The sequence below is a fragment of the Anolis carolinensis genome, chromosome 3 (genome assembly GCF_035594765.1).
Source record: "Anolis carolinensis isolate JA03-04 chromosome 3, rAnoCar3.1.pri, whole genome shotgun sequence".
Classification (NCBI taxonomy): Eukaryota; Metazoa; Chordata; class Lepidosauria; order Squamata; family Dactyloidae; genus Anolis; species Anolis carolinensis.
In genome coordinates, this window is record NC_085843.1 from 132449569 (window position 1) to 132521657 (window position 72089).

Sequence of the window (72089 nt, forward strand, 5' to 3'; positions counted from 1 at the left end):
GTATTTCAAATAAGTTTTACAATTTTGGTTGTTTACAGGATAAATAATGGGACCACCGTGATTTTTTTAAAAAAGTATTCTGCTTCTAAAATGATAGTATAATCATCAGTCTATGTTTCTTCTTGAAATAAAGTTGCTAATTCTTTGCTTATGTCTGTATTTAACCCTGTGGAACAGATGTTTCATTAACTTTTTATGAGTTGAGTCTCAGTGTTTATTTTAACTATTTGAATGCTGGCTTTTTTTTTTATTCAGCCAATAGCTTATGTGCCTGCTGACTGAAAAATAACCCATTCAAAAAACCACTGACCTTTTCAAATGTAAGCTTGGCCTCCCAACATAAGCAAAAAAGATGTTTCCAGGACAGAATAGGAATAATCCTTTTCATGAACTCATATTGGTGGTGAGCCCTTGTTGGAACAAAAGACAAAGTGCTGGTGTCAATGTTCATAAAGTTGCGCATAAGCAGATATCAGTCAGGTCCAATGCAAAGACACACAAACAAGAGGAAAAGGAACAAAAAATCTTTACTCTTGTCATCAGAGATACAAAATCAAATAGCTCAAAAAACTTACACAGTCCTTGTAAGTAGCACAGAGTAAGTTTTCTTCATCCAAAAGAGTAGAACATAAAACAAATAGCTATTCCATCATAGCAAGGAGCACTGCTGTTAAGTCATTGATAATTCAGCATCTCAAACTGTATTCTAACATCCATACAGTTATACCTCACCGGGTGTGGTCCAAACTTGCTTGCTGACCTACATCAGCAGCTGCTCATAATAATTAATTCCATAAGGTTTTCTTTAACACACACACATATACTTGATCCTGTTACTATTTACTGTAACACATAATCGGTGTGTTAAAATATCTAGAGATGGACAGAGAATTAGCTTCTCCCTGCATTCAATGGCACAATCATCTATTTGGGAGGGAGGTGGGTATGCTTATATAAAGTGCCTTGAGTTTCCTATCACACACTGAAGAAAAAGGTGAACAAATGAACCTTTTGTATGCTTTATTCATTGATTTTAACAGAAAACCGTAATTCTGAATCTAGCATTCAAATACACTATTGAAGCAGTGAAGTAGGAGAGCTTCAAATACTATTTGTCAACATGCATGCTAATGCTAATATTTCCTTCCTGGATGGATTGTGTGTGTTTGTGGTATAGACGAAGAATGAAGAAGTGGTGAGGAATCATAGAAAGTTTACAAATAGAAAATATTCTGTCTGAATATGTTAGAGAATTCTATGGACCAAATCTAATTCTCAGTCCAACACACAATAGATCCAACGACAGGTTAAGCCAACACTTACGGAATTTTCATTCATTTTGTTATTGAATAGGGGACCCCGGATTGGGCCCAGATAAATTGCCCCATAAGGTCCCTTCTGCCACCTTTTCAAAATTCAAAAAAAGATGATGCTTTCTATCCAAGGTCCTCCTATCCAAGTTGCACACGCAACACATTTCCTCTTACTTGCATCATCACAATATGCAGGGATTGGCCCCCACTGTTTTGCCCTACCTCACAAAAGACACCAAAACCTCACCAATGTATCCTTTTTGCCAATTGTCACCTCCGTGAAACCCATCAGAGCACCCAACCACTTGTTTTCACTGATCACTGGACCCATCAAGGAATCTGGGAATCCAATCATTCCAAACTGGGATCTGTGTTTCCAGGGATAATCCTGCCAAGCACCCATTATCTCCCAAACTTAGACTCATTCCATTCCCAGACCCTCCCAAAGAGGCTGACACACCAGACAACAGACAATTTCAAATTCAACCAATGACAGTTTATTGAATTCTCAGCAGCTGAGAATTCAACGTGTAAACTTTCAGCACATTAGTGGCCAGGGATAGACAAGCCTCCTCGTCCAATGAAGCTGTAGATCCTGAAACTGTACCAATCTCAATTTTTCATGTTACCAAATGTATAATAATAAAAATAACTTTATTTTTGTGCACACCTCCATCTCCCCAAAGGGACTCAGGGCAGCTTACATATGGCACAAGGTGCCTAAAAAACGCATAAAATAAACACACAATACACTACAAAATAAACTCACTAGTATATAAAACAACAATTTGAACTCAGACATATAGTGTCATCTGTCATAAAAACATGGCAACTGTAAACAAGAAAGAAAAGGGATAGTGCATGTTGTAGTTAAGGGACAAGGGAATGGGATAAAAGTGCTGTGCTGTATCATAACTGCAGATCATTGGACTAGACATTCTCAAAGGCTTGTCTAAACATCCAAGTCTTCAATTCCCTCCAGAAGGAGGACATGGTGGGGGCCTGCCTAATCTCCCTGGTGAGGGTGTTCCAAAGCTGGGGGGGGGGGGGGCACCACCGAAAAGGCTCTCTGCCTCATCCCCACCAACCATGCTTGTGACTGTGGCAGAACCATGAGTAGAGCTTCCCCGGCAGATGTTAATGCTTGTGCAGGTACATAGGAGGGGATGCGGTTGCGAAGATAGGCAGGGCCTGAGCCGTTTATATAGATTCTCTATATAAAACCTATGCTTGTATTGGAAAATACACTGGATTTTGAAATTGCTACTCCCCATTGTCCACTCTTGGCAATTGCTGAATAAATTGATTTCTGTTCCTGTCTTCAAATGCCATGTGTTTCATTGGACCAATTGGGAGCAATGATACAATAGGAGAACCTGAAATTTGACAACAATTTAATAGATCTACTCTAGTTGGTACTGATGGTTACATTGAGATTCATGCTTGCAAACAAGCCTAGCCTCATCTACAAATCCTTCTTTTGGGATGGATGGATGGATGGATTATATGCTGTAAAATGAATGTAGTTTGGCACCACTTTAACTGCCATGACTCAATATTATGAGACCACGGGAATTCTAGTTTACAAAGTCTTTAGCCTTCTCTGCTAAAGAGAAGGCTCAGGCATCTACAAATACCATGATTCTGTAGCATTGAACCGTGAGAGTTATAATGGCATCAAACTGCATTAATTCTATAGTGTAGATGCACCCCTTGTTGCCTGGGCCCCCTAATTCATGGTCACTGGTCAAAACAGGCAGATTTAGAATAAACTCTCTTGTTAAGGATCCTTAAAACTTGGGATTTTATCATTTTAATATGGAAGAATGAACAAGCATTTAATAATCCTTTGATGGTTTATTAAAATGGACAATAGTAAATATTTGCATATTCACATTCTCATGAGGGAAGAATATAGAATTTGCAGGGTTTAAACATAGCTTGTGCTTGCTATTACATATAAAATAGTATAGCATCATCATCCAATTCTTATTTATCCTAGCAAACATTACTAAAAGGCATTACATGTTTGTAGGGAATTGACACTTTATATCATTTGCTTTCTTTCTAGCAGGCATCTCTATACATAATTCATAGAAAAATCTACATTTCTGTGGATAAAACATGCAGACATTGCTATAGTTAGCAACATCTGTTTTATATTTCAGGTTTTATCTGCTCAGATAAGGAACATCAGTCAGAATTCTGCATCAACTACTTAGATAAGTATACTTGTATTTAGTTAAGATTATGAATGAGTAAATTCAGTTAATTGTCCTATATTCACAAACACTAATTAGCCATTACTGTAACCCCCTCTATTCTCGTACTTTTCTGGGTGCCATATGCACAGGGGAAACTTGGAGTATGGGTGAAAGATATTTCCATCAAATTTGGCCAGGATATGACCAAAAAAGAGTTTACTTAGTCAAGTAAACTGGTATAGAATAGGGCTTCTTAAAATTAAAATCCCTTTTGGCCCAAGAAATCTTTATGCAACTCTGGTATATAGGTATATAAAATAGATATAAAAATCAAACATTTACTGAAAATAAATCTATATTTCAAAGGCTTGCTAAACAGGCTGATTTTTCTTGTGGAGTATAGCTGATTTATTTCCTGCAGAATCCACTGTAAATATTGCACATTGTTGCTAACACGTTCATGTAAATGTCTAAGCAGTATTCAGGATCCTTTTACTATTGTCACATTTTAACAGTCCCAACAATGAGCTAAGGGAACTCCATCCGGAAACAGTGGTGTAGAATACTAGTCATACTGGTCATATGAGATATGAGGTTCTCCTGGTCTACTTAACAGCATCATTTGGGTATTTTCCAGCCAGAAAGAACATAGGAGCTGCCAGAGACATCAAGAACTTTTTTCTTTGAGATAGATTTTTGACAGCCTGTCTCTCATCTCTCAGGCTTTAGCTATTATATAATTTTCAGTCTCTATCTGCCCAATCAGAGATAAATTTCAACTATCCATAGATAAAAACTTGACTCTGCTGCTGCTGCTTTTCCACAAGAGACCTGAAACATTTCTATCCAGCTGTGCTGTTTTTTGGACTACTTGTGAGTAGACGGAAGTCCCAGGCCCATTCCAGCAGGGTGTGGCTCAGACAGCAACCTCCAAAAAGGGAGCGACTGTAGAAGTGAGTTCACAAAGAGTTAGATAATTTCTTCTATTTTAATGTGTAATATGTTGTATTTATAGGAAATCAGCTCATTGGGTAGAAAATAGTCACTCTGAGACTGTTACACAAGCTGGTGGTGAGAGAATTAGCTGAAAGATTGTGTAGCAGTGAGAGGGCTACCCAGAACCATCTAGTTGGCTACAAGGTAGTCTCCTGGTGGGAGTAGGGTGCTGCTGGACTAGCCAGCTAATTGGCCTGATTGACTGGGAATATAAGTACCGTTTGACTATGTGTTAAGTGTTGTTGTTTCAATGTCATATAATTTGTCTTTTTTGTTTCTTTTCCTTTTTTCTTTTTCTTCTTCTTTTGGTTGTTTGTTGCAGTATTGCTGCCAGCCTAGGGAACTTAAAGAGTGAGTCAGAAAACCCACCAAACCTCACCTTGCTCTTAAATAATGTCAGGTCAGCCAAGAATAAGACATATCATGTATGATCTTTTCAGGGATGAAGGGGCTGTTCTGACATGCTTCACTGAAACATATCTGGGAGATGATAGTGCTCCAACCTGGGTTCAGACCCTCCCAGCCAGGTACTGCGTCCGTGAGCAGGTGAGGAAAAGTGGGCGGGGGGCGAGGAGGGTAGCTGTGGTCTATGAAGACCATCCTAACCTGACCAGACTACCTACTAGGAAGCTCAATCACATTGAGTGTGTGTACTTGAGTTTGAAAACCAGGGGTGGACTAGGGATTCTGTTAGTGTAACATCCACCTCACTGCCTAACAGACTCCCTTGCTGAGTTCACAGTCTCGGTCTTGGAGATGATATTGGAACTACCCCGACTTTTGTTTCTCAACATACCACTGAAGGCCAGATTGTCAGATGCAGCTCGGGAGTTCATGGTATCTATAACAAACATGGGGTATCCCAATTGGTTTCTAGGCAGACGCATTTGGCAGGTCATACCATTGATGCAATGTTTTAGTTCAGAACATACAGATCTGTGGGTGGAGGTGATCTTTACCTCTGAGTTGTCATGGACAGATCATTTCCTAGTTAGGGCTAGTACCACAGCCACAACCTGCCCTTGCAGGAGTGGAAGACCTATTAAAATGATCTGCCCTTGAAGGCTAATAGATCCTTTGAGATTCCAGAAGGCCTCAGAGGGTTCCATGACTGGCATCACCGATGATCCTGTTGAATCCCTGCTCAATAAATGGAATCAAAATCTAGCCAGGGCTACTGACATGATCACTCCCAACGTCCTCTTTGACTCATTACAAATCAGGTTTCCTGTTATACAGAAACCCTCAGGAAAATGAAAAGGAAAGGACAATAACTAGAGAACAAATAGCAAAAAACCCTACTTTTATGCGACAAGACATGGTATAGAGGGCACCGTTGCTCCTATAAGGTGGCAATATGTGCAGTGAAGAAAATCTTCTTTGCACTCATTATGTTTGCAGATTCACATCAAGCTGAGCTGTTCAGAGTGGTGAGAGGCTTAACTGAGATACCCTCCCCTCCGAACCAATTGCTAGAATGTTCAGTAGCTCACTGTGATGCGTTTAACAACCATTTTGCAGATAAAATCTCTCACATAAGACTTAGATGATATCATTGGAGCAGAGGCCAACAATGAGGTGTCCAGCAACTCTGTGAATGTGATTACATTGCATCAGTTTCAATTGGTGAGTACTGTTGATGTGGGCGAGTTGCTGGGGCTAGTATGGAAGACAACCTGCTTTCTTGATCCCTGTCCTTCTTGGTTGGTTGTTCAGGGAGGAGATGCAATTTGATCTTGAAGCAAACAAATTATGGATGTGTCTCTCAGGTAGGAGAACTTTCCAACCTGTTTAAAAGAAGCAGTAGTTGGACTGCTGCTGAAAAGGCCCTCCCTGAATCCCCTGGACTTTTTAAATTACAGACAAGTGTCTAACCTTCCTTTCTGGGGCAAGGTAATTAAGAAGGCAATTGTCCTCCAACTCCCCACAGTCTTGAATGACACATACTCCCTTGACCCATTTCAAACCGGCTTCAGAACAGAATACAGAGTTGAAACTGCTATGGTCACCTTCATGGATGATCTCTGTCTTAACATTGACAAGGGGTGTTTTTCTCTGTTGGTGTTTCTAGACTTCTCAGCAGCTTGTGATACCATCAACCATGATATCCTTCTGGAATGCCTGGAGGGGCTGGGAATCGGAGGCACTGCATTACAGTGTTTCTAGTCATACCTCTCAACCAAGTTCCAGAGGGTGGTGCTTGGGAATAGCTGCTCCTCAAAAACGAGCTATTATATGGCATCCCATAAGATGCCATTTTATCTGCAATGTTTAAAAATATTTTCATGAAAACACTGGGAGGGATCATCTGGAGGCATGAGGTGGGGTGTTATCAGTATGCGGATGATACCAAAATATATTTCTCCATGCCTTCAAAAACTGCTTCAGCTAAGGATAGCATGTCTCATCTGAGTGAATGCCTGGAGGAGGTAATTGACTGGATGAGGAAAAAAATTGAATCTGAATCCAGACAAAATAAAGATGCTTGCTATCAAAGGTCCTAATTTGGGGGTGGAAGTGTGTAAAGCAGTGGGGTTACACTCCCCCTAAAAGACTGTGTTCACAGCTTGGAAGAGCTTCTTGATCCATCTCTCCAAATGTCAGTCCAGGTAGATGCAACAGTCTGGGGTGCTTACTGCCAGCTTCAGCTAATACACCAGCTGCATCCTTTCTTATATTTGGAAGACTTAAAGATGGTAGTTCATTCTCTGACAACCTTAAGGTTGGACTTCTTCAATATGCTTTAAATTGGGCTTTCTTTGTACCAAGTTCAGAAACTCCAGCTGGCTCAAAATATGGAAGCCAGATTGGTTACAGAATAAGTGAGCATTTTACACCTATCCTAAATTCACTCCACTGGCTGCCATTTGTTTCCAGTCAAGATACAAAGTGTTGGGCAAGGGGCAGGGAGGGTAGCTGTGGTCTATGACCTTTAAAGCTCTACACAGTTTAAGTCCAGAATACCTAAAGGATCACCTACTCCTGTACAATCCGCTATACACATGTAGGTCCTATGGAGGGGGGGGGAGTATCTACTCCTGCCTGCCAGAACTCGACTGGCAATGATCATCCAGACAACCTTTTCATTGGCCACCCCAAGACTGTGGAATAACCTGCCAGAAGAACTACTACAACTAAATGAGCTGTCGGAATTTATGAAATATGATTATTTTAATAAACCAATATAATAAATAATACTGTGTATCCCATCTGACCGACTGTTGGATCTTCTAGCTTTGGCTACTCATCTCTATATCCCCTCAGCTTCAACTCCTTGCTTTGTGAATTCATGCCATTTCCAAAGAATATCTGCTCTTTTTGGACTTTCTTTGCTTTGAAAACCTTAGCTCTCAATTTCCTCAATATGTTTCAGACAGACCAAAGAGATGGAAAAGTCTGCAATCAAACATCTCAGGAGAACATTAAGCTCCTTTTCTGGTTCCAAGTATTTCATTTTTCTCTTTTGGATTTGGGCACATAAAACCAAGGGAACAAGGTTAGAAAGTAAAGTCTAGAGAAGCATAAATGGCAATATTGTTTGTTATTAAGGACACAGAAATCTATTATCATCTTGTTTAGGTTTCCCTGGGTGGAGCTTGAAAGTTGCTTTCTTTATCTAGAGATGAAAAAGAGGTGAAATTTGAGAAGTTCATGTCCAATTGTTGCATGCTCTCTGCTGTAATCATCATTCGGTATGATTTGCTGGGATGTAACTCATTCCCTGAAAGCATAAATACATTTTGTCTGTCATATCATATATATATACAAATACATAATTTATATATAAAAACAACAAACTGTGTATGTGATTGGATATATGCAACTTCTCTTTTGTCAGAACTAGGAAGACATTGATGTAATGTGATTAGAGCCAGACATTACAAACTTTTTTCCTGTTTACAAATGTCTAACACAATATTCTTCCTTTTCTACATTATCACCAACATGTAAGCTTTTTTTCTACTTCTGCCTTAACCCTGTCAAACAGACATCATGTCTTGAAAAGTAATCTTTTTTATTTTAAGGAAATAACACTGAATTCAAGATTCACTGGCTGAGAATCCATAGTATAATTCCATTATGTTGACAGAACATAAGAGATGTTCTTAGCATGGCAAATACACTTGCAAAACCTCCATTTGATACAACTGATCTGCTGGTGGAACAGTTATATGGTGTCATTGTGGGTTAGACATCTCTGATTTCCTTAATTTTTTGCCAGATGTGGAAATATTGAAGTGATACATTTTCCCCATTTCCCCCTATAGGGCACAAATACCAATCTGCTAATTCTAAATGCTTTGATATAAGTAGTAAGCCAATGGAAGATTTCCCTCATTGCTTTCCTCTAGGCAGGCAATCTTTGTTCCAGGGAGTTGTCTGGGTGTGGTGTTGTATTTGCTTCATTTTTTCATTATGAGTATTTAATAACTTATTTACTCACATGCATAGTAGTTCTGTTAAACAGAAACAACTGAAAATGTACCTGTACTCACTGGCTTACGAGGAGGAGGAATAGATGGTACCTGTGCTCACTGGCTTAGGAGGAGGAGGAGGAGGAGGAGGAGGAGGAGGAGGAGGAGGAGGAGGAGGAGAAAGAATAGATGGTAATACTACCATTATATCTCAGATTAATAGCTACCATCCGTATCCGTGCCCCATACACCACACCATCTCAATAGACATCTTGAGCCATGATCAGTCTATTTGCCCCCAAGGATCTGGGGAGGCTTCTGTTCGATGTTTGATGTTTTGTTTTATGTCTGATATAACAGGTTGCATTTTTAATTTAAGTTGTTAAGTCATAGTTTGTTTTTATATGTTGGGTTGTTAATTTTCATTATAATGGTTGTATTGTTGTTGTGTTTGGGCATTGAATGTTTGCCTTTTGTGTTTGGAATCCACCCTAAGGACCTCCTGGGAGATACGGCGGAATATAAATAAAGTTTTATTATTATATCATTAAATCACAGATGCAGGAATAATGTAAAAATGACTTTTTATCCATATAAAACATAGGACATCATCACACCAGGGGCAGAGGGAAGTGGGAGGTAGAGTCCTCTTCCCATCACATTTAATGGCTTTCAGTCTGGAAATTAAATGTAGAATTTACTGATCACATCACACAGGATGTGCATCTGCCCATTTCTAGTTAAACCATGGGCTTCATTCCTCATCATGCAGACAGCTGTTTTCTTCTCCACATAGTGCTCACATCACCAGTATTTTAAAAGGCTTTTTAAAGTGTAATTGTAGAATTAAATGTTCATAGCTGCACAAGTAGAGCAACCTTTTTTTAAAAAGAAGCTAAAGCAATGGTGGCAGAAAGAGCATCAAAGGGCATGAAAAGACCACTCACATGCACATCCACACTGAATGAGAAAACAGACTAAAAATGGGCAAATGCATCATTTCTCATCCCATGGAAAAATACATGTTTCTGAGTGTTTTTGAGCCATGAAAATGAGTGGAGTCAATTCCAGCCCATCATTAAAATCAACCCATTTCTACATGCTGTGGAGATGGGGTCGCATGGGCAACCCACAAAATGGGTTGTGCATCATTTGATTAAATCCATGGAATTTTATCTTTGAAGCATGTAGAAACAGAGACCACACTGCATCAGATGAGATCAAGGACTCTTTCACACCACACTTTCCCAAAATGGTGGCTCACTTTGAGTAAGAACAAAATACAAGGGACAAAATGATAGAAGGCAGCAGGAGCAAGAAAATCATGGCACCCTACAATTTAGAATTGGAATAGAAATACAGAGTGTGTGTTAAAGAAAGAGAAAGGAAAGAAATAAAGGGCAGAAATAAAATGAGAATAATGAATACTGATATTGAAAGAAAAAGACATAGGGAAGGACCTGAGGATACATTCAGAGTGAGAAATGTGCAGAAAGTGTGGAAAAGAGGCTGAACAATACATGGAGTAAATGTTGTCATCATCACACACTGAGCTAGATTGGAGGTGGAACAGAGTATGAGGAAGAGAACAGGAAGAATAGATGTATGTAACAAGTAGGATACAACAAATAGGTATTGCCAGTGCTCAAAAGAGGAGAGCACATAAATTAAAAGGAAAAGAAGTGAGGATCAGAAGAGAGCAGTTGGAAATGCAGGATTCTGGAAAGAAACTGAGCAAAAAATAGTTTTTTTTTTTGGGTAGAATTACGGAATACTTGGTTTTATTGAATCAACAGCAGAGCGCCAAAACAGCATATGTGTGATACGTGAATTTACAGTGGCAAGGTTATGTTACTAGTTCTGTAACTGGGGCCAAAGTGTCAGCATAACTGTTATATCCTCTTGCATATGGTGTATGTTGTGATACAGTTCTCCTGGAGATAAATCCAACTCTATCAATTTACTCTCCATTTGTGGCAAGCATATGAGGATTGTACTACCACAACTTCTAATGGGTAGGGGTGTGAATGATATCGTTTTGGTGTTCTGGATTTGGGGGATTCGGCTGCTGAATCCCCAGAAACAAGGCTGGCGAGGGACAACCAAAGCATTAATGTTATGGTAAAAACTTTAAAATTTCCCAAAGATCTGTGGAATGTTGAAACATTCTGAAACTTGGTAGACATGGAGTCATAATCATGACCTACAAGTGAGGAGAGTTTCATGCTTATAGGCCTAAAAATGACAGAGAAATTGGCCTCTAAATTTTCCCCATTGGCACCAATGGACCAAAACTTACCAGAACAAAAACAGAACCCCCTTCCAATTTCAGGAACTTCCCAGTAAATAATATGGGTGTGGGGGTGGGGTTAGCTGAAAATGGGACCAAAATGGCATTGGTTTTGCCTAATCGCATACCCTGATTTTTTAGAAATTGGTCCACTCATACCTTTACTCTCTCTTCAAATGTGTTTTGTTCCATAATTATTAATATTTTTATTTTTATTATGTGGTTGCTTTACCACCTCTGAGGGCTGCCAAATATAATTGACTTTCATTCATAGATTTTGGATCCATGAACTCCACTATCCAGGGCTTGATATAAAAACAACAACAACAACAACAACTACTACTACTACTACATCCAAACAACAAATCTTGATTTTGCCATTTTATATAAGGGACACAATTTTGCTATGCCATTGTATCTAATGAGACATGAGCATCTATATATTTTTATATTCATGAGGTGGGGTGGGTGGAGTCCTGGAATCAAACTCCAACAGGCCCACTGTGCAGATTATTTTTTTTTGGTAAAATACATGATAAATACTTTTAAAATCAGATCTAAAAATCAGTTTTGAAAATCAAAGAGTGTATAAAACAGCATAACCTAGGCTGCATGTTGTCATGTCAAGAGATTCCCCAATATAAGTCCAAGAGAATGCTCTTTCTGGTAAACTCAGCAACCTAATCTGTCACTGTGATATATCTCAGTGCTGCTCAAAGTAATGGACTATATTGTATTTTGATCGTCTCTGCTAAAGAATGCTGGTGCCTCAGTGAACTACAAACCCCATGATCCCATAGCATTGAGCAGTGGCAGTTAAAGTGATGTCAAACTGCATTAATTCTACATTGTAGATGCAACCAAGGTTCTCTTAGGGCCTCATCACATGAAGGTCATTGATGCAGGGGACTGTGGGGAGATCCCAAGGGCAGTAGGGGATCCATAGGGCAGAGTGGCAAATCCTTCACCTAGCTGTTCTAACAGTTCAGTAATAGCATGTTTGCACTTGAATTCTACTACTGTACTGTAACTGGGTAGAATTCCTCAGTCCACATATAAGCATTATGTTGAGAATGTTAATGAAAGCCTACTGGAAATGACACAAAATTGTCTCATGGAGGCAAATTTCAATTTGAGTGAATTTACAATCATTCTGAGTTCACACAGTTTATTTATATGGTTTAGACTCACCAGTAGCCCCCGGAAGCAAATTTGGTCAAAGAAACTTAAATATACATATGCCACGTATCTCAAAAAAACCTGTCCTTATATCTTTCATTAAGAGCTGGATAAAAAAGGATCAGAGTTAAGTTAACACTCTTTCTGCGATCCTTTCCCTTTGGTCTGTAGAGGAGACCTGGGAATTCTATCCAGTTACAGTACAGCAGTGGGGTTCAAATGGAAAAATACGACCACTGAACTGTTGGAACAGCTAAAATATCATTCTAAGGACCTCATAACATTTAGAAAATTCCCCATTTTAGAACATTTTGCTGATACAACCAGCATGGAGCCCACTGTATCTCATCACATGATGCAGATTTTGCCAACCTAGCAGCTCAAAAAGCATGCAACGGGAGTAGATCAATAGGTACTGCCTTGGCGGGAAGGTAAAAGGGCACCCTGTGCAGACATGCCAGCAAAAAGATTGGAGACGTTTACGACAGCAGGCTCCTTGGCATGGAAAATGGAAAAAAAAAACACTTCCCCATGGCCGGAGTTGTGCACTGCCTCCAGACGCCAAAGATGGAAAAGGATGAAAACCTTTATCTTATCTGTGTATTGTATGCCATTGTTCGTTATGGAAAAGGCATTGTCTATATGTGTACTGTAATTGCTCTGAGTCCCTCCAGAGAGATAAAAAAGAATATAAATAAAGTGTATTAATAATAATAATAATAATAATAATAATAATAATAATAATAATAATAATAATTGTTATTAATGCTTCCTTAAAGCTGTTTCTATTTTCTACTCTAGAGGAGAGGGAACCAGGACACAACTGTGAGGTCAAATAGGGGAGGACCAGCTGCCACGTGGTCCCATTACAGATGTGAAAAATGTGATGGCTGGGCCCTTGCTATTACTGCCACCCAGTTGAACTGAAGAAGCTAGTTTGGTTGAAATAAAACTGCTAAAACGGTTCTATGCACAAGTCTATAGGAATAGAGGGAAATATAAAATGATTCGTCATTGATCCCACTGTTTTTGGCACTTTTCATCTTTCTGCCAACCCATCTTATACAGGGAGAAAAGAGTATGAAAATTAAATACCATCAAAGCACTCCTAATCTGTCTGGAGTGCTTTGTGTTTTCCTGAGTGGCAGGAGGTTGGGCTGGATAGCCTTCGTGGTTTCTTTCAGCTCTATGATTCAGATAGTAAACTTATTTAACCTTATTCAATAAAATGCAATTTATTGATTGATTAGTGAGATGGTTTATCTTGAGTGGAATTTTGGGGTTAAGAAGAACCTAGGTGTATCGTAATTCAGGAAATCATTGTAATTCTGGGGAATTACAGCAGCCATGATCTCCCAGACTAGATCTTGGAAATATAATCAAAAAGGGTGATGGAGACATATGACATTCCATTCAATGTTGTCATGCTAGTTTTTTGAATGACAACTCTCATCACCCTTAGACAGTTTTGTGTTGGCTCTGTTGGTTGAGGATACTAATGGTAGTGTGCTAATGCATTAGATCACTGCAGTATGTGAGGGTGGTGTAAGGTGATCAATACAACTCCTTTTCTTGTCACCTCTGCTTTCTTCATTCATGTTCCTGCTAAATGGATGTTCCCTGGCTTAATTTCACAGCAGCATTTCATTTTTGTGTGCCAGTACAAACTGATAACACAGCTTTCATCTCCTCTCTCATGCCCCCCTCCCCACTAAATTAAGCCCTCAAGTGGCTTGCAAACCTGGAATAATAATTGATGTCTGTAAATTTATTTAAAATTTCTTTCAGTCAAATAACTTGTGCTACACTTGTTACATTTTTGTAACCAGATGTGGCAATATGACATGTATGTCCATTATTCATGACAAGTACAGAAAAAGAGAGGGGGTAGAGGCAACGGAGGGCTTCCAATCCTTCAGAACCGATATAGTTTCAAATGTGATGTGATTAGTATTGACTGAGAAACTGGTTTGGAAGTGGCCATCAGGTAACAGAAAAAGATGTGTGTATTAAGAATGAGAAAAAGTGGCCAAAGCAATGAAAATATACTGCCAATGAAAGTTTTTAGGTGAATAAAAAGTGTTCAGAGCATAATGCAGTCTTAAAATTTCATAAAATTATACATACACACACTGCATGGCAAGTTGTTTTGGCTTCATGGAGAATATTTTCACTGTTCTAATGGTGGCATATTTCTCCTTACACTCCATAACTGTGCTCATAGTGGATAATAGTGGAACATTATATTGAGACTATTACTGCAGATCCGCAAATGAAGTTGCAATAAAATGGACAAAATAGGGAGTATATGCACATGAATCCAATAAAAGGATATCTCTGTAGCACAATACTAGAAGAATATTATCTTATATACCGTATATACTAGAGTATAAGCCAATCCGAATATAAACCGAGGCACCTAATTTTACCACAAAAAACCAGGAAAACTAATTGACTTGGCATAATATGAGGGTGAGAAATGCAACAACTACTGGTAAATTTCCAAAATAAAAATATAAATAGATAAAATAAAATTACATTAATTAATCAGTAGGTTAAAATGTTTTTGAATATTTGAATAAAATGTAATTTAAGATAAGACTGTCCAACTCTGATTACCGTATATACTCAATTATAAGCTGGCCTGAATATGAGCCAGACAGGACCCTCACTTGACTATAAGCCAAGGGAGTCTTTTTCAGCCCTACAAAGTTTATACTTTGTTTATATATGGTACAGTAGAGTCTCGCTTATCCAACGTAAACAGGCTGGCAGAATGTTGGATAAGCGAATATGTTGGATAATAAGGAGAGATTAAGGAAAAGCCTATTAAACATCAAATTAGGTTATGATTTTACAAATTAAGCACCAAAACATCATGTTATACAACAAATTTGACAGAAAAAGTAGTTCAATACACAGTAATGCTATGTAGTAATTACTGTATTTATGAATTTAGCACCAAAATATCACGATGTATTGAAAACATTGACTACAAAAATGTGTTGGATAATCCAGAACATTGGATAAGTGAGTGTTGCATAAGTGAAACTCTACTGTACTTTCAATCAGCGTAAAGGCTTGCCAGCACGCAATGCTATAGAAATAATTCTTCCTGAATTGCTCAGTTATACAGTCAGTTGTGGCAGGACACAGAGCCCCAGTGAAAGTGAAAAAAAACATGATTTTTTTGAAATGAAAAAGATATTTTGTTCTTCCTATTTTATTAAATTACCACCTGCTATAAAGAATCATCACAAGATCTCCCTATAGAAAGTTTTGCAATCACCTGCTAATACATATAAAATTAGGTATCCCACTCCGTAGACTGGCTTTTATTATCCTAGTAGTGCGAATCGGTTCTGATGTCAATGCTCCATGGCCTGAGATGTATAAAAAAGCCTCTGTATTTAAGTTGCACAATTATGAAACATATACCATGTGTTTTAAGCTGTAAAATATATATTGAATAATCATGAATGTGATTACAATTTAAAACTATTATCATGTCATCATGTTCTCTTTTGGAAGTCTGTGTTTTTGGCTTTCTTAATGAAAGTTTTAAAACAGTCATTCAGATAAGCAGTAGCTTAGCTATAAGGACAGATTCCTGAGTTTGTGGACAGCATTATAGTATTGTCCCAGCTGACATATATAGAGTATCTGATGTAAGTATTTCCTCTTCTTGGCTCCTAAACAAGCTCTTCCTTTAAAAATTCAGGACGTAAGAAAATCTAAGCCAGTTGCTGTGTAGAGCTTACATTGTGGGCAAACCTGTAGAAGTTTCATTAAAATGTTTTATGACTTGATAATGAAAGAATTGGGTCAGTATTTTGTAGGTTTAATGCTTATATCTCACATGAATTGTTAAATCAGTTGAGCCTTAAATAGCTGCAGCCATTTAAGCACAGAAGTACATCTATCATGTCTTGCCGTTTAACAAAAGGTTGGCTCAAATAGGAGGGGAAATGCAGGTCAGAGCAACAATTTAGCACTGTGTAAGTCATGCATGGGCATTAAACTGCCTACTTGCACCCAGAACAAGATGCTTCTGTATGCATGACACTTGACAAAAGCCTCCCATTTGATTCCTGAACAGATCTGAACTTGTGTGTTCAGGTCTTGCCAACGGCTTTTAAAATTTAAAATGGGCACTTTTCAGAAAGCAAGCCATTAAAAAAAGCAAACCTTTATTGTCATTTTAAAATTTATAGTGCGAATTTCTTTGATTGGTTTAAAAAGGCACCCAAGAATAATAGCAGTATTTGTGAATTAGAAAAGATGCAGACTGTGCATAAATAACTGAGATTAATTTAACTAGCATTTGTAGGAAAATTAAGCTTTGTACCACCTTGTTCCTCAATCACTTCCTTAGCAGAATGTCTTGTTGATTTTTACAGAACATTTATTGAGCTGTGCTTTTTTCTTTCTTTTGTTTCTTTTGCATGCTTAAAATGAACACTTTTGCCATTGTTTTTAAATAGGCTGCTAAAATGTACATTTTAGGTGGAAATAAATGTGTGTCTGAAATAATAATGGATAAAGTTCTCAGTTTTGCCTTATCCATGTTCCTTTTTTAAACAGATCTCTATTATTTTTTTCTATCTAGTTTATGTAGAAATCTATGATTAGCTAGTAATTAAAAAAAGAAACCAAATGAAATTCTTAACTGTTCATTTTGGGCAAATTCAGTGGATACTGTTATTGCTGATATGGAAAGAGGTATGCAGTGCCTGCCTATTCTCTATTAAAGGTCACAAAGCCTATCAGAAAAAGAAGTTCACAACCAAGTTCATCACCTGATAGATACCTGAATACACAGGTGTGCAAAGTCAAACGATTAAGAACTGAACAATCAAAGTCCTCTGGTTGGTTGAATCAATCTGTCTTTTGCTTTCTTCCATATTTGATTTTAAAACCATTGAATTTATGAAAAATAATGGGAGCTTTGTAAAATTCTTATCAAAAAACTAACCAATACAATTTTCTCCATTAAATTCTCAAAACAGACATGTATTCAACAAAAACTGAGAATATACAGGCTATTGAACTGTAAACCTAGGTCTCATGTAATCCAATGTTTGCAACAATTCCATAGAAACTATAATAAATATTTTGGACAGGATAATCTCTACAGCCCAGTTTAAAGTTGACATTGTACATGAAGAAAACAAGGACAACCTAGAATTTTATGTCTACAGTGCAACCCAAACTCCAAGAGCAACTCATCTGCTGGTGGAAATGCCCTTCTAGAGGATCATAAAGAATGATTGATAGAGAATCTACCAGCACATATCTACTTCCAGGAGAGTTAGAAGGGTCAGAGAAGATATGCTTCAAGGGAACAGCCTACTTACACCAGGTCCAAATTACTTTCAGTGTAAGGACAAGGCTCCAATTGCTATTAGAGCCTTGTCCTTGTTAGGGCTACTGTCATCCTGGACAACACAACTTTTGGCCAGGATGAGGGTAGGCCTAACAAGAACAATGTGCTATTCTAAATAATTTATAATGAGAGGGCACAAGTAATACCTATGTTTTTGGTCGATAGGGGACATTCAAAATTGTCCAATTATTCCCTAGGAGTTACAAGCACAGCCTTAGAATGTTAACATCCCATGGTACCCTGATCATTGATTTTAGGATACATGCATAGATTTCCACAACTCAACTTATACCAATATATTAGTTGCAAACTCCTTGTTGGTATTTTTTTATTCCTGTGGGTCACTTTAGTCCGAGAAATGCTCTTTTGCTGTATAAATGTGGCTATGATTGAATGTTCACATAGCTGTACAAATCAGATTTTGCTGCTTAGTCATCTTCTAGTGTACAAGTAAAATTTACTGGCCATAGGGAATGAATTCATTATCTGTTGTACACACAATAATTGAAAAGAGCCAATCATATAAATATTTTTTTTAAAATAAATTCAGCTTGTTGATGTACAAGTATATTTACAATAAACTCTCAGCAGTGTTCCCAGGTATAAATGTTTTAAACCAATGATGCACAAGAGTCTATAGCAGCACTATACTGAAGATTGTCCAAAATGTGACTCAAATCGCCAAACAGAAAAAGTAACAAAAAAGGTTTGTTTTTATGTCTTTTAAATTCCTCAATAAAACAAGTATATAGTTTTCCCCCATCATCCACATATTCTAACAGATTTTCTGATAAATAGAATTTCAAATACAAGGTACTTAAATACTGGCAGACCTTGGGTGCATACAGTTAAATATCTGCTAAAAATCATTTAATTTTTCTTGTATTTATTACATGGCAACATCATGTGCAATTGGTAGATCGTGTTCATTGATGTGGACTAATCCATAACCAATATACACTAGCCTTTTTGTAACTAGGTATACAGGTGCTTTAAAAATATATAGTGTAAATGATGCAGATAAAAGAAAGGTATTGAAATAACAAATGCTTTAACCTTGCTTTTAGGAAACAGATGAGGGATTTCCATGCAAGTCTAGGGGATGATGGTAAAGGAAACTGATTTTCCTCCCAAAATCCAATCACACAAAGTTCACATTTAATGTGGCGGAAAAGGGGTGGGGGAGTGAGACAAATGGCCTGCAAACTTTCCCATGGCTTCACACAGTTATCCCTGAGAGTTTCTTTTCACTCGGATTACTGCTGTGCTTAAAAGTTCTGATTGATGACATATTATTATAAGGCACTTTTATTTACAAAGTTTCAGGTTGAGATAGAGTTGTTCTGATTTAATCCCTCCAAATTGTTTTCTTTTCTTTTCTTTTCTTTTACGTTTGCTGTTCCAAGACTTCCAGGTAATCAGGTTCAGCATGCAGGTTGGCCTTGAGTTCAAAATATTCATTTTTAGTCTGTTCTAGTAAAACTTTTCTCGGCCTGGAATACATAAGTGTCTCCATCAGTTTGAGCTCTTCATGAGCCCCTGGATAATGGACTTCCATATCAGGATGAAGCTGGGCAATATTTTTCCGTAAATACTCGGTTATGCCTAGTTGCTGGAGTTCTCTTTCTTTCTCAAGAATGTTCCTGTACAAGGAGCTTGCATCCTGGAAAGACAGGAATTCAGCTGATTGGTCCATAGTTTTATATTTAACATCTGACCCCGTCAAAGGTGATGAGTGCTCCCTTTCTAAGAGACTTCTGCGAAGGTGTTTGGAATCATTCACTTCCTTGTCATTCCTATCTTCACGATGATCTGCAAATTTTGGACTGAAAGAGGGACTTCGGTAAACCTGGACCATGGGACTGATCATGCGCTGTTCGTATAAGCTTGTAGCTGGGTGCTCAGTTGTGTGGTGTGTTGTTTTGTGACCATACATGCTGTACTGAAGCTGAACTGGGCTGGCCTCTCTCAGCTGTTCATCTGCCTGCTTCTTTTTGTATCTTCTGCGCCGGTGTAGAACAAGAACGACAATACCAGCTGCACAAAAAATGATGGTGATAAATACAATCAAAAGCCCCAGTATTAGAACAGAAAGAGGAATGGCCTCAGTGAGTGATCGTAGGATGGTATCTGCTGTATTGGTTGTGGTTGGTGATGATGTGATGATTATGAAGCTAGCTTGAGTTGGGAGCGCTGGACTGTTCATTAAGCCAGGACACAGCATGTCACTATTCAGAGATTTCAATTCCTTTTTAGCTAAATGCCTTGGAGAGGTGCAGAAAATTTCACCCGTCATTGTATTTCTATTTAGCTTTTGTATCCACTGCTGCAGCCCAACTGAGTCACAAGTACAATCCCAAGGGTTGTCTTCTAGCTCAATTTGTACAAGTAGATCCAGATCATCCAAGACATTCCCTACAGGCAAATGTGCAAACTGGTTTGTTTTTAGATTTAGCCTGGCTAGAGGAACTCCAGCAAAAATATGAGGTGGCAAATTCTGAAGAAGGTTATTATTTAAATAGAGGACCTTAAGTTTAGGCATTGGATTAAATGTTCCAGGTAAAACTTCTTTGATGGCATTATATTCAAGATACAAATATTCAAGACGCTGCAAACCTAAAAACAAATTGCGATTTAGATGGGTGAGATGGTTTCCATTGAGATATAATTTCTGCAATCTGGTGAGATTGATAAAGGACCCTTCTTCTAAGACTTCAATACGATTGTTTCCCAAGTGAAGCATTTCTAGATTTCCATAATCTACAAGGTCTGATTTCAGCAGTGTCTGGATTATATTTCCAGCTAGAATGAGCTTTTTGGGATTTGGAGGAGGAGGCCCTATATCTGATAGGCTTTCAATGTTTCGTTCCTGGCATTGCATTAAAATCCCTGAAAGGATATGGCTTGTGCACTGACATGGAATAGGACAATATATTCCTGGAAGCAAGGTTGCTGGCCTTGATACATGAAGTGTTAAACTAGATTCCCTGGTAGGAGCTTTTAAAATAGGTATCACTCTTGTTGCATACTGACTATCACTGATGGATGTGGTGACCACCAGGGGCAATGATCCTGATGGAGAGTCCAGGTCATTTGTAGGGTGAGTGGGACAGAGTGACTCCTTTTTTAACCTGCTCAAAATGAAATCTTTCAAAATGGGAGGGCTGTGGCATACAATATCCCCTATTATAGACTGAGGAGGCATGTTTTCTAACCAGCTTTTCAATTCCAAGAGGTCACAGTTGCAGACCCATTTGTTATCTTCCAACTGGAGGTCTAGAATTCTACCGATATGTTCTAAAAAGCCAACATAAGGAAGAGTCTGTAGCTGGTTCCCACGAAGATCCAGATGAGTTAATGGCACAAAGCGAAATACATTGGGAGGAAGAAACTCAATGGCATTATCATTTAAAATGAGCACCTTAAGCCTGTTGAGCTTGCTGAAGGCACTTGGTTCAATTATTGTGATAAAATTATTGTCTGCTTGAAGGAATTCTAGGTTTTCCAGCCCATGAAAGGTGTCTTCTTTAAGTATTTCTAAAGAATTGTGATTGATATGAAGTTGCTTAAGGAGACTTAGCCCATTAAATGCACCTGGCTCAATGTCTATGATATAGTTAAATCCAAGGTGAAGAGTGAGAGCATTGATAAAGCTAGAGAAATCATTCACATGTAACATTGTCAAACTGTTATTTAGAAGACTAAGGTGGAAAGGCTGGGATGGTGGAACATGCACTTGAGATAACTCCTGGATTCCTCTGTCTTCACAGTTTATAATGAAGATGCCATCTTTTTCTTCACAAGAACACAACATGTTACAAGAGCCAATGGATGAAGGGAACGCTGGTTCATATTGGAATAGATCACAAGTCACTCCCATCAAACTTAATGTAATTATCCAGAGCTTCATGGTCATCCAACAGCTTCTGCAAAATACAATGAAGAGAGGGAGACTTTAATATTACCACATTAAGTTGTGGGCAGTAAGTAGAGATAAATGAACAAGTTGAGGGAACGAATGTTTATTATTGAAAAAGTGTAGTAATTCTCAAATGTAAAAATGACCAGTTTTTGAGTTAAAGGGGATCCCAAGTCCTAAAACAATTTGCCCAATACTTGACATAGGAACATTTTGGGTCATTACTGGGTTAGCTCCATTATGTGGAAGTCACTTTATTCTGAGTAGATATGGTGAAGAGCTATTTATTTATGTAAAGCAGTAGAAAATTGTCTTTGAAAACTGTGTGTATAGCAAGGTTTATGTTGTCCAGACTCAGGAAACTGACCATTTTATGTATCTAAGTAATTATTGTTATCCACTTAATTTATATTCATTTTCTCTAGTCTTCTCTATGGAATACAGAGTTTCTTTTTGCCACATAATTTTTAAATGTTCTAAAAACACAGGCAACTCTGCAGTTAAAAACAATACGTACATAATTGTTATGTTCTTTATTTATCCAATGCCCGAAACTTGGGAATAAACATGAAAGGGTAAGGAGAGGATGCTCTCCCAAGCAATGTAAGACTTACCTCATGCTTTTTAAAATAAATAATATACATTTTAAGAAGGTAGCAGTGGAATAACAAGATATATTGGAGAAAATTAAGGCATAAAAAGAAGATTTAGATAAGCAGCTTGTTGGGCATAGATTCATAAAATGTCTTTGTCCACATGGCATTTTTTGCTGTCTCAGTGGAGATTTATCATTGTTTGCAATAATGATACAAGCTCTATGAATGTATTTATCTAATTACTGGTCTACTGTGGAGTTGGCAAGGCTGGATTTGTTCTTGGGGCATTAACTGCAGCATGGGAACTATTCTTATCATCTACTAAAGTCAGGGGGAGGTCACATGGAGAGGAAAGCATAATTTGGTTCGTAGCCCTATAAGTAGTGCTCCAACTTCTAGAAGTGACAGTACTGGCATGACAGGAAGGTGCATCATTAGCTCCTCCCATGTGATCTCAGGCTTCTGACATTTCTGGAGCAGCACACATCACAATAGCTTTCATGCTGAGAATCATGCTCTTTACCATGTGATCTACAGGAATCCAGGTTTCCCAGCCATCCTGTTAATACAAGCTGACTGTAAAAAAATGTTTTTTAATTCAAAAAAATTGTTCTTTGTATTGATTTTAAATGTGTTTGCCATTATAGAGTAAAAGAGGTTTTTCTGTTATGATTACTTGCTCAGTTTGGAGTTGCTTTCTTGCAAAATCTGAATTCTGTGTACAAACATATACTACTTAAAAGACAAAAAGATAAAAAAGGCATTGCCAAACCTAAGGCAATCGGAGTGCTTTTTATGCATATGCTTTCTGGATTTGAAGCCAATTCATTCAAGCTCAGCTACATTCAGTGGGACTTATCACGAGTTCGGTGTATATAAGATTGTCACCAGTCTCATACAGCAATCATTTCCTCTACATGCAGAGCTTGGGATAAAATTGTGAATCTTTTCCATTAGGACAGCATCCCATGCAAAAATGAAGATCAATATGCACATGTTCAGGGTTTTAGCAGGGGAGAACTAAGAAGAGAACAGGAAACCACATTCTATTTATCCAGAAAATTCTGATTCTGTTGGGAAAGAATATCAGGAAAAAACAATGGAATCAGCTAGTTGACTTATTGGAAAGGAAAGCAAAGCTGTGCCAGACCACTAGAGTTCAAGATACACTCAATCAACTGGCACAAATGCTATCTGAGAGAGAAACTTAAGCACAGAACTACGGAGAAGACTGGAAAGATGGACAGTTCCTCTACTTTTCACCCAGCTGACTTTTGCTTCATTTTCCTCTTTTGAGCTCCCATGAGAGAAGAAACCAAAGAGGACTGGGGAAAGGCCAATAAATTGTTTGTGGGGTGGGGCAGGAGAAGCATCCAGAAGTGGATCCAAAATGTAGCAGCAACTTGTGAATTCTATGGGCCTTTCTACACTGACTCAAGGGCGGGTTAGCCAGAAAATGCATGTATGCATCAAAAAGCTCCAGGGAAGTCTGAAATGAATCAAAATTTCTGCAGCTGATTCCTGTGTATCCCAGATCCAGGGAGAAATCAGCTTCGTGAAATGTGGAACATATTGTAGACACCTGCCCCTGCTGAAATGCAGTAAAAGATTCCAAAGGGCTGCCAAATACACTCCAAGGGTATGACTGGGCACCAAGGGCTAATTGGACTCCTACTAGAGGGAATTGATTACCTCTGCTCCTACCTGTCAATTTCCTTTTTTCTTTTAACACATGTGCCTCTGGTTCACTGATGCCCATTTTTTTTAAGAAATAGAGGAAGAAATCCTGCAAAGCAGTTTGAGGCCAGGTTCCATGTTCAATGTAATCACCTTCCTGTCCTCAAACTGGTCCTAGTCCTGTCAATCTAATGATCCCACAGTGTAACCTTTTGAACTGGTTCCAAAATAAATTATGGTATCAGTGCAGAAGCACCATATATATGTGAAGCAGTAAAATTCATTCCAGGTTTTAATGTAAACAAGTCAAAAGGGAAATGGAAGCTGGCTTGGTCAGAGGAAGCAAATGGCTTCTATGAGACTGATGTGATTAATCCACTATGAATTATAATCTGAACTTTAAATGAGCCGACTAAGATGCCAAATCTTTTTATAGAGACATCTGACTTTGGAGAGAGTTCAGAAATTTCAGCTGGTCAGGCTACAGCAGCAACAGTTCCATTGGTAGTTCATTTGTTTCTGGGGACAATTCAAAGTGCTGGCTGTGGCCTACAAAGGCTTATGCAGCTCAGGCCTAGATTATCTGAAGGATCACATCTTCCCTACATGAGTCTGTCAATTTCTTGAGATCTTCTGGGAAGTCCCTTCTCAATGTCCCACCACCCTCTCAGATACATCTGTTGGGAACACAGGGGAGAGACTTCTCAGTGGCTGCTTACAGGTTCTGGAACTTCCTAGAGAGATTAGTTTTGTGTCAGTCTTGTTTCTCTTTTCATGGCAAGGTGAAGACCTTTTTGTTTCAACAAGTCTTGAAGACTGACTGCTCGTGGTTAAATGGGCTGTTCATATACTTCGTTGTTTATATTTGTTATTAGTTGTTATTAGCTATTATTAACTGCTTTTGATTTTTTAATAAGAGTTTAATTGTACTACAACTTTTGCTTGATGCAACTTTTTGAAAAAATATATAAAATTTGTAATCTACATTGAGTAACAGATTAGGAAAATAATGGGGTTGTTGTGAAGAGGAGGAGAGGATTATCCATATAGACCTAAAACAGCAGTTCTCAACCTGGGCCCCCCAGATGTTTTTGGCCTACAACTCCCAGAAATCCCAGCCAGTTTACCAGCTGTTAGGATTTCTGGGAGTTGAAGGCCAAAAACATCTGGGGACTCCAGGTTGAGAACCACTGACCTAAAAGCTCTGAAGGCACCAGATCCCATTTGATCCTGAATGCTAAGAAGTCAGCCCTGCACAATAAATAGACCGGAAACCACCAAGATAACTAGGCACTCTGGGCTATATTGCAGGGGAGGGCAATAACAAAACAACCACTCTTTACTGAAGAACAGCCTACAAAAGTCATGAGGTTTGACATAAGCTGACAAGTGACTTGAAGGCACTCACTCACTCACACACCTTGCATAGTTCCTTTAAAATGCAAAGTTCTGAGCATATCAGAGACTTTCCAAAGACCTCTAATATGACACATACTGTACTGAAAATCCATCTACTTCAATTTCTCCCTCAAATCTTTTCATGGGCCAAATTCTACATTTAGCTGTAAGCAGAAGACACATGCTTGCACATAGTAAAGGTAAAGGTTTTCCCCTGACGTTAAGTCCTGTCGTGACCGACTCTGGGGATTGGTGCTCATCTCCATTTCTAAGCCGAAGAGCCGGCATTGTCCGTAGACACCTCCAAGGTCATGTGGCCAGCATGACTGCATGGAGCACCATTACTCCATGCAGTCATGCTTGCACATGGCACATGATAAAGTAAAAGAAATAGATCAAAATGATGCTCCATCTACACGCTTCCAGACTGGTCACAAGCACATTTTGAAAAACATATAGCTATAGCTCTCTATAGAAAGAGATTTGGATATTTAATAAGATCTAGTTTGCCACAGGGGTGGTGTGATTCTCCCCAGCTCTCCTCTCCCCTAGTATAATAGTCAAATAACAGCTGTGCAACAAAAATAAGCTCAAACATTTTGTTACAGGACCTCACTTTTTCTTATTTGCCCCATGCCTCATATTTGCTCTTCCTATATGGTGGGTCCAGCCATAATCTCCCAATCAGAGCTAGTCTGAGGGTTCATCTACATTGGAAAATTAGTGCAGTTTGATATCACTTTAACAGCCATGGCTCAATGCAATGGAATCATGGAAGTTACAGTTGGTGAAACACCAGGACTATTTGGCAGAGAAGGCTAAAAAGCTATAAAAATACAATGTCCATGATTCCATCACATTGAGCCATGGAAGTTAAAGTGGAGGGAAACTGCATTAATTCTACAGTGTAGTTGCACCCTGAGTTTTAAGATCTTCAGTGGAAAGCCAGTTCTTCGTCCCACTACTGAGAAGGCTCTCCGTGATAGGTTTGTTTAGTGAGGGAAACGGGCTGAATCTAGGTAAAGGTAAAGGTTTTCCCCTGATGTTAAGTCCAGTCGTGACCGACTCTGGGGGGTTGGTGCTCATCTCCATTTCTAAGCCGAAGAGCCGGCGTTGTCCGTAGACACCTCTAAGGTCATGTGGCCGGCATGACTGCATGGAGCGCCATTAGGGTTTACACTGCTGGATCTACACTGCTCTATATCCCAGGATCTGATCCCAGATTACTTTCTTTGAACTGGATTATATCAGTAAGTATATACTGCCAGACAATCTGGGATAAGAAGATACAGTAGTCTCTCGCTTATCCAAAGTTCTGTATTATCCAACACATAGTAGTTGGATAATAGCCTTTTTAGTAGTCAATGTTTTTGTAGTCAATGTTTTCAATACATTTCAGTGTTTTGGTGCTAAATTCGTAAATACAGTAATTAAATTACTAACTAACATTACCGTGTACTGAACTGTAAGGCCTTTCCTTAATCCCTCCTGATTATCCAACATTTTTGCTTATCCAACATTCTTCCGGCCGGTTTATGTTGGATAAGTGAAACTCTATTGTAATCTGAGATCAGATCCTGGCAGTGTAAAAGGGGCCTCAGTGGCTGCTCCAGACTACAGAATATTCTTCTACAGGAGTTCTGGTTAGCCTTTTCCTTACTCTTTTGCCACCAGAAGTTGAGATCGTTTTAGGGAGGCCTTTTATTATATTAATTTAAATCATATGGTGGACTATTGTTGATAGTAGTATGCTAAGCTTTTTCCTGTATATTTTAACTATGTTTTCAAGTATATGAACGTGTTTTTAACTATCTGCTTTTTAAAGTAGTGTTATTGAATTGGTTTTCCTCCAATGTTGTAATGTTTTATCGTAAATTATTGTGAGCTGACTTTGCTTCCTTGGTGGAGAAAAGGAAGGATATAAATTGAAAAAATAAATCAAAAAATGGCCACAGAAATCAAGTGAAAAATACTTTTGAACAGGCATCTGCACAATTATTTTCCACAAAACATCTTGATTTAGATCTGTAGATAGGCAAATTTTTTTGCCAGATTGACATGTTTAAATGTAGTTGTTTAACTGCTATATTAGTGTAGTTCTTTAACAAATATAACTGTGTGATTATCTGTGTCAACAGTAAATGCAATACTTATTCCTATGTGTTTACTATGTATGTTTGAATTTATTCATTTTTCTATTTTACAGGATACCACTATCTTTTAAAAGAAGATTAATAAAGGAAATTGTTCCCTATTTTTAAAGATAATATTCCTTTTTTAAAATAATGATCAGAAATGCATGTTTCTGAAAGTGCTGGTGGGATGACTAGTCTACTTCTTATAATGTGGGCACCACCAGTCAACCGTAGTGCTATTTTGTACCATCCTGAGTTCAGTAGGTCTCATTACAAGGTATATATATGTGTGTTGGGAAAATGTCCTTGTCTTTGATGCAATGCTTCTGAAATCAATAAAACTAATTCATTGTAAGGGTCTACATGTTTATAGTTTTCACTGCATACATCCATCTTCTTCCTGAATAGTTCAATATGTAACCAGACAGAAAAGTGTGTTGGGTGGAAAATTCTCTGTTCTCTATGCATTCATTTGTATGAAGTGTGTACACTTATAATTTATATGCACACATAATGTTTAGAATTCTGTATTTGATTTGTACGATCTGTTTGAGAGATTCAGACTGAAATCCCCATGGAACCACAAAACTCAGTGAGTGACCTTGGCTCAGTCCCTGTGTGTGTGTGTTTCTCCCTTAGTTACTTTCTGCCTGATCAACTACCCAGGAGTGTTGTGAGGATGGCTGTTGTGGGTACAAGAGCTGAGTATGCCCCCTAGAGTATATTAAAAGTAAGACAGGGTATAATAACAATTAATTTATTACTTACTCTACCCAGGTTCTGACCTCATGTCCAAATGGCCTTATGCCATTGGTTGATGTTGTTGTGCACCTTCAAATCAATTATGACTTCAGGAAAACCTATCATGGGATTTTCTTGGCACAATGTGTTCACCACTTAAGGAAATGGGTGGGATGCTACAGAAAGATTTGCTCCAGAAAAATACATTACATCAGGAGGATTCTCAGACAACAATTGCACAAGATGACAGTTCTCAAGCCTTGCCTTGTGATCTTCTCAAATGCACATGGGAAACCGGATTCTAGATGAGACAAATCTTTCTGGGCCAACATAACTTTTCATTTATTTCATTACAATCTATGACACACATGTACGAAGAAGCTCTGTTGAAATCAACTGGGATTACATTTGAACAAACATGCATGGGATCAAGCTGTTAATATGTGAGCAGTAGTTGTGATCTTAAGTTGAAGTTGAGATGTTGGCACATAACAACAGCTAACCTGATAGCTCATATCAACAGCAAGAAACTAGATTACTATCCCTCATGCAGGGCAGCTCCATATGAAGGTGAAAGAGGGGCAGATTGGTTCCGTACTATCAGTAACACTCATACTGCAATGCTTTACAACTCTACTCAGGCTAGATCCATACTGCCATATAATGCAGTTTCGGAATGCAGTTTAACAGCATCAAACTGAATTATCTGAGTCTACACTGCCATATACTCCAGTTCAATGCAGTTAATCTGCATTCTGAAACTGCACTGTATGGCAGTTCCAGCTTCAGAAGTTAATTTGGCAAAATTCAGTTGGATTTCGTACCAGCTAGGTAAGTGTACTCAGTGTTGTCATTTCGGTTGACTTTAATATAGGTTTCATTTCTTGCCAATCTTTTACAATAGGCCAAGGTTGACCTTAAAATATCCTGTGGAATAAACTGCCTGTCTTGGTGTGGAATCTGAAATGGGTTGAAATCATATACATAATTTGATTTTTAAAACCCTTCCCCTGCAGACTGATGGGTTAGACACAGCATGAATAGCTAGGTCTCAAAGAACTTCCCTTAATGCCAGCCATGAAAGTATGTAGCACAAACCTTTAATCCCCAAGACTTTGTTTTTGAGTCTCTAATTTCACCAGTAAAGCTTCTTGCAAACAATTGTCATTGGTAAGGGGACTGGGCTCATTAATTCAACTTTTATTTTCCTTCAGCTGCATCTCTGGTAAGCAACGAGAGCAATCCAAGTGTACTTGTTACAATGTCCTTGGGCAAAATGAAAATATCTAAATCAACTTGCCTTAATTTAAACTGCATGTTGTGCAGTAAGACACTTGGCTTATATACATTCTCAACATGAAAGCCTTCTGTATGAAAACAGTCAAGTTTTAAAGAATGTGCAACCAGCTGGAAAGCATTCCCATTTTAATGATTGTCATATTTGTGTAAAGTACACAGGAAACAACCAGATGCCTTTGAACCCACATTCAGCCCCCCACCCTTCTTTCTGCAGAAAAGATGCTTGGATTTCTCTAGGACCACAATTCATTGTCTTTTAGACTTGATGTTTCTGCTTCTATGTCTCATGCCCAGGCTTCTTGAACCATTAATACCACAAACCCTTCCGCAAGGAAGCCTATCTGAGGATTAAAAGCCAGTCATTGATGCATTTCAAACTTCTCTCATCATATATGGTTCTTCAACCCCTTCCTATAAAGGCTAACCTGGCCTTATTAATTTAATGAAAACCTCCCAAGCGACACTTTTGAAAAAATAATATACCTGACATTAACAATTGTCCACATAAACATCCTTTCACACTCCTATCTGAAGCACTGCATACACGAGCTGTCATTCCCATAAAAAACATTTCCCCAAAATGTTGTTGAAGGCTTTCATGGCCGGAGTCACTGGGTTGCTATGAGTTTTCCAGGCTGTATGGCCATGTTCCAGAATCATTCTCTCCTGATGATGGCAGGCATCCTCAGAGTTTGTAAGGTTTGTTGGAAACTAAGTAAGTGAGGTTTATATATCTGTGAAAGGTCCAGGGTGGGAGAAAGAACTCTTGTCTGTTGGAGGAAAGTGTGAATGCTGCAATTAATCACCTTGGTTAGTCAGAGAAGTCAGCCATAGCAGAGCACTTGATGAACCAACCTGGACACAGCATATTATCTGAAAGCACAGAAATGCTGGACCACTCTAACAACCACCATGTCAGACTACACAGAGAAGTCATTGAAATCCACAAGCATGTGGACAATTTAAACAGAAAGGATGAAACCATGAAAATGAACATCTCACTACCAATATTTAAAAAAACCCTCTAAAATCAGACCAGTAAATAAAGAACAACACCCAGGAAACAGGAGAATTCCAGACATGAAACAATCAGGGCCAGCTAACACCTCCCAACAAAAGATTCCCCCAGGCAGGACTCAGCCAGGCTTTGAAACTGCAAAGCTTTTCAATGCTAATCAAGGTGATTCATTGCAACATTATCCCTTGCCTCTAACAGGCAAAAGTTCTTGCTCCCACCCTGGACCTTCCACAGATATCTAAACCTAATTTGCCTAGTTTCCAACAAACCTCACAACCTCTGAGGATGCCTGCCATAGATGTGGGTGAAACGTCAGGAGAGAATGCTTCTAGATCTACTGTTATATGTTTTTGATTTAGATATGAGATATATATTTTATACATATGTGAGTCATTGAATTTTGCCATCTATTTTGTTGCAAATTGCTTTGAGTCCCCTGAGGCGTGAGAAAAGCGGTAAGAAATGCAGTGATGATGATGATGATGATTATTATTATTATTTGAAACACAACAAGATGAGTTCACAGCAGACACTCTGCTGGCTGTTGAACTGGATCACACGTCGAACACTTCCCAAGTGTCTAGGACTGCGTGATGTATCGGCGAATAATGTGAGCAGATCCCAGTAAGGTGGCCTTCAGATGCAAAAAGCAGTAAGAAATGCAGTGAATATTATTATTATTATTAACAACAACAACAGCAACAACATGGCTATACAGCCCGGAAAACTCACAACAATCCATTTCCCCAAACTACCTTCAGGTCTGAGCAAAGGAGGAAGAATGGGACAATTTGGACACCAAGAGTTAGTCAGTCCTATTTGGTATACTATCTACTTCCATGCTGCACTTTTAGGGGTGCTGTCTGAATGTCCCTAAGGCAAAGTTGGCATGCAAAAGAAAGCCACCAATCCTTTCTAGTAAGAAAAAAAAATCAAATACCTTTCTTGTTTCCCTGAGCCTTCTAGAAACAGGATACTGGCGAAGTCCAGAGCCTCAGGTTAAGACAGGATCGCCTGCATATCTAAGAGGAGCTCCTCTCATTCGTCAATAGGTTGCAGGCAATTGATTAATTTGCGTTGAGGATATATATATATATATATATATATACTTTAAAAAAATCCCTTTCCATGCGTCGCTTTGCCAAAGGCTTCCAACCTATGCCCTCCTCCTCCTCCTCCTCCTTCCAGCAGATTTCTTCGAGAAAGCTTCAGGGCAAAAGACACCTCCAGGCGAGAGAGGCGAGATCGGAGGTGTCATTGTGTCGGTTCCAAGCAAAGCTCTGCCATGGAGGAGCCGGAAAGCCCTCGGCGGGGACAGGGAGGGCGAAGAGGGCTGGGTGGGACAGGAGAAAAGCCTATGGGGCGTTAAAAAAGAAGGGGCGAGAGACGCACAAGTTCCTTGCCTGCATAGAAGTCCGCTTAGCTTACCTGTGCAGCAGCTACACCCACTGACACAATCGGTAATGCACCGAAAGGAGCTGTTCAAGTACAATCCCGTTGCTTGCGAGTTGTTATCCCCAGGCGGGTGATTTCTTTCCTTTTTTTCCTTTCCTCTCCTTCTGGGTTCGAGTCACTTGGCAAAGGAGGGGAGGCTTGAAGTTTAGAAATCCCGGATCAAAGGCAGCTTAGGAGAAGGAGAGACGGGAGGGGAAGGGGAGACCAATCTTGCGACTGGGGAAGAAACAGAAAGAATTGGACGAGGCTGGAAAAAGCCCCCACTGCTACACCATCCTGTCAAGCAGGGATCCCTCCTCAATTAAAATTCACGGCAGACTTCGCCTCTCAGGCTGACTTTCTGCGTGGACGTTAACCATTTGCGGGCTTCGGGATGCAGCAAAGAACCAGCCGGTCAGCAGGGCAGGAAAAGGGGAGGGGAGGGAGGGGAAGCCCCACTCCTGGGTATGCAAAGAAGCGCAGGTCCCTCTCCTTGCCTCCCTCCTCTGTCCTCGTCTTCTTTTTAAGGCTCCAAGCTGCTGCCAGGCAGGCGTGCGCTCCCCCACTGCTTCCCTTTGCGCCTTTCTTGTTAGCTGGGTTTGTTATTAGTCAGATTGCCAGAGGCTGCGAGGGAGGCGTCAATAAAGAGAGAGACTTCTTGGCTTTCAGCCCTTCCCCGTCCCTGCGTTTTAATCTGCCAGGCTCGTCTAAAACCAGATCCAACTACTCCACCTTCGGAAAGCTCAGCTCCTCCTCCTCCTTTTAATCATCTCACCTCTGCTTCTTGTTTCCCAGAGCCAATAATGAAAGGACCAAGGCAGTGACATCTCCGGTCCATCCTCTGCTTGGATATCAGCCAGCACACCAACGCCTTAAATCAAATAGTTTTCTAAGATCTAAAGAGATGCTTGCAGGAGCACCTCAGCAAGCAAGAGTCCAAAAGTGGCAGGCTAAAACCCGGAAGCCATGGCTGATGCCAAATGAGAAACTCCCCCCAGGCACACAGAAGACTGGGCAACTTTTTTTTTCCATGTCAGGAGCAACTTGAGTCGCTTCTGGAGTGAGAGAATTGGCTGTCTGCAAGGACGTTGCCCAGGGGACGCCCGGATGTTTGGATGTTTTTACCATCCTTGTGGGAGGCTTCTCTCATGTCCCCGCATGGAGCTGGAGCTGATAGAGGGAGCACATCCGCACTCTCCCCTGGCAGCTCTCAGGTCAGCAACCCAACCTTCACGTCGCTTAGTCCACTACACCATCTGGGGGCCCACTGGGCAACTTGGAAGGCGCTGAACAGACTACACTCTGGCATTACAAGATGCAGAGCCAACCTTAAGAAGGGTAAAGGTAAAGGTTCTCCCCTAGTTGTGCCCAACTCTGGGGGTTGGTGCTCATCTCCATTTCTAAGCTGAAGAACCGGTATTGTCTGTAGACACCTCCAAAGTCATGTGCTGGCATGACTGTGTGGAGTGCAATTACCTTCCTGCCGGAGCTGTACCTATTGATCTACTCACATTTGCATGTTTTTGAACTGCTAGGTTGGCAGAAGCTGGGGCTGACAGTGGGAGCTCACTCCGCTCCCCGGATTTGAATCGCCAACCTTTCGGTCAGCAAGTTCAACAGCTCAGAGGTTTAATCCACCACGCCACCAGACCCTTTGTGGCACTTAAGAAATGGAGCCACATAGTGGCACCCATGACATGCGAGTGTGGAGAAGAGCAAACCACAGACCACCTACTACAATGCAGTCTGAGCCTTGCCACATGCACAATGGAGGACCTTCTTACAACAACACCAGAGGCACTTCAAGTAGCCAGATACTGGTCAAAGGACATTTAGTATAATGCCAAGTTTTAAAACTTTATGTGGGTTTTTAAATACAGTACAACAGTATCCTCGGTTCGCTTCTGACATGATAAATAACATTTTTTTTTCTTCCTCCACCTCTGCCACCCTTCTTTAACCTTCCCTCTGCTCCCTACCAAACCACCTTATGGATTCCCACCTTTAAAAAAACCTCTCCATCATAGCATTTTGAAGAATATCCAATTGCCCTAATGGACTCCTGCCCTGGCTTTTGGACACCTAGGACAAACAAATGTGTGCGCATTCCATTTCTTTTTGGATTTTCGTCCTGCAAGATTCTGTGCAAGCAAAAAAGAGAAACGAATCTCAAATTAATTTCATTTGCAATCCCAGATCTGACCCAACTTGAGTCATTAGGAGAGGCAGGCAAGAAATAAGACTATTATTGTGTTGCCGAAAGCTTCCATGGCCAAAATCACTGGGTGCTGTGAGTTTTCTGGGATGTATGGCCATGTTCCAGAAGCATTCTCTCCTGATGTTTTGTTCATATCTATGGCAGGCCTCCACAGAGGTTGTGAGGATTGGTGGAAATTAAGCAAGTGGAGTTTATATCTGTGGAAGGTCCAGGGTGGGAGAAAGAACTCTTGTCTGTTGGAGGCAAGTGTGAACATTGCAATTCATCACCTTGATTAGTATTGCAGCTTCAAGGCCTGGCTGATTCCTGCCTGGGGAATCCTTTGTTTGAAGGTGTTAGCTGGCCCTGATTGTTTCTTGTCTGGAATTCCCCTGTGTTCTGAATGTTGTTCTTTTTTTACTGTCCTGATTTTAGAGTTTTTTAAATACTGGTAGCCGGTTTTTGTTCATTTTCATGGTTTACTCCTTTCTGCTGAAATTGTCCACATGCTTGTGGATTTCAATGGCTTCTCTGTGTATTCTGACATAAAGAACAACACTCTGTAAACAGGAATTCCAGACATGAAACAATCAGGGTCAGCTAACATCCTCCCCCAAACAAAGGATCCCCCCAAGCAGGAATCAGCCAGGCTTTTGAAGCTGCTTTGAACGTAACTTGAGCCATTAGGAGAGACAGGCAAGAAATAAGACTATTATTGTTATTATTATTATTATTATTATTATTATGTTTTTTAAAAATTCAGGTGTTTCCTGGTAGTGAACATCGGATAATAACAATTGTTTGGATTTGTATATGCTTATGTGCTAAAAATTTTGTAGCTCAATTTGGATTTCCTCTTTTTCTTGACAAACTGAATCACTTTCAGCGCAATCTGAATGCAGTGCTGAAACTTCGACACGTGAACCTTTTCACCCCAGGAAAAAAGGAACAGCTGGTAACAATTTCTTTTATTAATAATATATCCTGCCCTCTAATGCTTCAGGGTCAACAAAATAGGAAGGAAAGATGGATGGACGGAAGGAAGGACACAAGAAAAGAAGCTGCTGTCCATATTTGTGTAGCCTCTCCATCCACAGATGTGCCTTCTTCATATAATCTTCCATCCAAATCTGTGGCAATTGTCCAGAACAAAAACCCACAGATTCTCATCCTTTCCTTAATTGGAGAGAATTTGAACAAGGCATTTTTGCTAGAAGGATTTCCCCATCCCTGGTCTCTGGAAATAATATCTTGCCTGTAGAAAGAAGAGAAGGACACGTGGTGCTTCCCTCAAGCCTCCTTATTCTGGCTTTCCCTTGTGTAGAGATGTGTGTGCTTGTGCATTATAATGGCTTCATGTTTCCAGCTGAAGCAAAGGTGGGCTTTTTGTAGTCACAATGGATGCAGTAAACATTCTCCAGAAATATTCCCCATATCATGCATGAGAGCTGAAATATCAACTCAATTTCTAGCTGATCTTGCCCCATATTTAGCAATGTCACCTTATTTTGATGCACACAGCAAACACAGAGGCCTGGTATGAAGATTTTCACATTTTAATCTAAAGGATCACCATCTCTTTAGTTTTCCTCACGGTTTTCTTTCTGATGGGCATATAATTGAGCTATGGTGTTATGCCTTCAGGTTTATTTTCTATCAAAGAATGTAAGTTTTAATTGAAGCCTTTCATAAGGATACATTGTCATTGTGCATGACCGTGACAAGATAATGCAATCTGTTCCCCATACACACACAAACACACAAAACAGAGAGTGATGCTAAATGAGTAAATAAAATATATGCAGAAACACATTTGTTTCTACCAATATATCCAACATATTCCATAGAAAAGGTTCAGCACTCATATCAACAAGAAATTCAGCTCTTATATAAATTAAACTTTAAATTAATGACACAGTTCTTTCATCTCAGAGGACAATACAGGCAGTCCTCAAGTTATGAACAAGATAGGTTCTGTAGGTTTGTTCTTAAGTTGAATTTGTATGTAAGTTGTACATTTTTTAAATGCAACACCAGCCATATAAGCTTTGAATAACATTGGGAAAGCCGGAGGTGAAAGGGGAAGCCTTTGACTTTGTTCTGTGTATTTGTATGTCATTGTTACTCCACTGTATTCAGGCATTGAATGTTTGCCTATCTGTGTATGTTGTAATCCACACGGAGTCCCCTCAGGAGATACAGTGGAGTATAAAAAAGTGTTGTTGTTGTTGTTATTAACAGCCCTGTGCTGTTTAGTTTTCTGTCTGTGCTCCTATTCAAAAGATTTCGCCACACGTTCTGTCCCTGTAGTGATTGGATTTTGAAAAAAGGACTTGTGGAAACAAGAATTGGTGATAAAACTGCATTGGAGACCACCTTTTCCCATGACAACTCTTTCAGTAGTCAATTTTCCTTCTGAGGGGTAGATTTCTCTCACTTTTTGTAGTCTCACCCTTGATTGTAATTGTGAGTCATTTGTATGTCAGATGTTTGTAACTCGGGGAACTGCCTGTACTTGAGTTGCTATTGCTCTATTTCTGCTCTTTACTGTTCCAGGCTCTTTGACAAAAATGTTAGAAGTACTGTACTGCATGAGACTGACAAGCCTATGATTTTCTTCCTCCCCACTTCAGTATCTGAAGAGTTTTGCTTCCTTCCAACGTCAGTATCATCAGCTCTCCAGAAACAACAGGATCACTTGTGGTAGCTGATGGTCCCATTCCAGTGGGGCAGTAAGTCCACTCTATGTTTTATCCACATTTTAGAAGCTTTAAACAAATCTTGGAGATAGGGTTCAAATAGCTTGGATAGCTCTTTCATATAGGAATGGATCTCCACTATTGTGATATTCAGTAACAAGATTATCAAGTTACCCATATTCAATATTTTTACTATGATTTGAAGCCACAAATCAACAATCACAAATACAACATGCTGTTCTCCATTTCTGTGCTGACATTTGCAACATCACACAAGTGATCCAGAGATGTTACTTCTGCTGTAATTCTATAGATTGCCTTCTTTTCTATTTCCAAATCCATTGCATGCTGATTTTTTTTCCATTCTCAGAATATATCAAAGGCTCTGAATTATTCAGATTTCTACTTCAAATTGCAGTTATATTTTCAGCCCTTGACCTTGGACGTGTAGAATCAAATAAAAAAGAAAGACTCAACCAAGTGTATTTCTCATACATTCCTAGTAATAAACATTTTCCTCAACACACTTGCTGGGACAGAGAGCTTTGTATTAAAACAGCATTGCCATACTGTATGTGTATTTGAAAATGCAGGCTTTGACTCAGTAAGTCAGAAATATTAATCATCACAATGATTTTGATCTCAAATATGGCCCCATAATCAGAATCAAGGGAATATACTGTGTTTGATGTTGTACTATAGATTCAGATCTTTGATTGTTTTCAGTGGGGGAGGGGTACATAATTTCTTTGTTCAGAAGGAGGTTTCAATATTGCGTCTTCCTTACTAGACATGGAAAAAGCAAGCAGTCTGATGCTAGAGAAAATTCATTTCTTACCCCCCTTCTCACTACATTTACAGATTAATATGCAAATGTGATGCCCTTTACACCTGTTGTGAGCTGCCAGAACAGCAAATGCACTCTGAATGCTGCATGTAGTGTTGTTTTCTTAGGAATGCATACATGTATGTTTAAATCAGTATTTGAATGCAAATTACTCATTCTCTTTAGCTGTCTCTGACCCCTGAGAAATGGTGTGATAAGAACAGCTGAAACTAAATCTGCATGTTTTAATTGGATTGTGAATATGACAGGAAGCATGACCACAGGCTGGATGTCAATATGATTATGATGTCAGCATTTTCAGACTCCCAGGAGAGGATGACATTATAAGGTAGACCACATCGTAATGGCATGATTTTAAAAAGAATTTAGTTTGTTTTTTGACTGACTAAATAGGTAGGCAAAGAAATGTTGAAAACCTTTTCTGTGTGAGCCATTCTAAGTACTAGTTCCAGATTTGCGGGAACATTCAGGCAAGTTATATCCATCCAAGTGTCAATATATGCACATCACAGTTGCTACTGCTTATTGGTTTGATCTGTAAAGTTTGTTTGGTTTGGTTTGTCATAATTGCCATTCCCCAAAGGATAGAAAAATGTGTATGGAATTTACTCCTCTTCTTACTTATCAGCAAGGCACAAGAACAAGACACTGCAGCAACCAGGACAGCATGTTCAGAGAGCTTCAGAGATTGACCATGGGCCTCCTTACTAAGGTAACGGCTTCAGTAAAGGTCTGCCAGTGATGATTCATCATGCCAGACCTGGGTTACCTGGATGTCCTCACTCCCACCTTTTTGTGAACTCCAGGAACATCAAAATACTAGCCAGTGGTGAGTGCAAAAGAACAAGTCTGCCAAGCCATTGTGTTCTTCACCTTACAAAAAGTTCACTTTCCATTTAGATATTGAGTTGCTGAAATTCAGAAATTGCTCCTGCAGGTGCAGAAATAGGTTATGGAGGTGGAATGGGTCGGATTTCCCAGAAGACTAAAAACCTAAAGGGGGAATGAAACAAGAATGTATACAATTGTAAATTATTTGTATAGGTGTATATGGCAAGTAAGATATGTACATCAAAAGGCAAAACACAGGAAGGCAAGCGTTACAGAGCCAGACTCATGGAGCAAATGAAGCTGAGATTAAAGCAAGAAGGGAAGAGAAGTGTACATCCCAAGAATAAAAAGATGATGCTTTAATATTAAGACTTTGCTTAAGTAGGGAAACAGCCTGGACAGGATTCAGACTCTAAAACATCATTTCTGTTTCCAAAATAAAATATTCAATCTGGCCAAAAACATGTAGGAGCAATACTGCGTTTCTTCAATTCTAAGATGCCATTGAGTGTAAGATGCACACTCATTTCAGTACCATTAACAGAAAAATCCCCCCCTCTATATAAGCACCTGCAAATCTCAGAGCATTTCTACACAGCCATTTAAACTGAGTCAGGATTAAAGTGAGTCAGTTTACTGTGGAGTGCTTGGACAGGTACTCCAGGAACCAATTCCAGGCCAAAAAGAGCCACTAATTGTGGATCAAGCCCAAACCGGCAGTATCTTTTCTTACCTCATTTTACAGAATGTGCTGATGGGCATCGGCAGGATGAGCACTCATTGGCAGCGAAATTACTAGTGCTAATAGGCACTAGCATGTCTGCATGGAATCAGTGCTAGAGCAAAGCGGAGCACAGCAACAAAGGGACAGAAAGAAGGCATTCCCATGATTTCCTAAATCAGGGAGGTATTTGTTTACCTTTTGGCAAGCTGTGTTTCGATCCCCCCCCCCTCCCTAAATGCTTCAGAGCTAGCCCTGTCCGGATGAGTGTGCCACATTTTTCTATCTTGAATCCAGCTCTGTACCATCTATACACTGATTGGCTGCAGTGTATTTTATGGCTTATTCAGAATTTCTTATGAGTTCTTTTTGTATGCTGTTTCTGATTGGATGAATGCTGCAGAACACATTGCGGGGTTATGTTTTATAGACACCCCGACCTTGAGCTGGCTTCAAACTACATTGTATTGCATGTGTGGAGCAAACCTAAGATACCCTGTCTTTAGAGATGTTTATATGAGGATAAATGCACCCTAACTGAAAAAATACAGTATATAAATTAGAGGCAGATCAGGGGCAATACAAATAATGTTTCCTCCTGAAGATTCTGAGAACATGACTTTCAACTTTGGGTTGAATTTTATTTTAGGATGGAGGAAGGCAGGGTCAGAAAGGTTGTTTGGCCTGAGGGAGAGCAAAAGCTGCTCCAAGACTTTCAGAAGTTGTCCATCCTTCTTTGTATGGATATATTTTTTTGTAAAATTGATTTGTGATTAACTGCTAGAATAATTCAAAAGTTGGACACCTTGTGGAAAACAAATAGTAAATAATTGCTAGTTTTCACTTCTTTGTGGTTTAACCTTACCTGATACCCTGCATTTCATCCTACAACTAATTGCTTACAAAAGGATAACAGGGTGTTTAAGCAAAGCCATTCAGGAAACATGAAACCTTTTGATGTGGCAACAATGAGAAAGATAATAAGGACACAGCATACTGGAGTATAAAGTAAGTTACTTACTGCCTTCCTATCCATGGAGTAGTATACAGCTTGAGTGATGGTAAAGGCCACAATTTATCTGAGAAACAACTTCATGCTGGGGATTCTGGTTTAAGCCTAGCAATTCATTACTCACAACCTTTCTCCACTGTATTTGCCAGTGAAGGTATTTGAAAAGTTGTATTGAAGATGTTGATAACTTTGTAGATGAGAGTGTTGTGAAGAAAGCCAGTTTGTGAAATGATATAGCTCCATTCCAGTTGAGAAAAAAAATCTGTATGGACTTAAGCAAAAATGAAATTCTCCCAATAGGGCCAAAGCAGGGACCATTCCCATTACATAAATAGAGCACCCTGACTCCTCTTTACTGTCTTCTGGAAGATTTGCCCTTTAGTGAAGCACCATAAGAGCAAAATGGTTGAGAATTTTAAAGGGCCTCCTTATAATGTAAAAGGTTGCTAAGGGATTCTGACCTGTGCACTCAAATTTAATGTACTGAATCAAGTTATTTGATAACCAAGGTAAACAAGAACAACAACAGCAAGAGCAACAACAGCATTTTTTTTTCATTTTGGGTTAATGCAAACATTTTCACAATAAAGTAAATGCAGTACCTCTGTATCCACAGGGGATGTGTTTCAAGACCCACTTATGGATGTGTGAAAGCGTGAGCCCTATATTTTGACCACATTTATACCATACAACTGTGTTGAAGAATTTAGAGAGGCTCACAAACACTTCCAGTCCAGTGTTTGTTTGTTTGTTTGTTGCTTGGTTAGTTTGTTTGTTTTAGTGTGGATTTTACTGTGGGTAAATGGAATCATGGATATTGAACCTATGGATAACTGGACTATACTATAATTGACAATTGGTTGAGAAATTGTTGGTTTTTAATTACATGCCCAGATTCTGCTGCCTGGTTTGAATTTGTACTAATGGTATTGTTGTTTTGTTCTTTATTCATTCAGTCACTTCCGACTCTTCATGACCTCATGGACCAACCCATGCCAGAGCTCCCTGTTTGCCATCGCCACCCCCAGCTCCTTCAAGGTCAAGCCAGTCACTTCAAGGATACCATCCATCCGTCTTGCCCTTGGCTGACCCCTTTTCCTTTTTCCTTCCATTTTCCCCAGCATCATTGCCATACTAATGGTATGGCTGCTGCTAACTCTCTGGAATGAAGGAGAAGAAATGACCACTAAGGACCCATCAGGTGTTCCAGAAGCTAGGGGATAGCAGGGGACAAAGTGCAAAACTGTGGGGTAGTACCCAGCTTCGTCCCCTTGCCATCATGAATTGCCCCCCCCCCCCCCCATGACATTTTCCGGCTGTTGCCAGCTTCCTCCTATGTTGTCCCCAGCTTCATCAATGAGGATACAGGTAATCACACATATTCTCAGGGTTCCCTTTTAGCATGCTGCTGACATGCTGCCAGGACAGAGCCCTGCCGGAAGGAGTCCTATGCCATATGATTGTCTCCAGCGGATTCTGTCCCAGCAGTGTGCCGGCAGCACGCTAGGATGGGAAAAAAACCCTGTCTGATGAGGTCATAAGATACTGTACCTGGGGGTGGGGATAGAGATGGCTCTCATTCTAAAATAATTTTAGAAGGAAAAGAAGAAATATGTGTAAATCAAACAGATTAGATGAGGATGGACAAAGTAGCCTCTGACATGTTCTCAACTCTTCCAGATCCTGACTGCAAAATCCTGAGTTGCCTCTAGTGTTTGTTTTATTAATAGATTAGGGGTGCATCTACACTGTAGACTAATGCAGTTTGACAGCCGGTTAACTGCCATGACTCCATACAAGAGAATAATGGAAGTTGGAGTCTAATAAGGTATTTAGCCTTCTCTTCCAAATTCACAGCATTGAGCCATTGTCATTAAAGTGCTGTCAACCTACATTAATTCTACAGTGTAGAGCAAGCCTAGAAATCTGGAAGACAAGACTTTAACCATGGAAACACACTAAGTGGCATCTTCTCAGCCTCAGAGGAAAACAAAGGCAGACCCATTCTGAACAAATCTTGCCAAGAGAATTCTGTGAAAGGTTTGCCAGATGTGTTGTCTAAGGCTTTCATGGCCATAATCACATGATTGTTGTGTGTTTTCCGGGCTCACAACCTCTGAGGATGCCTGCCATAGATGTGGGTGAAATGTCAGGAGAGAATGGTTCTGGAACTTGGACATACAGCCTGGAAAACACACAACAACCCTGTTTGCCAGATGGTTAATGTGAGTCATATATAACTTGAAGGCACACAACATGTCCATGGGGACAACATGGGAAGAAGCCAGCAACAAGCCATTTTTGGAATTCTGTAGTTGTTATAACTCACCTTTTAATTAGATTAAAACACTCTTCTGCATTGCTTAACAACAAAATTACACACTTTCCAATACTAGAAATTGATTTCCAGATACTTGTAAAGTAGAATTGTTTGCTTTGAAGCCTTCTGACAGTCTACGAGGATATCATTATATTCTCACTAACAGGATCATTGCATTAGCCATGTGCAAGGGTCCACTTCAATAACAGGCAGGGGGCAATCCTTCTTTCAGGATCCCAGCCACTGCCAGCTATAAACCCTTGAGTCTGTACGTGTGCATGTACAATATGATGTGTCACTGAGGGGCAATATTTGAGACAAATCTTCTACTGCTACTAAGTCAAGCAATTTACCACTCAGAAGCACTTTCTTTATTTGAAACAGAGAACTATTTATTTATGGTTATTTCAGTCCAACAATCCTAACTTGTGTCAATAGTTTACTTCTTCAGTTTCACATATATACAATATCAAACATATCTTACATTCTTCAACATTAACCACTTGACTGAAACTTTGTCTCTCCCCTATTCCTTTTCTTTTTAGTTCTACCTCACTAGAAAACCCAGATCTGACTGACCTCTTTTCTTTTTAACATTTCCTCCTTTTTTCTCCAGCTAGCTCCGCCCCCTTCACTAGCTTAGAAATTGTTACATTTCTACAGAAGCAGCCACGTTACCATGGTGACACATGGCCAATCATCAGCAACCAACCTCTGCCCACTTTTATCTCCAAATCAACACCAAATAACATAGGCAAAATTTACCAATAAAATAATGCTTTCCGTTACACCATGTAAGTATTATCAGGAAAATATTCAGCACAGTAATTGATGAGGATCTATGAATAAAGCATAAACAATTTGAGAGCAGAATTGCAAACAACTTATTTTCATGGCTTCTTAGAGCCCTTCCAGACTACCTCTTAATCCAGGACAAAAAATTCACGATCAGCTGAACAGAGCAAAAAATTATGGTGCTTTAAGTACAAATATGGAACTCTCAGTCCTGGTCAATGGTCCCCAGGCATCTTGAAAGGCTTGGTTGTAGTGGATTTTGCAAAACTTTTTTTATTAACTTTCATAGATACTCTGGACCTTATAAGTCCTAATGTAGATTTTGTGTGTGTGTCAGGAGCTACTTGAGAAACTTCAAGTCACTTCTGGCATGAGAGAATTGGCCGTCTGCAAGGATGTTACCCAGGGGACACTCAGATGTTTTGATGTTTTTACCATCATTGTGGGAGTCTTCTCTCATGTCCCCGCATGGAGAACAGGAGCTGACAGAGGGAGCTCATCCATGCTCTTCCTGGTTTGGATTCAAACCAGCAACCTATAGGTCAGCAACCCAGCCTTCAAGTCATCAGTCTTGCCAGCACAAGGGTTTAACCCACTGTGCCACCGGGGGCTCCTGCTCATGTGGATATAAGAAAGTGCACACAAGCAGATTTTCTTTCATTATCTCATGACTCTCTTACTACTTTCTTCAACCCTGTTTCCCTTCGGGGTCACTTGCCTGCCATGCTGGTGCCAACTGTGTAATTTAAAGCTCTGTTTAATTTCACAAATATCAGAACAAAGGAATGATTGGAGAGAGTTCTCATCAGGATTGCTGTCCTCTTGTGCTTCCATTTAGCCACCGGTGTGTCCGTGGCTCCATTTGTTTATCTCTCTCATCAGCTGTCTTGGAATTATAAAATGAGGACAAGAGAAGTCCATACCTGCATATTGCAACCAAGTTCTGTGGTTTTGTTTTTAACTGCAGGGATATACAGTACTCTGTAGCAGCACATTTTTCCGGCCGATCGTGAATTTAAAGAGGACCTTTTTTTCATCCGATCCCATGATCCAGCACTGGGTATCATCTAGCAACACCCCCCCCCCCTTTTATCCCAGTTTCTTGTGGATTTTAAGGTCTGTGTAGAAGGGGCCTTAGAGGCATCCAAAGGATATTATGTATTTGTGGCTAATAGCCTAATTTCCTCAAACCATCAAGAAACCAATGTTTTAACAGAGGAGCAGTTTTAGAGTTTAGATTTAATAGTGTGATAGAACTCCTTCTATTTAAATGGCAATTTGTGTTGTATCACCATGGTCAAACTTTGGCACACCATTCCAACTGATTTCAGGGCTCCTGTGTTCATCTTGCAGAGGAGTGTTTGGTTGCCTGCTCTGACATCCTGCCCTGATACCATCATGATTTAATCCTTTGGGGTTAAAGAGGTAAAGAATTTTTAGTTTGGAAAATGCCTCAGATTTATTATTTAGTTTACTTAAAAGACTAATTCCTTGGAGACCAAAAGTTTTGCATAGAGTAAGTTAGCAAACCTGCTAAATCCCATCTTGATGAGCTAGATCTACCAATACTTTTCATCCAAATTTAAATACAGAAGGTGTAGAATCTAACCCACTCATGATGTTGATGTTTATGTTTATCATAATCTATAATATTATGGAGTAATGTTCCTACATGTCTGAAGAAAGTTCACTTTTTACTAAACTTGAGATCAACAGGTTAGCATGGAGTATTCAGTGATAAAGTTCTGAAACCAATTTAATATATAAAATTACTTTCTTCCCAGTTCAAAAGATCGCCGATGATATTGCTCATAAAGAAGGCAAGAGGCTTTAGGGGAAATGCCACATGTGTGTTCTGTAATGGCCAAATAGGAGAAACTTTTCAATCAATCACAATCTACCCAGTGAGGCTGCTGGAGGAATCATTACTATTCTTGGCAAGTGAGGGTTATCAGAGGTCTCTCCCAGTGCTGGGACTAAGAAATTTAGATTCATTATTTTATTCCCCCAAGATGAAAATCCAGAACAAAGAAAACATTATAATGCCAGAATCAGTTTCAAATTAATTAGGTGTTCCACCCTCATTCTGCAGGGAGGCATGTTTGCCAACGCCCAAAGGGAAGGGATTGTATTGGGCTGAAGGAATGAGCAAAGTGTTCTCAAAAGAGCCCTATGCTTGGAGAACAATAAAGGAAAATGTTGAAATCACTATATTCATGAAAAAGGCATAAGCAGACACCCCCACACAGAGAGTTTTGCCACACAATAAGTTTTTCAAAACTTTTAGAGTCAGCATGAAATAATTTATAATTGATGTAGCTCCATTAATGAGAAAAACAACAGAAGCAGCAACAACAGCAAGAACATTTCTCCACATCGCACAAAAATTGTATTTGTGGTGTTGTTTGAATGCTAGTGGCCTGATTCGATATAGAGGATTGTGGTTGTTGGGCAGCAAAGGTTTTTTTTTCTCTCCAAAAGATCATGATAGAGCATCTCTGTGCCCAGGAAAAGACTGGGCAATATGTGAGTCTTTCCTCTTGCTCAAGAACTTAAGGTCACATAAATGTTTTACTCTCCCATTGCAATCCAGTCTGTTATATGAATAAGACAAATAGTGTGTTTCACTCCCATTGTACACTGTTAGGAAATTGTCCGATGTATGTGGCATATAAATATTTCTAAATAAATAAGTAAATTACCATTCCTTCATTCTAGCCAAGGAGACATAATTCCAGCAATTGCCACTGAACTGTTACCTTATAGCCTCAGGCAGTTACAATAAGAATTGACCTTTAGTTGAATATTAAGGCAAGTTAGACCATGTGACCATTTCTCCATGAAAACTCACACTGTATATTTTACCATGTTCTGTGCAAGGTGTCTCTTCAGCTGGACTTTGATTGACCAGGAAGGTAGAAAGACGGTTGAGTCCAAGTGACACTATTTCTGCTGCAGCTAAGAGAGGTTACAGTTTTAGCACGTATTGAGTGTACATGTTCTTCTGAACTGATTGCATATGTTGCATTTTAATATATTGATATTTGCCACCTGTATCCATGGAGAAAGAAGGAGGAGATTTGTGAAGTCAAAAATTAAACCAATTTTAATCATTGTTATGTTTTGCTTTGAACGGACTGCAATGTTTATGTTTTACATATTTTCTTAGTAAATGAAATTGGTGGTGTGACTCAATCTCACAAGATTTCTATTCAAGAATCAGGAATGTATTGTCAAATTCCTGTGAGGCAGAACTAGAAAACATCTCTCCTTTCCACTCTCACAGGACTCATATTCCACCATTCCATGGGCATTTAGTTGCAACCAGAGAATAGAGAGCATCAGAGCAGCATCTAGCCATATATCTGCCTATAATCAGGTGAACAATGGGAACATCTTCATCTGTGACCTTTGGATGGTGCTCAGAAAGCCCAGAATGATGTTTTTGCTGTTTTTGGAACTTCTCCAGTCCTCTACACTGGTCATTAAATTGTCACAGAAGGGAGGATCCTACAGGAGGAAATGATTGGTATGAGAATGGGGCTTATTGCATAAAGAAAGGAATGAATTCATTCATACAACAATTTTCAAAAAACTTTCAGAACTCAGATGTACCTTTTATTTATGCCTGTGGATGTAAATAACAGCTTTCTCAGTGGTTGGTCCCAGACGGAGAAACTCTTTCATGGGAGGTCCAGCTGGTTGCCTCACTTTTCTTTTTCCATTTGCAGGCAGCAATTCTTTTATGTCATCAGGCCTTTGATTCTTAAATTACGTGGCAGAAAGAGATACACTCGCTACACTGTTACCTTTATGACTCTGTTTTAAATGTGTTTAAACTGTTTTCAGTTATGTAGCTTTTAATGGAGTTGTTTGTTTAATTTTTGTATTAACTTGTGTAAAACAAGGGTGCAAATTATTCCAGTCTGATGCCAGGAGATAGGCAGGATATAAACAAATAACAGTATATCTCCTATTTCTAATGGAGATTGTCTTAGTTGTGCTATAATAGTTATTAACTGCAATCTGAAAGTAGGTTGGGTTTATCCTTGACTCAGAAAAGCACAATTAGGAAGGGAGGAGTTGTTCTATATGCCTTCAAGGCATTTCTCATTTATGGTGTCCCTAAAGTGAACCTTGTTGGAATTCAACCCCACACTGCCCAAGTCTGCAGTCCTCAATGAGCTTTAGAATAGGCTGAGGGAATCCCTTCCCCCTGACTCCTGAATCACAGTTGAAACGTATTTATTTGTTCTCTTCTTTGTCTTTCTGCTTTCATTCTAATTGATTATGTAGAATGAATACTTTTCAGGTCCGTGCCTTAGTTTCAGACTTCTGTCTTTTTACGTCTTAGTGTGTATTGAGACCTCTCTCTCCTTGTGTGTGTCAGGAGAGATGTAGTGTTTGGAGATTTTCCCCTCTCTTTTGAACCCAAGGAGAGATGGAGCTAGAGAGTAACTCATACCCAGTTATTTACTACTAAGAAATGTAGTTATTATTTTTGTAAATAAAACTTTTATAATTTTAAAAACTGAACTCTGCACCCTTGTCTCCTAAGCTCTAAATTCTTTCACAGCTGCAACACTTCACACTCTGCTTGCTGTGAGCTGACTACACAACTATAAGTATCCTGTTTGTATTTTTGGATGCTCTGCTGTTTTTGGGAAATTTTCCTGAAAACCTATCATGGTTTTCTTGGAAATACTTGTTCAGAGGGGTTTGCTGTTGGCTTCCTCTGACGTTGAGAAAATACGACTTGCCCAAAGTCATCCAGTGTATTTCCATGTCTAAGTTGCGATTCAAACCTTGTTTTCCTAGAGTCTAGGGCAGGGGTCCTCAAACTTTTAAAGCATAGGACGAGTCCACAATCCTTCAGGCTGTTGAAGAGCCAAGTTATCATTTAAAAAAAACAAAAACAAAAAAAACAATTCCTATGCACACTGCATATGTCCTATTTGTAGTGCAAAAAACAACAACAATGAAAGAACAATACAATATTTAAAAATAAAAACAATTTTAACTAACATAAAAATATCAGAATATCAATGGGAAGTGTGAACCTGCTTCTAGCCAATGAGATAGTCAAGTTAATTAGGATTGTTGTTATTGTGTGCCTTCAATTCATTTCAGAATTTGGGAAAGCATGAAAGGTACTGCAGACTAACTCAACCAGTCAGCCACTACAGAGCACTTGATGAAACAACCTGGACACAGCATATTATTTCAGAACACAGAAATGCTGGACCACTCCAACATCCACTATGTCAGAATACACAGAGAAGCCATTGAAATCCATAAGCATGTGGACAATTTCAACAGAAAGGAGGAAACCATGAAAATGAAAACAATCTGTCTACAGGTATTAAAAAATTCTAAAATCAAGACAGTAAATAAAGAACAACACTCTGAAAGCAGAGGAATTCCAGACACAAAACAATCAGGGCCAGCTAACACCTCCAAACAAAGGATTGCCCCAGGCAGGATTCAGCCAGACATTGAAGTTGCAAGGCCTTTAAATGCTAATCAAGGTGATGAATTAAAACATTCACCCTAGCCTGCACCAGACAAGGGTTCTTTCTCCCACGCTGGACCTTCCACAGATATACCTCCCTTGCCTAGTTTCCAATATACCTCACAACTTCTGAGGATGCCTGCCATAGATGTGGGCGAAACATCAGGAGGGAACGCTTCTGGAATATGGCCATACAGCCCTGAAAACTCATAGCAACTCAGTGATTCCTGCCATGATAATCTTTTACAAAACACCCAGTTTGCTCGTCCCTGATTCAGCAACTAGGATTTCAATATGTAATTTATTTTGACAAGACTTGGAGTTACATTAAGGTAGGTAGGTACTGGTAGCTGGAATCCTGGTCTGCAGTTCCTATTGGCTGAAGAAAAAGATGGCAGGAATAACTACCTGCTATATACTGTAATGCAGAACTTTCAGATTATGCATCATCACCACTGTCATTGTGAGCATATCTGTTTACTAGCTGCATCCCTACTGAGGTTAATGCCCAAAAGCCCATTATTTCATTGACAAAGATAGCCCCCAACATACTGGGATATTGTTGTGGTCTTATTATTATTCTTTGTTTTTCTGTAAATCAACCATTGTTTTGCCATATTTCTGGTGTACATTTGTATAAAGACAGGGATTGGACAGTTACCTAGTCATAAAAATTCGGGACCCAGATCTTTCCTCATTGAGTGATTTAGTCCAAAAATGGACATATATGAACAGAAACAATCTTTGCGCATCAAGATGTAGGGAATCTCACAGAAATTTATTAATGGCCATATTTAGATGCCTCCCAAGAATAGCCCATGACCACTGTCATCCATGCCTTAAAGCCAGCATGAAGTCCTGAAATAACGTTCAAGGATAACAAGACCTGCATGGCGTAAAACACTGTGACCTCTTTGTAAGACCATTTTGTGGTTCCACTTGGGTGATTACAGCTGAATGAGCCTCTGTTGTATATCTAGTTCAGTTCAATGGAAGCTGAACATACATCTGTTTTAGGGACAAATGCTCCATGAAATTCATGTGATCTTCAAAAGTCAAAAGGTCACTTGAAATTTTGTACACACATATACATGGACATGGTTTCCATGTGCTGGCGAGGTTCATTGAAATTAAGAAAAGCAGAAATCCATTATTTGGAAATTGCTTCGAATAATAAGAACATTTGAGACAAATGGTTCATGGGTACTGTCAAGTTTCTGTTACTAAATGTGCTTCTGTGAAAAAGGTTTGAGATGTAAAGTTTTATTTTTCACAAGAGAAGAATAGCTGGAAAGACTCCTGGGATGATATACCATGACACCTTTCTGTTATTCATCCTAAGAATCACATTGGCTTTTCCAGTGATCCATTAATAAGATCTGGAACCAAGAGTCTCACTTATTTCCCAAAGGACTTGAAGGTTTATGTCATTGCTCTTCACGTCCACCAGGAAGAAAAATACATTCTTGATATTTTGCCTCAGTGTAAACCCTACCATGTTGACAAAATTAAAGTAACAAAAACTCTATTTTTGTTACTAATCTGTATATACACATGTTCATGTACGTGCACACTCTCTCGCACATGAAAAACATGCAATCGGTATTTTTTAACCAGGAACTGAGACCAAAGTCCAGTCTCAAACAGAACACACCCATTGAACTTATGGAAAGTTGGCAATACAAGACTTTCAGAGCATGCATTGATTTAACTGGCCTGCTCTCGTTGGAACTAACAATTGTATTTTGCCCGAAGATAGGCAGAGAAGTATAAGGCCAAATTGTCTTAAGCTAATTATGTCTGTCTTAATAATGTCTGCCTTAAATCTAGTATACTGAAATGTGTAGTTTTGGTGTTTTTGTTTGTCTTGAGCTTTGTCAATTGTCTGTAGGTGTGTTAATTAGCACGTGTTAGATTATGCATTGATTACTGTTTTGTTCAGGCAATTAAAACAAGTTAAGGGAGGGAAGTGAATTATCTTTTATTTCCTCAGGGGTCTGAATTCTAATAAGACAAAGGTTTTGTGGTTAAGTACAAAATAAATTATGTTTTCAACACCATAGTCACGACAATTAGACATATATATCAGTGGAACTTGCATCCAGGTGAATATAACTATGGATTACAGCCCAAACAAGGTCAGTTCTATCCAGACTGAGGCATGTGTCATTGCCTGGAGTCCTGTTGGTTCATTATGTACCACACTGATGTAGGGGATGGTAACAGGAATTTAAAAGACACATGTGCAATGGCCACAAAGGAAGAAAGATTTTGAAGAAATGGGCTGCTTGGAGCCAGGATTTGCTTTGCTTTCCCTCACCACCTTTGCATAACCCTTAAAAAGAAGCTCACCTCCATCTGTGTTATTTGCCTGTCTCAGGCTGCTCAGAAATAAATTGTCTGGCATTCTCTCCGAGGTTTGTTTCACATTCCCTCTTACCCTTCTGTCTATTGATAAGCTCCAGCTGAGGCAGAACCTACATTTCCAGGTTTTTCCTCCTGTTTTCACCTTGTGACTACCTTAGAACTACCCTGAAAATCCTTATACTAACTTGGGAAATACCCATTGCAGTATTCCAAAGTTATCAATTTCAGCAGTCTTACCCACCCATACTAGAACCTTATTTTCATGTCAAAGGGATGTAAAAAATGTGCAGTTGTGCCAAATTGCAGGATATTATACTCTCTATGCTTTTGGAGGAAGATAGATTGCAGTTAGGTCACTATTAGCTCCATTATACAAAACATGTCACATATTTTAATATGGTATTGTCAGTTTTATTACTAACTATTCTGAGTTATCTCGTTTTTTTTTTTTTTTTAACCTGAGCCTGGTGTCCACTCAGAGCTTCTGTCTGCAGACATATCCGGACTCTTCCACATATGAAAAAAGCATCTCTCTCTCTTTATTCCCAACATTTAAGTGTGTAGGGTGGGAGTGAGAGTGCTGGTATGGTGAGATAGCTTCCTCCAATTCAAGGAACTTGTAGAATATTTTTTCAAGGGTACTTGCTGGGATGATCTTTGTACAAATTAGAACTTTATAGTGATGTTCTGATGACGGAGATAGCAGAAGACCAATTGCTAGAGTTTCTTTCAAAGAGGAAGTCACTACTGCATGATTCTCTATACAAAGATAATTAAAAATAGCAAGAGGTTTTTGGCAAAAAGTCAGTGCATCAACCCATCCCAATAATTTCCAATGCAAATGTGTTTTAGTTTCAGGCAAGTGTTGTTTTTAAGCTGATCTCCACACTACAGCTTTCAATAGTGATTTTGCTGTTGCTGTTCTTTTAAAGAGAAACAAGGGGATAAGGACAAGAAATCAATCACAGTGATAATTGGTTTCTCAATTAAGAAATGTAATTGCTCCTAAAGTACATTTACATCCTCTAGGGAAGCATCAAAGCCCTTCCTATTACAGCTCAATGGCACCTATCAATATCTCTTAAAAGGAGTCTTTTACGGACCAAAAATGTCCTTTAAAAGTAATAGGTAAATCTACAGTAGTCCTATCTATGTTTGAACTATTCTGAAGGAGAATGAGTCACCTTTTGTGGGATAAAACATCAGGAGGTTGCCTTGATAAATGTCATTGTTTGATCATTGCAAGTGACATGGGGTTGGAGGTGGTGGCCATGGCCTCAATATCTTTGTCTGTGCTGACCCTGCCCTCTGTGTCTGGAGGGGGCTTTTACTTATGATTGGCTGAACATAAGTAGAAAGCATTCTGTAATTGAGAATTCCCAATCTTTTACTTGCATTCAAGCAAACAGAAGCCACATAAAACCCTCCTTGGTCTGTCTAGAGGGACAGAGCACATAGAGGACATTGATGGCACAGGTTTGTGCACAGGTTCCTATCTCCAAACTTAATATTTTAATAGGGATTCTAGCCTAAACCTCCTGGCCTTGAGTAGTTCTGCAGATTATAGCGGGGGGAAAGTCCACGTGTGCAGGACAGGTTGGAAATTAGTTTGGGAAATTTGTACCCTTTTTCTAGACTTAAATTTCTTCTCTATCAGCAATTTTTCCAATATCAGTTTGTGACATGACTCCATTGTGTCAATTTTTAGACTATGGTGAGTGACCCTTCTCAAAAAATAGTGTCCTTATTTGTGCCATTGATATGAATTCCTGCGGCAGCACAGCCTCTTACAGCTTCATGTGCAAAGGTCATGCTTTGCTTCTATCTCTAAAGCGATAGATATGCATAACCTATGGCTATTTTTTTTCTCAGAGTTCAGTAATTCATTCATTTCACTGTTTGATGTTCATGATCTATATTGAAAGCCTCTGTTCTGAAAAATGGCCTGAAAGCTTTCTCAAAGTTATGTGGGCCGAGGTTGTGCATTGTTTGTCTTGCAGAAAATCAGTTACAATCACACAAATGTATAATCTCTGCGCCTTAATGAAGGAGATGATGATGATGGCGATGATGATGATGCACATTCACATAATCAACATAATTTCATGAACCATCATTAGAAAATTCATGGTGACTATGCTCAAGGTCATTATAGTTATTAAAGACAAAGGATATATATGGTAGAGTTTACTCATATGCAGTAACAGACAAATCTGAATATATCTGTAGTGTTCTCTGGGTAAGGGAATATTCCATTGATACATAAGATCCAAAAAATTTTTTTAAAAAAAAGAACCCTACTGGATCATGCCAAAGACTTATATAGTCCTACATCCTCTCATAGAGACCAAATGGGTGCTTATGGGCAACTCACCACTAGGATATAAGCTATGAGATTCTGTCTCATTTTGGACTGATGAAATTTCAGTCCAAAAGATAGAACTTTTACAAGATCTGGAAAGTATAGTACAGTAACTGTTTTGAATATATCATGATTTGATATCAATGGGAAAATGTTCTACCCAACTGGATGGGGACATCAATGTCATTATCACACACTTCTACCTATTATCTATATGTTTCTATTATTTTCCAGATGTAGCTCATGCATGTGAGAATCAGCATTGTGGGGTGGTTTGAGCACTGAGCTCCAGTTATGGAGATCAGGTCTTGAATGCCCCTCAGCTATGGAAACACACCAGGTAACCATGAGTAAGTCACACACTATTAGTTTCGGAGGAAAGCAAAAGCCCTTGAACAAATTCTATCAAGAAAACCCCTGGATAAGCTAACTGATCTGGCTTGTATTACAGGGACCTGAATGGATGAAGCTAGTGGAGTAAACAGTTTCCAGCTTTATTACTTAGCTCTGTACAGTGTGAGGCAAGGTCACCAAATAATAATAATAATAATAATAATAATAATAATAATCCTAACTCAGCCACTATCAGGACCTCAAGATTGAACTTCAAAGACTCTGGCACAGAGGTGGTCCAACCATAAGGCGAAATAGGCATTTGCCTGTGGCGCCATCGTCCCGGGGGCACCATCGTCCTGGGAGGAGGGCACCACTCTCCACCTCCTTCTCTTTCGGGCCTTCCAGCGGCCGCGCTGGGCCTTCCGGCCAGTGCAGACCCACCTTCGCACCACGCAAGCCCACCTTTGGGGCCTTCAGAGATTGTGAGGTCTGTAGGAACTTGGAAGCTAGGTATGTGGGGTTTATATATCTGTAGAAGGTCCAGAGTGGGAGAAAGAACTTTTATTTGAAGCAGGTGTGAATGTTGTAATTAATCACCTTGATTAGCATTTAATGGCCCTGTGGCTTCAAGGCCTGGCTTCTTCTTGCCTGGGAGAATCTTTTTTTGGGAGGAGTTAGCTGTCCCTGATTGTTTACTGTCTGGATTTCTTCTGTTTTCAGAGTGTTGTTCTTTATTTATTGTCCTGATTTTAGAGGGTTTTTTTTAATACTGAGGGCTATCTGGGTTATCTAAGTCCACACTGCCCTATATCCCTGTTCAATGTTTAGTGCTAAATTTGCAAATATAGTAATTCCTACATAACATTACCATGTATTGAACTGCTTTTTCTATTGATTTGTTGTAAAACATGATGTTTTGGTGCTTAATTTTTAAAATCATAATGTAATTTGATGTTTTATAGGCTTTTCCTTTATACTTCCTTATTATCCAACATTTTCGCTTATCCAACGCTTTTATTTTTCAGTGATTGGTTTGGGGGGGCGCCAAAATTCTGTTCGCCTACACTTGAAAAATACCTAGGGCTGGCTCTGCTCTGGCAGAAACCAGTACAGGTGGTCCCGATGGTGATTGGCACATTGGGTGCCGTGCCAAAAGATCTCAGCCGGCATTTGGAAACAATAGATATTGAGAAAATTACAATCTGCTAACTGCAAAAGGCCACCCTACTGGGATATGCGCACATCATCCAAAAATACATCACACAGTCCAAAACGTTTGGGAAGTGTTCAACTTGTGATTTTGTGATACGAAAACAAGCATATCTATCTTGTTTGCTGTGTCATACTATGTTGTTGTATCAATAATAATAATAATAGTGTCCCCTTTCCACATCACTTTCTAAAAATACTTCCTTCAAATATTAAATGAAAACATTCTTAACATTCTGACAATCATGTCATTTTTTAATAGTTTCAGCATTTCCCCCTTTATATTGGAATTCTTCAGGTGAATCCTACATTTTCTATATATGTATGATTATTCAGCTACCACTAGATTAGAAACAAGTAATGGAAAAGGACAAATTTCCCTGAAAACATTACCTCTATATACAGCTAAGGCTGCTCATTTAAAACTTTTCTGAACTTTTTGCTGATGGATTACATTTTAGCACCCTGTGTGGAAAAGGATTCACACAGAAGGCAAAGCAGTCTATTTTAATTCTTTGGATGGAAAGTACAGTGCCATCCAGTAGAACGCAAAAGATTAATTAACATCACCGTATGGAAACTGCATGTTTAATACATAATTATCTTTCTCTGTGCTCTTGGCTGGCAATGAAACTAATGCAGAGCTGTCACTGACAGCACTGCATACTGAATCTAAACATGGATCTTATAAGATTTAAGTGACAGGCCTTGCTGAATAATTTCCATGTATCTGCTAAGAAATGGTTTGCTGAAGAATTTTGAGTACTGAGGCATGTATTATTGAAATTGCTGTGTAAAACACTTTGTTTTTTTTTGCTCAGTAAATCTTGTGTTACTTTTCAGCTATGAATAATGCAGAGACAGTTTGGGTAGAAGAGTTTTCTTTTTATTAGATTCAAATGGGTAGCAATCCTGTATTCTTCAGTGTAGGCAACCTGTACAGCAGCTAATTGGTCACTAAAAGTTTACTGCTACTACACAGAAGTCTGGGTTGCATTTCACTCCAACTGAACACAACATTAAAGAAAGAAGTAATGTCATGATCTGAGGCATGCTCAGTTATGCTTTTTATGTCTACTGTATTATATTGCTCAAAATGAACAGTTAAGTCAACAATAATTCTACCTGCAATTGGTAGGAAATCAGGGGAACTTAAATTGCTTATATCCCATTCCTTCCCCTGTATTTCCTCTTGACAAGACTAATACTGGATTTAGACTCAAGCTATCAAATATGATTTTGATTAAACAGGCTTAAGGTGAAACTTAAATATCTGGCCCAATATATTATTTTATTTAAATCCCAGAAGCAGTCGTGTTTTCAGCTGAAATGAACCAGATCATATCACATTTCTGCTGCTTTTATTTTTCATAATTATGTAAAACAGTGACTATCGGGAATGCTGCAGGCCAGATCAGTCATTACATATAATCCCATGTGAATGCACATAGCACACAGAATATTCAAAATTATTGATTAACAGAAAATAGCAGTACAGATGTCTTGGATCTGTAGTAGCCTTTCTTAATGAAATAGTTTATTCTCTCTTTTTTTTTACAGGGGAATTTTTTTTAATATTAATTTTTATTCATATCCATTAATAACTTACAGTGAAACAGAACACAAAACAGTGAACATTTTACAAACAACAACCCCACCACCAAGGCCTGAACAAGTATCATTTAATTTGTCATAAAATTTGTAATTCAACCATTAAGCCAATGTCATATTCAAAATTCCTGACCATCAAGGTTGTATTGTTTTCCTTTTTCACTTTCTAGAACATATTTAATAAAAACTGACCAGTATAAATCAAAATCAGATCTATTAATTTTCCCCTTGAACACCCTCATTTCCATTGATAATTTATTATTTAGAGCTACATTCCATACCTCCCCATACCATGCTTGCAGTGTGAGATTGGTTACTACCTTCCAATTCCTTGCAATTATAAGTTTCGCCGCTGTGAGTAAAATAATCACCAATTCTTTCTTTTCCATTTCTAAATTCAACTTTGTGGCATCCATTAATAATGTTAACCTCGCATCCAGAGTGATGTTTAAACCTATAATGTTACTGATTTCTATAAATATGTTATTCCAAAAACTCTTCACCTAGGGGCATTCCCACCATAAATGAAAATATGTCCCTTTGTGCATGCCACATCTCCAACAGAGGTTACTTTGTTTTCTATCCTTCTGATGTAGTTTAACCGGTGTGGTATACCATCTCCATATGACTTTGTGTACATTTTCTTTTAATCTTATTGACAAATTCTTAACCACTCTCCACTTTAGAAACCTTTTCCAATCGAGATCCTTCAGAGGCCCTAGGTCTCCTTCCCAGACCTTTTCTTACAGCTTCAGCCCTATTTCTTTCCCTATTAATCCATTGTATATTTCCCCAGTTAGTCCTTTCCCTGAAGTTTCTTGATTTTTAAGTTTACTTAGCCATTTTTCATATTTATTCAGCTCCCTACATATGGGATTTTTATCTTTTCCCAATTATATAGCTGTTGCCTCTCAAACCAATTCCGGACACCTTGTTGTTCTAACTTATTAAAGTTGCCTCTTGAATTTTGTATCCATTCCTTCCAAGAAAGAGCAGTTTCCACCTCCTCGAATTTTTTATTCTTAAGTTTAATTCTCAGATCTTCTGGAAAATTTTCCAGTAGGACCATTGGGGTTAGAGGAGAAACTCCTGGAAATATCTTGTTTCTTAGCTTAGCCCATGTTTCCATAACCTCTTTAGCCAGGTTGTTTTTATACCCCTTAATTACTTTGCCAGTTTTTGACAAGAAAAACTTATCCCCATAATCTTTGCCAACACTTTCCTTCCAATTCCCGCCAGATTAATTTAGGTTCCAAGAGCATCCTAAACACTCCCTTTATTATATGTGTCTCATAATAGGTTTTTAATTCTGGTATTCCTAATCCCCCTAATTTATGTGGAATATACCATAAGCCTCTCAGTAGCCGAGATCTTCTAGTTACATTACAAAATTCATTAACTAATTTCTGCCATTTTTTAAGATCAACTTCTAGTAATTTAATAGGTAACATATTACATAAGAAGTTAAATTTAGATAATAGTTTCATTTTTAAAATGGCAACCATGAGAGATTAAATTTTTTATGTTCCAGTAATATATTTTTCCTTCTCCTAATCCTTCTTATTTTTATCATCCTTACGTATTTTTGGAATGTCAATTCAATGTAGTGAAAATATTTAGCCTTCAAGTTTTTAAAATAACACAATGATTTTGAATTTATTTTTTCATAAATAGAATATTTGTGGGAAAATAGACTCTTAAATGGAAAATATATGTTTTTGACTTTCTAATGTCAAAACAATGGTACATAAATTATCTATGACTAAATTGTTGCTTCTTTCATGCTATCATGACATCAATAATATGAATGCATTAGGATTCAGCCTATATTATTATTATTATTATTATTATTATTATTATTATTATTATTATTATTACTATTCCCCACTTCTCTCTTGATCAAAATCCAAAGTGGCCGATCGAGACCCAAATCTTGAACAATCTGAACAGTTGTTTCCTTTGTTAAATATTTGCATTTTGTTAAACAATAGCATTTACCCAAACAAACCTGTTGAAATTTGTTTCCTTTGATCTGTTCAAATATTTGTTATACATGTTGCTTAAGCACATGAAGAGGAAATTGATTTTTCATTGCCGAGGTGTTCACATGAAAGTGCCATGTGTGGAAAAGGAGATACCATTCCCTGAACAAAAGCTCTATATCCCTGAATTTTTCTTTTTATAGAAAGGATGCTTCTTTTTAGAGGTATTGTTTAGAGATATTATATTCGTGTGGGGGTGTGGATAGCACACATCCCTTACATTTTAAAACAAACTTCATGAATATGTTAACATGGCTATTATTTCCATTATTTTATTGTGGAAGTGGAAGGAAGGCAAAACAAAACGGACCATGCCTGGTAATGTTGAAATGATCTCAGTATTGACTTCATGTGAGTATTTAATATCAACATTTAACATAGAGTCCTTCACCAAATACCAAGCATGCGTAACTGCAAGCATAATTAAATGAACCAAGTACGTTGTGTGTCACATACAGCAGACTTCACTATTACAATAGGAGCCCTGAATCATAGAATCATAGAATCATAGAATAGTAGAGTTGGAAGAGACCACATGGGCCATCTAGTCCAACCCCCTGCTAAGAAGCAAGAAATCGCATTCAAAGCACCCCCGACAGATGGCCATCCAGCCTCTGCTTAAAAGCCTCCAAGGAAGGAGCCTCCACCACAGCCCCGGGGAGAGAGTTCCACTGTCGAACAGCTCTCACAGTGAGGAAGTTCTTCCTGATGTTCAGGTGGAATCTCCTTTCCTGTAGTTTGAAGCCATTGTTCCGTGTCCTAGTCTGCAGGGCAGCAGAAAACAAGCTTGCTCCCTCTTCCCTATGACTTCCCTTCACATATTTGTACATGGCTATCATGTCTCCTCTCAGCCTTCTCTTCTGCAGGCTAAACATGCCCAGCTCTTTAAGCCGCTCCTCATAGGGCTTGTTCTCCAGACCCTTAATCATTTTAGTCGCCCTCCTCTGGACGCTTTCCAGCTTGTCAACATCTCCCTTCAACTGTGGTGCCCAAAATTGGACACAGTATTCCAGGTGTGGTCTGACCAAGGCAGAATAGAGGGGGAGCATAACTTCCCTGGATCTAGACTCTATTCCCCTATTGATGCAGGCCAGAATCCCATTGGCTTTTTTAGCAGCCGCATCACATCGTTGGCTCATGTTTAACTTGTTGTCCACGAGGACTCCAAGGTCTTTTTCGCACACACTGCTGTCAAGCCAGGCGTCCCCCATTCTGTATCTTTGATTTCCATTTTTTCTGCCGAAGTGAAGTATCTTGCATTTGTCCCTGTTGAACTTCATTTTGTTAGTTTCGGCCCATCTCTCTAGTCTGTCAAGATCGTTTTGAATTCTGCTCCTGTCTTCTGGAGTGTTAGCTATCCCTCCCAGTTTTGTGTCGTCTGCAAACTTGATGATCGTGCCTTCTAACCCTTCGTCTAAGTCGTTAATAAAGATGTTGAACAGAACCGGGCCCAGGATGGAGCCCTGCGGCACTCCACTTGTCACTTCTTTCCATGATGAAGACGACGCATTGGTGAGCACCCTTTGGGTTCGTTTGCTTAGCCAATTACAGATCCACCTAACCGTAGTTTTGTCTAGCCCACATTTTACTAGTTTGTTTGCCAGAAGGTCGTGGGGGACTTTGTCGAAGGCCTTACTGAAATCCAGGTACGCTACATCCACAGCATTCCCTGTATCGACCCAACTCGTAACTCTATCGAAAAAAGAGATCAGATTAGTCTGGCATGACTTGTTTTTGGTAAATCCGTGTTGACTATTAGCAATGACCGCATTTGTTTCTAAGTGTTCGCAGACCACTTCCTTAATGATCTTTTCCAGAATTTTGCCTGGTATTGATGTGAGGCTGACCGGACGGTAATTGTTTGGGTCGTTCTTTTTTCCCTTCTTGAAGATAGGGACCACATTCGCCCTCCTCCAATCTGCTGGGACTTCTCCCGTTCTCCAAGAACTCTCGAAGATAATTGTCAGTGGTTCTGAAATAACTTCCGCTAGTTCCTTCAGTACTCTTGGGTGTAGCTGATCTGGCCCTGGGGACTTGAATTCGTTTAGAGAGCCCAAGTGTTCCTGGACAACTTGTTTCCCTATTTGGGGTTGGATTTTCCCCAATCCTTCGTCCATTCCGTGTTGCTGAGGTTGAAGATGGCTTTCTTTTTCTGAGAAGACCGAGGCAAAGAAGGCATTAAGTAGTTCTGCCTTTTCCCTGTCCCCTGTCGCCATCACCCCATCTTCTCCTTGCAATGGCCCTATCGCCTCCTTTTTCTTCCTTTTTCTACCAACGTAAGCAAAAAAGCCTTTTTTGTTGTTTTTTATGTCCCTGGCAAGCCTGAGCTCATTTTGCGCTTTAGCCTTGCGAACCTTTTCCCTACAGGTGTTGGCTATACGTTTGAATTCTTCTTTGGTGATTTCTCCCCTTTTCCACTTCTTGTGCATGTCACTTTTGAGCTTTAGCTCAGTTAGAAGTTCTTTGGACATCCATTCTGGCTTCTTTGCACTTGTCTTATTTTTCTTCTTTGTTGGCACTGTTTGCATTTGCGCCTTGAGTATTTCACTTTTGAAAAACTCCCATCCATCCTTAACTCCCTTGTTTTTTAATATCGGCGTCCATGGAATGCCGCTCAGTAATTCCTTCATTTTTTGGAAGTCAGCTCTCTTAAAGTCCAGAATGCGTGTTTGACTTGTCTTAGTTTCAGCATTCCTTTGTATTGCAAACTGCAGGAGCACATGGTCACTTGCCCCTAAGGATCCAACCACTTCAACTGTATTGATCAGGTCTTCCACATTTGTTAAGATTAGATCAAGAGTTGCTGATCCCCTTGTTGCCTCTTCTACCTTCTGGACCATAAAATTATCTGCAAGGCAAGTGAGGAATTTGTTGGACTTTGTACTCTTGGCTGAGTTTGTTTTCCAGCAGATATCGGGATAATTGAAATCGCCCATGACTACTATATCTCTTCTTTGTGCCTGTTTGGTCAGCTGTTGACAGAAGGCTTCATCAAGTCCTTCATCCTGACTCGGAGGTCTGTAGTAGATACCCACGACAAGATCTTTTTGAGTCCCGGTTCCCTTGATTCTTATCCAGATGCTTTCAAGCTGGTTTCCCGGATTACAGTCTTGAATTTCTTCTGCAACGTAACTGTTTTTGACATATAAAGCTACTCCCCCTCCTCTCCCCTTTGTTCTATTTCTGTGAAAGAGGTTATAGCCCTCAATGGTTAAATTCCAGTGATGGGAGTCATCCCACCAGGTTTCAGTGATGCCTATAACATCGTATGTGTGGTGCTGTGCTAGGAGTTGGAGTTCGTCTTGCTTATTTCCCATGCTCTGAGCATTAGTGTAAAGACATGTAAGCCCCTGTGACCCTGGGTGGCGCAATGGGTTAAACCCTTGTGCCGGCAGGACTGCTGACTTGAAGGTTGGGTTCCTGACCTGAAGGTTGCCAGTTCGAATCCGGGGAGAGTGTGGATGAGCTCCCTCTGTCAGCTCCAGCTCCCCATGTGGGGACAAGGCTCCCACAAGTATGATAAAAACATCAAACATCCAGGCATCCCCTGGGCAACATCCTTGCAGATGGCCAATTCTCTCACACCAGAAGCGACTTGCAGTTTCTCAAATTGCTTCTAACATATCGAAACTATTACAATATTTTTTCTAAGTATAAAGGCACCTTTTTGACTCCTGTTGTGTCACAGCAACATTGCATCATTGTTAAGACTTCATTAATTGTTCCTGTGGAAGTAACAGCAATCAAGCAAATGCTAAGACTATAAGTACTGAAGTACCAGAGTTTGCTTATTCAATACAACAGTGTCTGTATGTCCTGTCCCTATTGTTTATTGTGCAAGCACATCAAATTTATGTGCCCCAGCAGAACTGTACTTGTGAATAATTAAAGAATTAAATTCATGCCTCTGAGAATAGAGGCCTGGCTTAAATCCCATGGGTAAGACTAAAAGGAGAAAGTTGTGAAAAGTAATATTGCTATGGCAGCATTCAACAAACCTCCCAGACAACTTGAAGAGATGGACAACATGGAACAGATGACAATACTTTCACAGTGCTGAGGCATGCTGGTGATGATAGATTTTAACTATCCTGACATCTGCTGAAGTCTGAGTTTTAAAATGGTAGAACACCGAATGACTTTTTGACTTGTCCTGTTAACAACTTCATCTCTAAGAAAGAGAAAGCAAAATGCAGGGGATCTGCTGTCCTGGATGTAATCCTGACAAACAGTGAAAAACTGGTTGATGAAATGAATGTGGCAGGAAGCTTGGGGAAAAGTGACCATGTCATCTTGGCAGTGAGGATTCTGAAAAGTGTGGCTAGGCAGAAATGTACCTTAGGCTTTAGGAGAACCAATTTCAAAAAGCTTATAGAAAAGCAGGGTGAGCTCTCATGGCTATCAATTCTAATAGGGAAAACATTCAAGATGGGTATGAAATACTATGAAAGGAGGGAACAATTTGAAACTATTGACCATATATTTTAATGAACTGTTTAACAGCAAAGGGAGCAATCTAATGAACTATTGTTAATTAAATATGCATATAGGAGACAGACAGTAAGGATCCTTAAGGGATCTTTGCAGCAAAGGCTCACTTTAAGAGGCAGCTTTCCAAACCAGACTTTCCACATTGCCTTGACTCCATGGACTCCAAAAAGCCTAATATGTAACATTTTGGAAATCGATAGTAGGCTTGTGCATTTGGGGTGAATCGCTATCTGTTTCTGTTTGTTTCTTTTGTGAGCCCCCATATCCATTTTGCGGTGCCTCCTAAAAATAGGGGCACTGCTGAATGGAGTTTTCATTTGGCATCTGAAAAATATAAGGTCATTTTCAGCCCATTGGCAGCAACAGGTTTAAGAAAGCACCCATTATGGGGGCAGGGGGAAAGAAATTTTGAGAAACTGCATTGTTTTAAGAGATTGAATACATTATTTTATATTCCTACAATAAAAAATATAAATCAATTATGGGAAGTATTTTATATAACCTTTTATGTAATTTGAGTAATCTAATGCAATAAACTGAGGAATCCCTTTGAAAATACACTAAAGCTTAGATGTTTTATTAGGCAATGATCAAGGCAAGGTGTAGAATTGTTGATGGTCTCAGGCAATGAATGCTCCTCTTTTTAGTCTAAAACACCCAGGCAAACTGTGGATACATGAATGGTAAATTATAAGTAAGCATAATTTGTGACATTGTGAAATCTCATTACTGAATATAGGGCAGCTCTCTTATGTGTAGGTTCTACATTGCTAGCACTGTAAAACTTGAAACAGCATGACATAGGACCCCATCAGACTGGATGATGGAGCCAGGAAGGAGCCCATCATATGATGCAAAGCTCTTCTGGTGGCTCTCCATCTTAGTTCCGTTTTGGCAGCATGCTCAGAAGAAGCCCTACCTGTATCTTCATTCAACAAGGCAGGGACAGTGCTGGAGGAAGCTGGGGGCAGCCAGGAAATGCTGTGGAATGATAAGATGATGAAACTGGATGCTGCCCCATGGTTTTCCCCGTTGCTCCATGGTTTCCCCCACTGCTTTCTGGTTTCCCCAGATTCTGGACCTCCATCTGGTGAGGTCCATAGACACTGGTCTGTAATTAGCAATTAAAAATGAATATACAGTTACCTATACTATCTCATTCTATATCATTTTAATCTTGCCAAAATACTGAACAAACTAGAATGTTTCTGGATTTTCTATCCTATAATGTCATCTTCAGAAGTCAAATTTTTGATGAAATAAATATGTGCATGAGTTGTATTCATCCTATACCTACTGGTGTATGAAATGGGTTGTTGTGGATTTTCTGGGCTATATGGCCATGTTCCAGAAGCATTTTCTCCTGACATTTCACCCACAACTAGGGCAGGCATCCTCAGAGGTTGTGAAGTATGTGAGGTGTATGAGCTGTTTCAACTCTATTGCTAATGATAGATTCTACAGTTGAAATGCATGTTTTAATTTTATTGGGTTTACGCATAGCACAATTTGTGATGTAACAAATTGTTGCACCCCAAGACAGCGCGAGCACCCGAAAACCAGGCAGGAGCCAATATAACACATAAGCTGTTTATTGAAGCAGAGTATATATATGTCTATGTGCATTTGAGGTGGAAAGTCAGAGTAAGAAATACTCCATAATATATAGTCTATTGCAATTCAGAAAGAGTTCATCAATGTCCAATTTGTAATCCACAAGTGAAGCTTGATAGCTTCCTTTCAGAAATCAGTTTGTCCAAGAAACAATAGCAGGAACAAAGCGCTGCAAATACACTTGAAAAGTCCCATAGTAAAACAAGGAAGCAAGGTAAACAAGGCAGAGTCAATCTCGATTCAGGAACAAGGATGTCACTGTAACAAGGCAAGGTCTACTCGGGAGTCGCGGCTCGATGCGGCTCGCCTGGAACTGGGAACTCAGCATGAATTCAGGAGTCAAGGCAAGGAGCTGGAAACTGGAACCTCTTCTGAGGAAAGGCAAAGTTGACACCGCAATGAGAATAGAGTGAGGAGTACTTTTAACAGAATCCCAAGACTGCAAGAATTAGGGAGTACAGGACCCACAAAGTTCTCATGGGAAAATTAATCATTTTCCAATTTGAGAGCGAGTCTCTGACTTCTGCTCACTCCTTGTTTCTTGCTCCTATCTTTTGTAACAAAATCTCTCCGATTAAAAGTTCAATTCTCCCCCAAGTCTGTACCATCTGGTATGGATAACACTTGAGAGATTTCAGAATTTTCGTCAATTAGATGATCCTGTGATTCCACAATATCCGGCACCTGCAAGGCCATGGGGCCGGGAACTGAAATAGGAATGTCCTCGAATTCCATCGCCTCATCTGTTTCTAACTCTAACTTTCGATGAAACCTGGGCCATGATGGCTGAGCCACAACACAAATCAAGAATGTGGCTGTTAATTCTATAGAGGCTATTGTACAGAATATACTTTGTCTGCAGAAAGTCCCAGATATTATCTTGTTCCTTAAGGAACTTCATCCTATTTGGGGGAGAAAGTGGGTAAAAGTGGAGGGAACCATCCTTTTAACATTGCCTTTCGTGGCTTTTCATGTTGTTTAAAAATAGAGTTTAGTCTCTCTCATCATAAGTGACAGACTCCTATCGTTTCAACAGCAATCACTTGCTTCAGTTCCCATCACACAGGGAAGTGTAATCTCTATCCATATTGCATCATCTATGTCATGCTTCCTGGTTGTGGCATAGGATTATCTCTGTTATTTCTGTCTCTGGCAGTAAATTATCTAAACTGACACACACCAGTATTAGTGTGGGCAGGGGCGGTTCAACTGGTAAGCAAACTACGCGGTTACTGAAGTTGCCATCCTCTAAGGGGTGCAGTTGAGGTGCTCCCATGTGCGTGCATGTGTGCACACACACACCCCGCCTACTCCTCCCAGGGTCACGAATCCGCGATCCTCTGCTGCAGGCCTGCAGGTGCCCTTGCCACTTCCTCCCCCTCTCCTCTCCACAGCAGCCTGGTAAGCTCCCGGCTGGGAAGGAGGGTGGAGGGGGGGAAATTACCAGGCTGCTGTGGGTGCCCACGCGTGTGGGAAGGAGGAGAGGAGAGGGGGAGGAAGTGTCAATGGCAGTTGCAGCAGGTGAGGATTGTGACCCTGGGAGGAGGAGGCAGGGGGTGCGTGAGCATACATTCCTCCAAGGGATGCATGCGCGTGCACCCCCTCCTCCTCCCAGGGTCGCAATCCTCACCTGCTGCTGCTGCAGCCTACAGGTGCCCTTGCCGCTTCCTCCCCCTCTCCTCTCCTCCTCCCCATGTGCGTTGACACCCACAGCAGCCTGGTAAGCTCCCGGCTTGGAAGGAGGGTGGGAAGGGGAGCTTACCGGCTGTTAGGAATTGTGGAAGTTGTGGTCCAAAACACCTGGAGGGAAAGCTGAAATTGACCCATGCCGGGGCTAGGCTATAGCTCTAGGGCTGTTTTTCTGGACTCTAACTCCCAGTATCCCCCACAAAAGGGCCCTCCCCACCCATGGTGTGGCTTCAGGCAGGATCATCCCCTTCCTGCCTGCCTCTCCTCCTCCTCAGCTTCAGAACAAAGACTTGCGTGTCAAGAGGCGGCGCGTTCACACGAGCAAGGCGCTCTTTCTGGTTGTCCCAGTGTCCATTCTCCACGGGAGTGGCCCTGATCCAGAGCTGCAGTAGCTGCAGAAGGAGGAGGGGGAGAAGGGCAGCTCCTCCATCCATCCTTTCTCCTTCCTTTCTTCATTTCAGAGGCTCCAAAGGTAAAGAAAGAGAGAAGAAATTGGGGGAGAACTCCCACTAGTCCTAACAGCCTCAGGCTCCTTCTTTTCCCCCCTCGGCCGCTTAAGTGGAAGGGGCCTGAGGCTGTTAGGAATGGTGGGAGTTGTAATCCAAAACACCTGGAGGGACGGCTGAAGTTTGCCCATGCCTGATCTACATTGTTGAATGAATGCAGTTTGATGTCACTTTAGCTGCCATGGCTCAATGCTATGGAATCATGGGAGTTTAACCAGGTAATTTGTCTTTTATGCCAAATATTGTTATTGCCTCGCCAAACTACAACTCCCAGGACTCCATAGCATCGATCCATGGCAGTTCAAAGTGGTGTCAAACTGCATTTGGTCTGCAATATACAAGATGCACCCAGAGAAACCTTACAAAGCCACAACTACCAGGATTGCATAGCATTCATCCATATTTGTGTGTGTGTGTGTCTGGATTATATAGAAGTGTGGACTCAGATAATCCAGTGGAAAGCAGATAATGTGGATTATCTGCCTTGATATTCTGGGTTATATGGCTGTGTGGAAGGACCCTCAGTGCTCTTCCACACAGCCATATAACCCAGAATATCAAAGCAGAATAACCCACAATATCTGCTTTCAATTGTGTTATCTGAGTCCACACTGCCCTATATCCCAGTTCAATGTTTGGTGCTAAATTCACAAATATAGCAATCCCTACATAACATTACCATGTATTTAACTGCTTTTTCTGTTGATTTGTTGTAAAACATGATGTTTTGGTGCTTAATTTGTAAAATCATAATGTAATTTGATGTTTAATAGGCTTTTCCTTAATCCCTCCTTATTATCCAACATTTTCGCTTATCCAACACTTTTATTTTTCAATGATTGGTTTGGGGGGGGGCAAAATTCTGTTTGCTTACACTTGAAATTTACCTAGGGCTGGCCCTAATTACTACTATTGTGGGGGGGGAGAGAGAGAGAGAGGGGGGGGAGAGAAAGAGAGGGAGAGAGGGAGCGTGAGGGTCAGAGAGACTGCTTCTGGTAGTAAACAGTGTACCTAAAATATTATTTCATATTTGCTTAGTATATCTTCTATGCAGAGGACAATCCACCTTTCCTTTTCTCCTTGCATTTAAATTGGATGGTTGCTTGCAGAAATTACCAAATTACAAAGGTAAAACTATTTCCTTTGTCCTTATATTTTCTGTCAACAAAAGAGTAATGTCTGTTATTAAAAATAAATTATTTACATAGCCCATACTTTATATTAGGTGAAGGACTTATAACATCCAATGATGTTAATGACAAATGGGATAGATGAAAGCTAAGTGATTGTTCAGTTTTGTTGGGTTGTGCCTATAGCATTTGTATTGAACAATAGGGCACAATTTTTTTAAAAAATTTCACCACCTTGAGAATTCAGCAGCTTCTGTTCAGGTCTGCTCCCTCAAAAATTAATATTGTTATATCTGCAATTATCAGGAATCCTATAATAACTTCTCCAATTATCAACATCTATTTTTTTTGGGGGGGGAAATATCACACTTTACCCACGACAATGGACTTCAGGTTAATCCATAAAGATAAAACAGCTTTTCAAAAATAAATAAATAAATGAGAGTGACAGAAATCATGATCAAACTAAATAAACTTATTCTACAATGTAAACAAAACCAATTAAAAATGTACATTCCACTTCCCCCTAAAAGGCAAGTATCCATATATGTCTGAGGGCTCACCAACACATGCCACTTAATTGAAAGTTGATCTAGACCACCAATAATCCGGACTGGCTCCTGAGGCAGCTGCATTGCCTATATCTATTTCACAGTTGTAGCAATTTCTGTCCTTTTCCTAGACACGTGGATGCCTTTGTTGATATCCACAACACCAATAGGAGAGCAACACAGTCCGGATATGTTCCCTTTCCCCTGTGTACACTGAAAAGGGGATGTTGGAGCTGCTTGTTTTTGAGTAAGCTGGTCTAATTGTTCTCCCCTAACCCAGAAATGTGAGGTTAGTCCAGAGTTTCCCTGACTTCACAGTTTAATCAATATTATATGGACCAGAGATCCATGGATATTGCCTGCACATTTGATTTCTGATCAAAATTGGAGTTTGGGGCCATTGTAGACAAGCCCTGAAATATCTTCTGCTCCTTTAATAGCTACATCAGGTATAAACATTCAGTATGGATGAAACGCCCAGGGTGTATCTTGAAAGCAGGTGATGGCAGCCTAGCAATATCATGCATATTGAGTTTTCATACAGTGATACCTTGACTTGAGAGTTTAATTTATGTTGTGGCCAAGTTCTTAACTCAAACGTTCTTTGTTCAAAGCAATTTTTTCCAATGAAATGCATTGAAATACTATTAATTCATTCCACCCACCCCCAAACTCGCTGCTCCATTTTTTTGTTACATATTTTAAAATACAAAACTGTATTTTATAAATAACTAATAATGTATAAATACACATTCACATGGAAGAATAATAAAAATGATTAACTTTAAAATGGTAGAAGGCAGCACAAAGTTGTGACAAAGAAGCACAAAGTGAAGAAGCAGAAGCATCATTTCCTTCATACTGTACTCATTCCAACCTCCCCCCTTCCCTCCCTCTACCTCTCCCCCTCTCTCTCCCTTTCTCTCTTCTTGAAGCTAAACATACCAGGAATGAAAACCACACAAAATCACTAACCGCAAATTCTTCAAAGCCACAAAGCCCAGTATTCTGGTGCTAGTGCTCCCTCTGACACTAGCTCTTAACTAAAAATGCTGCTCTTATGTCAAAGTGAATTCTGGGCTGAGCGAAAGCTCTTAACTCAAATACTCTTATGTTGGAATGCTCTTAAGTAGAGGTTCCACTGTATTTGGAAAAGAGGTGCCAAGTCATGTAAAAATGTTTTCTTTATAGCAATATCCTAACTGTGGAACTTCCTACCCAATAAAATTAGGTTGGATCCAATTCTTTTAAGCTTCTGGTGGGGAGCCAAAACTTTTCTCATCCAGGTGATCTTCAATGTCTGAAATTTCTCTGTTTTAACTGTTTTAAAAGCATTATTTTAAAATTGTTTTCAAGGTTCTTCAAAATTATGTAATGTGTTTTTAAATTTATTTTATCTTTGTGCTGTTTTATTAATATTTGTTCAATGCCTCAAGAGCCCCTTTGGTCTGAGATATGATACAGAAACAAATAAACAAATATATGTTTGGCTATACCTTACTAATTCTATAGAAGAAATATGGCATATAAATGAGTGGACTCGTTGGTTTCAAAAACAGTTCTAATATTCAGACTGTATTTCAGATAGCAAAATGAGTCACCCAGAACCACCCAGAGAGTCCAGAGAAAAAAGGCCAGGCAAAGGAGACCTCCCTGCTGCCTGGTATATGCAGAATATGATATGAAATTCTACATTCTCTAAAGTAAACTGATGCTGAGGCCATTATGTGCAATTTGACAAACACCATGTGAATATGCAGAATAAGTCCTTCAGGCATAGATGTTCACAGCATACATTAATTTAAATGAAACAGATTAAGTTCTTGCATGTCCGGGAATGTTTGTTGGTCACCTGCATTCTGTGAGAACAAAGGAGATTGATGGAAAGGTTGCGTTGCAGTTCCTTTGATTCTTCCGAGAAATATTGCTTGGGCCTCAAATGTCAAACGTTTGAGAAACAAGCAGGCAAGGAAAACAAGTCTGCCTTCCAGAAAATTGTTTGCCTCTTTGGAGTTGCTGTGTAACCAATAGGTAAACAAGACAGAAAAACTCAACCTCAGTGTAATGGGGAAACTCATTCTGTTGTCAAAATTACAGGCATGCAAGGGATGTAACTAAGTACATTACTCCACACTACTTTTATACCAAATGTAATTATGGTGTTTTATAGGCAGACGTGTATAAGCAAAAGTGTACATAGATACGTACTATACAATGGGTTATTTGGTTATGAGTGAAGGTTGATCATGTTATGCAACAATTACAGTAAATGATTTCTTTCAATATTCCAAAGAAAGCTTGGCATGCCCTTAAACTTCAGTCACATCTATATGACTTTTGGACAAATTTAACCATAATTTGCCATAATTTGGTTCAAGGATAGATACTCACTTTGGAACAGTCAGGGGGTAATAAGAAAAGCAGATGGCAGTGGAAGCTCAATGTATTAGCAGAATGGAAGAAAAATTTGACTATTTGCCTTAGCAACAAGATGTCCAAACTGAAGGCACAAAGAGCATCTGAGAATCACAGAATTCAAAGGAAGCATGGAGACTGTCTCGTCCATCCCATTTTTCAGGGTGAGTTCTATAATGCATGATTCAACTATAGTGTCACTGATAGATAGCTATCCAGTCTTTCCTTAAACATTTTCAATGAAAAAGATCCCACCTCATCATGGCAACCTACCTAGTACAATGACACAGGAATTGGCATACCTTCTTGATCTATATTGTAGAGATCTTATATCCCATTGCAGCCTGCACCAGATGTGAGGATTTTTATTCTCTATATGACGTTCCATCATTTGTTCCCAAACTGTGTACAAGTGTGGGGATTTCCACTCAAGTGCCACCAACTGTGAGATTTTCTCTCAGCCAATTATACCACTGTAGCCAAATGTGGTAGTCTTTATACATAGCCCATCAAATGGGAAGACTTCATCATGTTCACTGCAAGCACTCAGCACGAGGGTGTTCATTCATCCCCACTTCTGTTAGATGTGATAACTTCTTGTTTCCTCTGTTACACTAAATGTGGGAGTCAATCTAAATGCCCCCAAGATTGCTAGGAATATTATGCCACATTTATCCCCAATCAGACACAATTCTTCTAGCTTCAATACTGCCATCACAGATACCCTGCCACACAGCCATGCTGAAGCCAGTTTGGCGGGGCTGAGCATGGGCTGTGACTGTCTACATTCCCTACACCCCCTTCTCCCCTCCAAAAAAACCTACCGAAAATC

At 39.5% G+C, this 72089-nt stretch overlaps 1 protein-coding gene and 1 long non-coding RNA gene across 4 annotated transcripts; one reads left to right on the forward strand and one right to left on the reverse strand.

Annotated features, from left to right (window-relative positions):
- Nucleotides 1-18301: 18301 nt before the first annotated feature.
- Nucleotides 18302-32134, reverse strand: slitrk6 (SLIT and NTRK like family member 6). Of its 2 annotated transcripts, none has more exons than XM_008106922.3 (2): nucleotides 31995-32134; nucleotides 18302-21709 (listed from the first exon to the last, which is right to left on the reverse strand). In XM_008106922.3, exon 2 carries the CDS (start codon nucleotides 21697-21699, stop codon nucleotides 19171-19173), a length of 2529 nt encoding a protein of 842 aa, XP_008105129.1. In that variant the 5' UTR covers nucleotides 21700-21709; nucleotides 31995-32134; the 3' UTR covers nucleotides 18302-19170. The 2 variants fall into 2 exon arrangements, with proteins under 2 accessions (XP_008105129.1, XP_003218770.2); XM_003218722.4 differs by lacking the exon at nucleotides 31995-32134 and adding an exon at nucleotides 31507-31790.
- Nucleotides 32135-32792: 658 nt separating this feature from the next.
- Nucleotides 32793-47958, forward strand: LOC107982629 (uncharacterized). Of its 2 annotated transcripts, XR_010004387.1 has the most exons (3): nucleotides 32793-38071; nucleotides 38372-38572; nucleotides 46709-47958. It is a non-coding gene; the product is annotated as an uncharacterized LOC107982629 (long non-coding RNA). The 2 variants fall into 2 exon arrangements; XR_010004386.1 differs by having other exon boundaries at nucleotides 32793-38572.
- Nucleotides 47959-72089: the final 24131 nt, after the last annotated feature.

Bases quoted from the DNA above. Each gene is read 5' to 3' on its own strand.
- slitrk6 (XM_008106922.3), bottom strand. From the start codon at position 21,699: ATGACCATGAAGCTCTGGATAATTACATTAAGTTTGATGGGAGTGACT.